Genomic DNA, 71,695 nt, shown 5'->3' with positions numbered 1-71,695 from the left:
CCTGGTAAAGGAGAAAATACTGCAAGCAGCCAGAAAGAAACAATTCAGGTATTGTGAAAACACAATCAAGATACACAAGATGTAGCAGCTTCTACATTAAGGGATTTGCAGGCTTGGAATGTGATATTCAAGAGGTGAAAGGTGTAGGATTAAAACCAAGAATCCCTAGTGAGCAAAACTGAGTATAATACTTCAGGGGTAAAAATGGATTTTCAATGAAACAGAGGACTTTCAAGCATTTTAGGTGAAAAGCCCAGAGCTGAATAGAAAATTTGACTTTCAAATACAAGAATCAAGAGGAGCATGAAAAGGTAAACAGTAGGGAGAAATCATAATAAACTCAGTAAAGTTGAACTGTTTTGTTTACATTTCTACATGGAAAGATGATATTTGTAACTCCTGAGACCTTTCTCAGTATTAGGGTAGTTGAAGGGAATGTACATATATACAGACAGAGGGCACAGGGTGAGTTGAATATGAAGGGATGATATGTAAAAAAAAAAATAAAATAAAAGGGTAAGAGAGGAATGTATTGGGAGAAGGAGGAAGGGAGAGATAGAATGGGGTAAATTATCTCACATAAAAGTGGCGGAAAAGAGCTGTTATAATGGAAGGAAAGAAAGGGTGGGTGAAAGTGAATGAGTGGACCTTCCTATTATTGGATTTGCCTTAAAGAGGGAATAACATACACACTCAACTGAGTATCTTACCCTACAGGAAAGTAGGGGGAAGGGGATAAGAGGGGGTAATGATAGAAAGGAGGGCAGATTGAGGGAGGAGGTAGTCAAAAGCAAACAATTTTGAAAAAGGGCAGGGTCAAAGCAGAAAACTAAATAAAAGGGGACAGGATAGGATGGAAGGAAATATGCTTAGTCTTTCAGAACATGAATATTATGGAAATATTTCGCATAATGATATATGTATAACCTATATTAAATTGCTTGCCTTCTCAAGGAGGGTGGATGGTGAGGGAAGAAGGGAGTGAATTTGGAACCCATAGGCCTAAAACCAAATGTTAAAAAAATTGAAAAATTGTTTTTACATGCAACTGGGAAATAAGATATACTGGCAGTGTGGTATAGAAATCTATTTGCCCTACAAGAAAGTAAGAGGAAAGTGGATGGGGGAGGGGGGAGTGGGGTGATAGAAGGGATGGCAGACTGGGGTAAGCAGCAATCAGAATACATGCCATCTCGGGGGGGGGGGGAGGTTAAATATGGGGAGAAAACTTATAACTCAAAATCTTGTGGAAACAAATGTTGAAAACTAAAAATAAATTTTTTAAATTGGAAAAGAAAAAACAAAAGAAAACAAAAGAAAGTTCAATGGAGAAAGGCTAACTCATACCATGGACAGAGCACACCCTGTCACAGTGTTTGATTTCTAGCCAATCAAGGGTTTTTTGGGTCTTTCTCAGCTGTGTGTGTGTGTGTGTGGAGGGGGTGGTGGTCCTCCAATGGTTTGGGGGGGCCCTTGGCTGATTTCCCACTACTTTTCTAAGGGCACAATTGCATAGCCCTCTAGAAACCATTTTTTAAAATTAAGAGCCTAATTTATAGCATGATTTCCTCCAAACCCCCAAATGACAAAACTTTGAAGCATAAGAACACCAACAATGCTACAGTTTTAATGTATGAAACAAAATTGCCAGTCACATAGCATCTATTCAGTTGATTTTGTTAGTTAGAATAGTCTCAAATATAAAACCGACTTTCTCCATCCATCCCTTTGACCCTACAGATGGAAGGCTATCAGAGACTACAACAGGGTAATTCTGATCCCTTTACATTGAATTCTCATTCTTCTCAGGTCCTAATCACAATACCTTAAATGCGAAATTGTAAATGTATTTTACATTACTGGTGGATCTGCCCTAACATGGTGAAACACCCGGATTATCCTCGCGGGGTCTGCCGGTAAATGAGCCCCATTCTAATTGAAATTAGAGAAATGTGCCAGCCAGCCTGACTGCATTTGGTGAACAACCTGCATTTTGAAACTAAGCTTGGTTTTGCTGTGAATCACTTGCTCTCCTGGAAATCTCCAGGTTGCCTCTTCCTTGTTCTCCCTCTCCCACCTCCTCACTTCTGGAATCCGCTGGTAGTAATGGGGGAGGAGGTGCTCTCAGAGCTGGCCCAGCTGGTGAGTGGTGGCCCAGGTGGAATAGGAGGCCCGGGGTGGAGTTTGGAGCTGTGAGCAGGATCTAGGGCAGGAGAGGCCTCATCCTAGTGGCCAAGGCATTCCATGTGATGGAGGGCTGGGCTTGGGGGAGGGGAGTTAAGCAGGGCCTGAGCTCCTGCCGGTGCCTGTGACTGGAGGAAAGTCCTGTCCTGAGGGCCTTAGAGGTTGGGGAAGGGGTGGGAGGTCCCTCCCAGAGGGGGTTGGCTGTAAACAGGAACTTGTGCAGAGACTGGGCTGCCTTCTTCATTCCCTCCAAGCCCAGATCTCTCTGCATTCCTCCCATACAGCTGAGACCTCCCTGCCTTCCAGCGTCCGAGCTGAGGTCACGCTGCCTTCTCTTGGACTCTCGATCTCTGCCTTCAGGACCCCAACTCTGTGAGTGCAGGTCCCAGGTAGGTCCGAGGCCCACCCCCCACCCCACACCTGCTGGCTTCTGCTCACTGTCCCTACCATTGGGTCAGTTCCTTCTGCTCTGACCATGTGGTGAGTGCCTTGTAGTCCTGCCTGGAGCAATCCTCCCTACCACTCCTGGCTCTTGGGCAAGCTTCCCTCTACTAACTCTTTTCCAGACTCCCAATCACTTCCCAAAGGTCCAGGGTCACCCTCCCCTGATTTAAGATTGGGTCATCCTCTCCTAGAATTCAAACTTAACCCACAGGATCCCCAGAATCTTGTTTCCGTGCCCTCAGCTTTCGGTTAGGAACCAAGTCCCCTGTAAGTACCGAAAGTTCTATGTGCCCTGAGGACCCCGCTTTGGATGCTGGAACCAAAACCTGCCTGGCCCCGGTTATCTGTACCCCCCACCCCACCATTAGCTCCTGGCCTGCTTCCTTATGGGATACCAGACACTAGCTCCCTGTGTCTGGTCTCCTGTTTGGCATTCCAGGTCTGTGGTCTTCTAGAGGGTCCCAGGAATCCTCCCCAGCTCCTACTTCGAGCCCAGGACACAGTGCTCCTGCTTTCCAGGCTCAGTATCCTCCCGGAGCCCTTCTGTTTCCAGTGTCCCTGACCTCCCTGCCATGAACTGGGTTAGAATGTCTCCCTCCCAGACCCCACCTGGGCTCCCTTCCCCAGGCCTCCTGCTTCCCTGCCTCCTCTTCTTTCAGAGCCCTCAGGCCCGTGCCAGGGGGCTGCAGTGTAATTAGAGCAGAACTTTTTCTTAGTCCTCTCTTTTGGAATGCTTAGGTAATGAAGTATGTTTGATGAGTCCCAACCTTTCAAATGTGTTGGGAAGCAGAATGGGACTCTTCCCTGTTCTTTGTGTGAGTGCTTCTCCACACTGAGGTGATCAGGTGCCCCAGGGTCCTGAGACAGGTATGTAAGACGTGAGGTCAGAGTTTGGTTTTGGGGGTAAAGTCATTAAAACAGTGTTAGTGACAAGACTGTGGGCAAGCTGTTGAAACTGCCCTCCTCCCCAGCTTCAATGACCCAGGTGCTTCTCTGGTAACTGTATATTGGTATGGATGGACTGGTTCATGTTATTTGTTCTACTTATATTCTATGCTCATAATTTCTTTTCATATTTGCCCTGAAGCTCAGGGACCCAATCTTTTCTCCCTGAACTAAGTGAAGGATATATTTATGTTCAATTAAAATGAGATTGTGAACCCCTTCAAGTTGCTTTCCTTAGAAAAGCAAATCAAAGAACCTCTGCTATCAGCCGTCTTGTTGTTCATCTTGTGTGGGCCTTCACCCTAACAACAGCTGCTAGGAACATTGTTGTAACAGGGGCTGAATCCCAGACTAGATTTGGTCTCCCAGCCTCAGGCTTTCACTGGTCGTTTCCTGGTGGCTCCCTCCCAGAGGCCTCCCCATTGCTAACCTTCCTAAGCTTCCCTGTAGATCTAGCAGTCAGTCTGTTGTCTAGATGATGTTTGTGTGCTAGTTGGGGAGAGGGGAGGCAGGGAGGACAGACAAGGAACTGGAGGGAGATCTCTGATTCTGGAGCCCTTGAGACTCTTACTGGTCTCATCCTACCTGGGATCTCAAGCCCCTTCTACCTCTCTGAAGGAGAATGGGTGAGGGGAAGGAGACAGAAGAGGGTGGCATCATCTTTTCTAAGCTCTACTGCCCGAGGGTAGGGCCTTACCCTCTGTAAATCCCCCATAGGTCACCCTCCCCTCCTAGAAGAACAGGTAAAGACTGTGCCCCTCTGGTTATCCTTCAGACTTCCCAGCTCAGCCTGCAGAGGACCAAGCCCTGACCCAAGCAGAGAAACCTGGAGCCAGAGGGAAGGACCACTGGAAGCTGCAGAGCCCCAGCCCAGGTGAGTACACTCTGTCCTTAGACTTGACCAACATCAGCAAAAGACAGCATTTCCAGAGACAAAGAGCATTGTCTGTGAGGCTGGCAATCCCCTACCTATGGAATGTTTCTTTACAAAAAATAGGCAGGAAATTGAAAGCAGTAGTAACAACAGTGCCCTGCTCTCTCCTGTGTTTTGAATATCACATGCTTTGGCATAAAAGGCACTAAACTACCCACCCCACCCCTGTTAGCCCCAATTGCTGCCCTCCCATGTTCCTTTTTAAGGTTTCCCCCATGATCCCTGAATCACAAGAATGACCCCTTCACTCATTCCTCTCTGTCCTGTAGGGTCTTTCTTTGCTCCCTTTATCTATGCCTAGCACCCTTCCCCCACATCCACAGAACTTTGCTTCTTTGGCCAAGTTCTCCCCTTGAGACCTTGAAGGCTTGTTCTCAAGCATCTGAGCTGCACAGTTTTATCTGCCGGATGCACACTTACCTGTCCTGTCTTTCAGGAGGTTTGACTCTCAAGGGCACACTGACAAGGCAGTGAAGGTTGAAAGGACCAAATACTATGAGCTAGGCCTGGGGGAGGGGGGGCCCATGGGGGTGGAGCATAGTTTCCTGGCCTCCTGCAATCTCTTGTCCAGTGTTTCTGGAAAATATGGGAACTGAAGAAAACAGGTAAAGTTGGCATCTGAGTCATACTCACAGGTTCGCAGCCCTTCGCAGAGCTGTTTGCACTAGGCCAAAGAAAGGGTACCATCTTTCACTGTTAGTGTATTAGCATTTGTGAAGGGCCTAGGACTTCCCTTGTTAGAGAGGATGTAGGGAAAGGGCTGAGTTTGGGGAACTATTCAAAGTCCTGGGAGTTTTCTCTTCCAATGGGGGAAAGGGAGGTACTGAAGCAGACACTGAGGTCCTGTCAGAGAGGCATCAGGCTCAAAGGCAAAGACACCATGGAGGGACATACCTTCTCCCCAAATCTACTTTTCACCGTCTTCACAACAACCCTGTATGGGAGGTGTTCTTGTCATCTTTATTTCACAGTTCAGGAAACTGAGGCAAACAGGCTTAAGTGACTTGCCCAGCGTCACACAGCTAGTATGAGTCTGAGGCTAAATTTGACATAGATCCTTGTGACTCCAAGCCTGGTGCTCTATCTACAGGGTAGCCTACTTGCCATTGGCTATTAGTCTTTCTGAAATAGTATTTTGTTTTTTCCTTAATGACAAATTAAAATATATTTTATTCCTGTTTTGAGTTCCCAGTTCTCAACCTACCTCCTTCCTCAGACTGTGTGCAATCATAGATAGGTGGTGGGTATGCAATCATGTAAAGCATTTCCATGTTATTCTTTTCGTGAAAGAAAATTTGAACCAAAAGAAAGAACCTGAATAATCGTCTGCTTTAAGTCTGTGTTTAGACTCGATTAGTGTTCTCTCTGTGGAGGGCGTAGCAGTTTTCATCATGAGTCCTTTGAGATTGCCTTAGATCAAGGTATCACTGAGAATAGCTAAGTTATTCATGTTGTTCACCATACCGTATTGAAATGTACAATGTTCTCCTGGTTCTGCTCACTTTGCTCTGCATCAGTTCATGTAAGTGTTTCTAGGTGTTTCTGAAATCATACTGCTTGTCATATACCACAGCTTGTTAAGGCATTCCTGAATTTTGGGGCATCTCCTCAATTTCCAGTTGTTTACCACTACAAATAGAGCTATCATAAATACCCTTCTCTAAATAGGTCCTTTTCTCTCTTTCTTTTTAAAAAATCCTTTGTGGGTGCCGACTTACCAGTGTTATTGTTGGATCAATGGGTATGCACAGTTTCATAGCCCTATGATTATAGTTTCATATTACTCTCCAGAATGGTTGGATCAGTTCCCAAATCTACCAATAGTGTAACAGTGTCCCAGTTTTCCTACTTCCCTCTAATATTCATGGTTAGCCAATTTAATAGGTGAGGTAGTAACCTAGAATTGTTTTAATTTGCCTTTCTCTGATCAACAGACATTTATAGCATTTTTATATGACTACAAATAGCTTTGATTTCTGTGTCTGAAAGCTGTCTGTTCATATGCTCTGACCATTTATCAATTGGGTCATGACTTGTATTCTTATCAATTTGACTGAGAGCTCTATATATTTGAGAGACGAGGCCTTTATTAGAGATATTTGCTGTAACTTTTCCCCCAGTTGTCAGTTTTCCTTTTAATCTTGGTTTCATTCATTTTGTTTCTGCAAAAACCTTTTTAATTTAATACAATCAAAATTATACATTTTACATCTAGTTATGCAGTTTATGGGTGAATTCGTTCTATTTGTATTTACAGTTATGTTAACTAACTGTGTTTTTCTCTGCATCATATTTTTCCTCTGTGCATCCTTCTCTTTCTCTTTACCCCTTCACCCTGTCTTTCCTCAGTAGTGTTTTGCTTCTGACCAATGCCTCCCCCAAACTGCCCTTCCTCCTGTCATTCCCCTGGCCCATTCCTGTCCCTTTCTACTTCCCTATAAGATAAGAGAGAATTCTATACCCACCTGAGCATATATATCATTCCCTATTGCAGCCAATTTTCATAAGAGTAAGGTTCAAGTAGTCCCTTCCTACCTCCCCATCCTCCCCTTCACTGTAATAGTTCTTCTCTGCCTCTTTTATGTGAGATGATTCACTCCCTTCTACCTCTCCCTTCCCTCTTCTTGGAATGAAATTCTCTTTCTGACTCTATGATTTTGTTTCTTTGAATATCATCCCTTCACAGTCAGCGTATACTACCATACAGGTATACATGTATGATGCAATGCATACAATGTATATAGTGACTGTCAAGGTTTATTCCTTTTAATTGCCCTAATGCTCATAAAGGTCTGAAGTGTTCAGGTGTCACCTTCCCATGTAGGCACAGACACAATTTCACCTCATTGAATCTCTTCTGTTTTCTCTTTCCTGTTTACCTTTTGATGTTTCTCTCTTGTCTTGTGTTTGAAGATCAATTTTTTTTTTCAGCTCTGGTATTTTTGTTGGGAATGCTTGATTATCTTCTCTATATTGAAGGTCCATTGTGGCCCCTAAAGGACTGTACTCAGCTTTTTCTGGGTTTGTGCTGCTTGGTTATAATCCTAGTTCCTTTGTCTTGCTGAATATCATTCCACACCCTCTGACTTTTTAATGTAAAGCCACTGAGTTCTGTGTTAGCCTGACTGTGGCTCCATGACGTTTGACTTGCTTCTTTCTGGCTGATTACACTCTTTTCTCCTTGACCTGGGAGCTCTGGAATTTGGCTTCAGTATTCTTTGGAGTTTCCATTGTGGGATCCTTTAAGGAGGAGATTGGTGGATTCTTTTAGTTTCTACTTTACCCTTTGGCTCTAAGATATCAGGGCTGTTTTCCTTGGCAATATCTTTGCCAAGAGGATACCAAAGGGGGTCATGGAGAGTCAGACATAGCTGACACAAATGAACGACAATAACATCCATATAGAATGTATTGTAGAATATTGTGTAAGATGTTGGTCTAATCCTAATGTCCTTAGCTATTATCAATAATGCAATGATGGAAGAAAATCCCAAAGGACTAATGATGAAGCATACTGTCTGACTCCAGGAAAAGAATTGATATTGTTTGCATACAGACTGAAGTAACTATTTTCACTTTCTTGTTTTCAAAATTTTCTGTATAATATGACTAATAGGGAGATATTTTATGATTACACACATGTAAGCTATATGTGATTGCTTCCTGGGGGAGTGGGAGACTGAGGGAAGGAGAGGTGGAATTTGGAACTCAAACCTTTAATAAACAACAAACATGTAAAAATTTTAATATGTAATTGGAGGAAAATAAAAAATATTTCTTAAAAATAAAAAAAAAATCTCCACCATTTAGCCCAGCACCATCCATTGGTTATAGAAATTGAAGAAATTTTGTATCTTCTGAATGAGTTCACTTACCTTGACTACGTACTTTCCAGGATGTACACAGGTGATGAGGTTGTGAAAAGAATAACCTTCAAGTCAGTTAGTATTTCATTATTTTGATTTGTTTTTAGTTACATTGTAAGGTTTAGTTCCTTTGTTTGGGAAAAGCTAGCCCTCGCAGCTAAGCTATACTAACATAGATATTCTTCTAAGTCCAGGTTACCTCTAGATTTAGTGATTGCACAGACTGATAAGACTTTATCATTTAATAGCAGGTAGTTTAGAGTAAGACTCATATCTTTGTAGGACTAAAACAATCATGGCATTGTAAGAGTCTTTTCACAGGCTAAATTCCTGTTTCTGGCTGCTGCAGAAAGGGGGTTAATGGAAGTCTAAATTCCTCTTCCTAGTCTTAGTGGATAAGCTTTCTTTCCTTTGAGGTGGAGGTTAACTCTAAGCCTAGTGGTATAATCTTCTAAGACTGAGTTTCCCTTTCTGGCAGCTGGAGGATGGAGAGTGCCTGCTAACTGCAAACCACAAGCTTCTGTTTTCCAGTCTTTCTTCAAGCTGTAGGCTCCTTTGAAGTAATACTTTTGGATGCAAAACTCATCAGGCTGCAGAGCAAGGACTTCTGGTTGATGGACACAGGATGAATCTGGGTCACAAAAAACTGGGAGGAGTAAGTAGTCGGGTGACCTGCCTTGTCCAATTGAATTTTGTTCAAAGCATGTTTCCTAAGATTGTTTTAATTTTTTTCATTCTCTTCTATTTTAAAAATCATTTCTGTAAATCACACTTTTGTTACAAACTACTGAGGAATCGGTTGACCTTAAAGTTAACCTGTGAACTGCTACAATTAAATCATTATCTACTAGTAAATTTTGCATCTCAGATTATTTTCTATTTCAGATAACTAATTTTGAGCTGTCACCTGCTTTGTCAGAGATAGTTCAGTGTTTGAGAGGCTGCCAGGCAAAGTGTGGGAGAGAAGAGGTATTTGGGTGACTACAAAACAGAAGTTCCATTGTGCTGACCTCACTGTTGTATGCCTGTTAAAGCTACCATGCCAGGAAACTGAATCTCTTCCATTTGAATGGTCTTAGGAAGATTCTGAAGGTCACCTGGTAAGATAAGGTAGTGGACACTGAGGTCCTTCCTCCAGTTAGACTGCCAAGCATTCACATCTTACTGCAGAGAGCACAGCTGCTATGGACTGGCCATGTTGTTCAAATGCCAAAAGAATGTTTGCCTAAAAAACTATTTTATGGAGAACTCATGTGAAGAAGAAAGTCCCAAGGTGGTCATAAGAAGTGACAGAAGGACATTCCCAAGGTCTCTTTGAATACTTTGTAGTCAGTTGTGAGACATGGGAGACACTGGCGAAGGACCAGCCATCATGGCATGCCTGCATCAATGAATGCGCTGTGCGGAGTGAGCAAAGCAGAATTACAGTAGCTCAAAAGAATGATGACACGCGCAAATTGACAGCCTTATTCACCCCAAATGTTCACTGGGACTATTTGTGCCCAATCTGTGGTAGAGGCTTCTGGGCTTGTCTTTGTCTGATCAGCCTTCATCAGGGACACTGTACCTTGACCCTGACATAGTGATGTCATTTTGGTTCACTCTGGGCAGAAAGAAAAAGAAAGCGCCCAACTATGAGAACTAAACATTATAATAAAGAAATATATGCTATCCATGAGTGAAAGGAATCCTAAGGCACAGGCAAAGGATGTTTTGGCCTGGCACATCGTGCCCAGGGTGCCCTTAAGCCCTCGGTGTTACAACAGTTAACTCTCCTTCACTTGGCTAGAAAGTCTCACACCCCTCTCTTAAGTCCAGATTGTAATTAGGATGTCTTATGAATCCTTTTCATGTTTTAGCTAGAGAAGAGACATTGTTACAGCTTCTCAGGAGTTAAACCAGGTCTTTTCTTTTTCATTCCTCTCTTTTCAATATTCACAAATGAATGCCCCTGCACCCAGAATACACTGTACTTGGCAGCTTCTCACAAATACCTCACACAATTTGCATTATAACATATCACTTCTACGATTTCTGTTATCTTTTTTGTTGTTGTTGAGAAGACAAGGGAAGGCTATTGGCGTTAAGTGACTTGCCCATGGTCACACAGAGAGTGTGTCAAGTATCTGAGGCCAGATTTGAACTCATGTCCTCTTGACACTCCCGGGCCGGTGCTCTACTCACTGCACCACCTAGCTGCCCCATTTCTATCATTTCTGAGAAGGCAGAAATTTCACATCATCTTCTGTCTGTCTCTTCCACAGATCTTCCTCCCTCACAAATAAAACACATACTTTATCTGAAATTTTCCATGTTGTAGTAAGACTTTTTTCATCTTTATTACAACTGACCAATTAACTGCTTTTCTCAATATTCCACTGGGCTCTTAATGAGTTTGGTTTCAAGTGTTGACTGTGACACTCATCAAGGGTACAACCTTTGGGTAAATCGCCTTTCTGCCCTTTATTTCCCTCCTCTCACTTGATGAGACTATAGGATTGGACTATAGGAAGTCTGGAGTCTTTTTGAGCTCTAAATCTGGTGAGTTTTGATGGTTTAGGAACGGGTGACGTTCAAGGATGTGGCTGTGGACTTCACCCCAGAGGAGTGGGGCCTCTTGGACCATCCTCAGAAGGAATTGTACAAGGAGATCATGCTGGAGAATGCCCAGAACCTGCTGTCCCTGGGTAAGGACCCTTCCCCTGGCCACTCTGAGTCTCCTATCACAGGGAATATCTTTATTCCTGTGTGTGCTGGCTTGGGAGGATTTATTAGTTACTAGGAAGGGAAAAGTGCTGGTCTCCTGTGTCCTAGAGACAGGGTCCTTCTGCTGCCTGGTTTTCCTATATAGGTCAGTCCATTGTGTGAAGAGCAGCTGGAGGTTTCCTGATTGTCCCTGAAGCTGTCTCTTGCCAATTCTGGGTAGCTTGAGGTCAAAGTTCAGATCAGTGTTGAAGCATCTCAGGTGTGGAAGTAATCCTACATGTAGTCCAGCCTCTGCCTAGACATGAATTTTGCCTGCCAAATCTCTGAAATCTGCTTAGGTGGCTTTTCCCTGCACCCTCTTCCTCTTTAGGAGGGGCCAAGTATTTAGGACACTATTCTTTGTGAGAAGCATCAGTTTGTAGCTTCCAGCTCCTAGTTGTGCCTGGTAGGGCCCATTTGTCCTTCATCTTCCTTTGCATTGCCCCAAATTCCAGCCCAGAAGGTGGGAAAGGAAGGAAGGAAGGGAATAAGCATTTCTGTTCGCTAGCTGTTCACCAGCTGCTGTGCTAAGCTCTTTCTTTACCATATGATGTCATTGGGTCATATTATTATCTCTGTTTGACATTTGAGAAATCTGAAGGAAACAGGTTAAGTGACTTTTACAGGAGCACACAGCTAGTAAGTGTCTGAGGCTGGATTCGAACCCTGGCATTCCTGACTGCAGGCCCTGGGCTCTCTCCACTGCACTACCAGCTACCCCTAATTTCTAGATAGTGGAAGCTCTGCAAGGAGTCCCTCCTTCCCTCCTATGAAGAAGGTGCACCAAGACTGAATGTTCTGACTCCAGATTGGATCCATGATCTTTTCCCCATCTCTCCCCAAAGCTCCCACAATAAATGCTATGGACATCTTGTTTCAGGACTTCTGGGAACCATCCATTCTTGTAGTCCTCTGTTAATGCAGGAATAAGAGACTGGCCAGCAATCACAATTAGGTCCAACTAAGGTTTTTGAGTTCCCTAGCAGTAGAATCTCACCTTAAGAGGCAATGACTCCCTGAGTGAAGAGTCCCAAGGTTTTTATAGGTTTCAGGGAGTGGAGGGCTGTGGATGGGACAGGGCCACAGCTGATTCATCAGGATCTAATTTTCAGGAGCTCAAGGCAGATCTGGCACATCCTAGTTTGGGTTACTTGCATTACAAGCATTAATGGGAGAACAAGCCAATTCTGTGTGAACATGATGGAGTAATTCTCTTGCTTTGTATGCACACTCTTTTTCCCTAAAGAGACCTAAATTACCAATTGTTCTCCATCCTCATCCCTGATTCCCCATTCCCAGGTCTGCCTGTTGCCAGAGAAGACATCCTCACTTATTTGGAGGAAAGGGAAGCACCATGGCTATGGCACCAAGAAGGCCTGAGGAGCTTTTGTCCAGGTGAGTGAGGGGAAAGCAGGTCTATGAGAGCTGGGATATCAAGAGTCTTCTGGGTGTGTAGGCGAAGCTAGTGCTAGATCTGGGGCAGGAAAACCTGACTTGGAATTCTTTTTGAGACCCTTTTTAGTAGTGGGATCCTGGAGAAGTCACTGAACTACTGAGTCTCAGTTTCCCAACCTTTAAAATGTGGGAGTTGGACACCATGACCTTGAAGCTTTCTCCGAGTGATAAATCTCAGGCCCTATACAAAGTCCATATTTGGAATTTTGGGTCAGGAACTCAGCTGAATGTGCAAAAATGGGCTAGACTTTCCAGGTTGGGTTCTTTCCTAGACTTTCTTTGAATCAGTGAGCATTTATCAAGTGCCTTGTATCTGCCAGACCCTCTGCTAAGCACCAGGGACATAAGGAGATACAAGGGACATCCCCTGCTGTCGTGTAACTCACAGCCTGTGGAGCAGACCATGTGCCAACAACAATGTAGAAACCTGTTTGGGACAGGACTAATTGGAGCTCTTGGAGAAAGGGAAGGCCCTAAAGTAAAGGAAGAGTGGAAAGTCTTATTGTGGAAGGTGGGCCCTAGCTGGGACTTCAGGGAAACCAGGGTGAGCAATCTAGGCTGGTGGATGGTGAGGAAAGCCTGTGGAGTGTGGAGGTGGAGTGTCCTGTTCACAGAACAGATAGGAGGTCTGTACCACTGAGTGATAGTTCTTTTGGAATGGAAATAAGGTGAAAGTAGACTGGAAGTGTTGGAGAAGGGAAGGGGAAGAAGGGGTAGGTGATTAACAGCCCTAGAGAGGATTTTCTGTTTGATCTTTTTGCTAGGGAGTCATGGGAGGTTGTTGAGTACATGGTGACATGGTCCATAACGACTGGAGAGAGGGGAGACCTGAGTCATCTGCACCAAGCAGCAGGTTCTTGTAGTACCTCAGGCCTGCTTTGATTGGGGCCTGAACCAAGATAGTTCCAGTGTTGAGAGAGAAGTGAGTGTGTGGGAGAGATGTTACCAAGGTGGAATCGCAGGACTCTGGAGCAGATCGACTATGGGGGTCAGGACTGTGGATGTGTGAGAGTAATTGACGAGTGTATGGTATGTTACTTATCTGCCTACAATATTGGAAGGGTGCCTTGCAGAGCATTAGGAAAGTAGGAAGAGGGGAGTGCTGAGGGAAAAAGAATGAGTTTAGTTTGGAGAACCAGGAGAAGAGTGTCACTAATGCGGAGAGAGAGAGAGAGAGAGAGAGAAGAAATGGTGAGTGCATTTACCAAGTGGGAGATTTTTGTTACTTTTGGAGAGAGGAGTTTCCATTGAACAATGAAATTGGGAGCTTGACTACAGAGAATTTCAGAAAAGCCAAGGGAGTTGGAGACACCCATTGTAAATGGATGTCTCCAGTTGTTTAGCTCTGAAATGGAAGAAAGGCATAGGGAAATATTTCTTGGGTTGAATGCATCAAGTGAGTATATGTTAAGGATTAGAGAGAAGTGGTTTCAGTTGTAGCACTAGGAAAGGTGTCTTTAGTGCAGGAGAGACTGAAGAGTAGTGAACTAGTGGGGATGCAGGGGAGGCAGTGTACTGAGGAAGATGAGGTGCTGGAATGGGATGGTTTTGACAGGGAAAGGAGTTTGCTGGGTCTCACAGAGGGAGGACCATTTCATCTGATGATGGTATCAGGAAAGAAAAGAAGGCACCTGATTTATGGGAGATGAAGAGGATGAGAGAGTTCTTGTTACGTATGCAATTTATTCAACATCATATGAGGCAGATTCTTCTTAGGTGAGGAGGTGAGTGGGGGTGGAGAGTGGGAGCAAGCAATTAGGGAGGGTTGGGGAAGAATGAGAGTATTTGGACAAGCTGCTGTCCTGAATGGGGTAGTGAGTCAGTTATGAGGTTTTTCAGTAATTTCTGTTATTTCTGACTCTTTGTGACCCAATATGGGGTTTTCGTGGCAAAGATAGTGGTGTGCTTTGCCATTTCTTTTTCAGGCTCATTTTACTGATGAGTTAACTGAAGCCAACAGGCCTAAGTGACTTGGCCAGTGTTACAGCTAGTAAGTGTCTGAGGCTGGATTCGAACCTGAGTCTTCCTGAGCAGTTCTCTATCCACTGTACCATTTTAGCTACCCCAAGGGAGTCCATTTCTGGAGATGTCAAAGGATAGTCTTGCCACAGGGAGGGCCACCCAGAGATTATGTAGCCTAAATTTGTAAAGGAACTCTCTCCATTCATTAGCATCAAAATAGTAGCCAAGGTTGCTGCCTTACTTAGAGTTAATCCAAGGCTCTCCTTTACATAAATCATCAACCTGTGTCTGTCCCCTCATCTCTGAGGCTCAATCTTTAGCCCATTCTTGGTGAATCATTGACCAGATTCTTTGAGAGGACAGCTACTCTCAGTTTGGGGAAGTGGCATGTAGAAACTCCCAGGTGTCTATGGTATGAGATGCTTCAGGAGCCCAGAAAGAAGTGTTTGTGATCTTCACTGTGGGTCTGGTCTGGTCTCCTGAGGGTGAGAAGCAGATAGAGGTCATTCAGCATAGGGAATAAGGTGCAAGAAAGAGCCAGAAACAGTTTGGAGGCCAGAACCTGCATTTGCCAACTCAGACAGTGACCAGGGTACAAGGATTGAGGTCGAGCCTGGGGCCTCGTGTCAGCCCTGGGCCCAGTCATTCAGTCAATAAACAGAGATTAAGCACCTCCAGTTTTCTTGGCTCCTTTTGGAAGGGAAAAGCCAGTGCCTGCTGTCAGGGAGCCCCCAATCTGCCATATAAATGTGGAGATGTTTTAGGAGAAACACCAGACTGGGGACATCGGTCTTAGTTGATCCAGGGAAAAGAGTGTTGGGAATGGAAAGAAATCTAGTTCAAAGGAATATAAGGGAAGCTGAAGAGTGAGGGGTGTAACAGTTTCAGAAGGAGAGGAGAATTAGGGAGCAAAGAGTCAAAATCAAAGCAAGAATGATGAATTTCAGGCCCAGCTCAGAGATATTGTGGGTCCTGTTCCAGAGCACCACAGTAACCGGAATATTGCAAACAAGTGAGTCACCTGATTTTTGGGTTTCTCAGTGCATATAAAAGTGCATGTTTACAATATGCTGTTATCTGTTATAGGTGCAAGACTATTATGTCTAAAAGAAAGGTAGATACTTTACAAATATTTTACTACTAAATAGAAGGTAAGTATTAGCTAAGCCTTCAGTGAGTCTTAATGTTCTTGCTGGTGGAGACTGGCCCAATGTTGCTGGCTGCAGACCGATCAGGCGGGTGGTTTCTCCAGACTGGCAATGATTGTGGCAATTTAGTTTGCCACATTGATTGACTCCTCTGTTCCCTTGAACTTAAACCCTCATCGTAGGAGCAGTAGTTGGCCTAATTCCAATGCTGTTGTGTCTCATGGGATAGGAAGACCCAAAGAGAGGGAGGGAACAAGTCAATTTGCAATAAGAAAGTATATTTTTTTAAGAAAACAAAACAAAAGAAAGTGGAGTGCAGACAGGCCTTCAAGTCCCATGGACAGAGCATGCATGCTCTTGTAGGGTTGGAGTTCTTGGCTCAGCTGCTGAGATGTTGGATAGTTCACTCAGCCATTCTGAACTCCTGGCCTGAGCTGAGAATGTAATGAGAATTCTTGTCTTGCCAGTATCACAAGTGTTTGTGTGGAGCCAATGTGATTGTGTGTGAAGTTCTCTGTAAGTCAGGTTATCCTGCAGGTGTGAGCTAATGGTATATTCAAATGATTGATTCTTTTTTTTTTTTTAAATTTTGATTCATTTTAAACTTAAATACAAAGTGAGAGGGAACATTTCGATGTACAGAACATAAAGAATTCAATATAAAACTATAAATTTCCATTTCTGACTGTTCATTTATTTGAAACTGTGTAATAATTACTATACATTGTTTTCAAAGCTATCCAGGTTTTCTGTGCTTCCTTCTCCTTCTTGTTGTCCTTCTCCTTGTCCTTCTGCTTGCTCTTCTCATTGTCCTATTCGTTGTCCTTCTCCTTCTCCTCTTTCTTCTTCTCCTTCTCCTCCTTCTTCTTCTCCTTCTCCTCCTTCTCCTTCTTCTTCTTTCCTCCTCCTTCTTTTTGGTGAGGTAATTGGGGCTAAGTAACTTGCCCAAGGTCACAAAGCTAGTAAGTGTCAAGTGTCTGAAGCTGGATTTGAACTCTGGTCTTCCTGACTCCAGGGTTGGTGTGTGCTTCTTTCTAATTTTTCTTTTGTTTCCTACTGTCCACTTCTTATTTTTTTTCTTTTTTTTATTACGTTTTTGGGGTGTTACAGCACTTAGTTTTGCATGTTCTTGAGTTTCAAATTTTCTTCTCTTCCCTCCTCCGTAAGGTGGCAAGCAGTCTGATATAAATTTTCAGAGGAAGAAATTAAAGATATCTATAGCCATATGAAAAAATGCTCAAAATCACTACTGATTAGAGAAATGCAAATCAAAACAGCTATAAAGTGCCCCCTCTCTCCTGTCAGATTGGATAAAATGACAAAACAGGAAAATGATAAATGCTGGAGAGGATGTGGGAAAATTGGAACATTAATACATTGTTGGTGGAGTTGTGATAAGATCCAGCCATTCTGGAGAGCAATTTAGAACTATGACCAAAGGGCTATCAAAATGTTCATACCCTTTGACCCAGCAATACCACTTCTAGGGTTGTATCCCAAAAAGATTACACAAGTGGGAAAAGGACCTCTATGTACAAAAATATTTATAGCTGCTCTTTTTGTAATAGCAAAAAATTGGAAATCAAGGGAATGCCCATCAATTTGGGAATGGCTGAACAAGTTGTGGTACATGAAGGTAATGGAATACTATTGTGCTATAAGAAATGGGGATGATACGGACTTCATCATAACCTGGAAAGCTCTACATGATATAATGCTGAGCGAGTGGAGCAGTAGGAGAACATTGTACACAACCACAGATATATGGATTCTGTGATGACTAACCCTGATAGACTTTGCTCTTTTCAGCAATACAAGGTGCAAAGATAACTCCAAAGGACTCATGGTGGGGAGTGCTATCCACATCCAGAGAAAGAACTACGGCGTCTGAATGCAGATTGGGGCACACTTTACACTTGCCTTTGTTTTCTTTGTTTTTTTTTTCTCCTTTCTTTCTTCTTTCTCATGATTCATTCCATTGGTCATAATTCTTTACAACTTGACTACTGTGTAAATAAGTTCAAAGCAAAGTTAGATATAGAAGATATATCAGATTCCATGTCATCCTGGGGATGTAGGGGTAGGGGCAGAAAGAAAATCTGGAGCTAAAAATTGTATAGAACCAAGTGTTGTAAAGTATAAATAAAAAAATCTGAAAAAAAAAACTACCTGGTACTGGCTAAGAAACGGAGTCATGGATCAGTGGAATAGGATAGGTACACAAGACGCAGTAGTCACTGACTATAGCAATCTACTCTTTGATAAACCCAAAGAATCCAGCTTCTGGGCTAAGAATTCACTATTTCATAAAAATGACTGGGATAATTGGCAAATGATTGATTCTGTCCATTGAACTTTGAAGACTTTCCTCTTGGCCTGGATAAGTAGGATTTAGATCACTTAGTTTAATTGATCCCAAAGGAGGGAAGGGATTATAATTATATGTGTGTACATGTGTCTCTGTATGTATATTTTTTATGGTTTGTTTCTTGCAGAAGGAGAGATTACATGTAAAATGAAAGAGACAACTGGCAAGCTAAGCATTTCTGTGAAAGAAATTCATGAGGAAAGTTTCATGAGGGGTGGTCCTTGTGACTTCACTGGGAGACAAATCTGTGCTGTACTTCACAGAATCCACACAGAAGAGAAACCATATGAATGTGCTCAATGTGAAAAGGCTTATAGAAGAACCTCTGATCTTGCTGCTCATCAGAAAATCCACAGTGGGAAGAAACCTTATGAATGTGCTCAGTGTGGAAAGGCTTTCAGAAAGAAGTCTCAACTTGCTGACCATCAGAGAATCCACACTGGAGAGAAACCTTACGAATGTGATCAGTGTGGAAAGGCTTTCAGAATGAAGTCTCAACTTGTTAACCATCAGAGAATCCACACTGGAGAAAAACCTTTTGAATGTGCTCAGTGTGGAAAGACTTTCAGAAGGAAGTCTCAACTTGCTGACCATCAGAGAATCCACACTGGAGAGAAACCTTACGAATGTGATCAGTGTGGACAGGCTTTCAGAATGAAGTCTCAACTTGCTATCCATCAGAGAATCCACACTGGAGAGAAACCTTATGAATGTGCTCAGTGTGGAAAGGCTTTCAGAATGAAGTCTCAACTTGCTGAACATCATAGAATCCACACTGGAGAGAAACCTTATGAATGTCATCAATGTGGAAAGGCTTTCAGATTTATGTCTCAACTTTCTCAACATCAGAGAATCCACACTGGAGAGAAACCTTTTGAATGTAAGCAATGTGGAAAGGCTTTTAGAAGAAGGGATGTTCTTGCTGATCATCATAGAATCCACACTGGAGAGAAACCTTATGAATGTCATCAATGTGGAAAGACAGTCAGAATGAAGTCTGAACTTGGTAGACATCAGAGAATCCACACTGGAGAGAAACCTTATGAATGTCATCAATGTGGAAAGACTTTCAGAATGAAATTTGAACTTGCTAAACATCAGAAAATCCACACTGGAGAGAAACCTTACAAATGTGATCAGTGTGGAAAGGCTTTCATAAGGAGATCCAATCTTGCTGTACATGAAAGAACCCACACTGGAGAGAAACCTTACCAATGTGATCAGTGTGGAAAGGCTTTCATATGCAAGTGGTCTCTTTCTGTGCATCAGAGAATCCATACTGGAGAGAAACCTTATGAATGTCATCAATGTGGAAAGGCTTTTAGAAGAAGTGGTGATTTTGCTATGCATTGGAAAATCCACACTGGAGAGAAACCTTATGAATGTGCTCAGTGTGGAAAGACGTTTAGAATGAAATCCGAACTTGCTAGACATCAGAGAATCCACACTGGAGAGAAACCTTATGAATGTGCTCAGTGTGGAAAGGCTTTCAGAATAAAGTGTCAACTTGTTAACCATCAGAGAATCCACACTGGAGAAAAACCTTTTGAATGTGCTCAGTGTGGAAAGGCTTTCAGAAGGAAGTCTCAACTTGCTAACCATCAGAGAATCCACACTGGAGAGAAACCTTATGAATGTGCTCAGTGTGGAAAGGCTTTTAAAAGAAGCCCTGATCTTGCTATCCATCAGAGAATCCACACTGGAGAGAAACCTTATGAATGTGCTCAGTGTGGAAAGGCTTTCAGAATGAAGTCTAAACTTCATGGACATCAGAGAATCCACACTGGAGAGAAAGCTTATGAATGTGCTCAGTGTGGAAAGGCTTTCACAATGAAATCTCAACTTGCTAAACATCAAAAAATCCACACTGGAGGGATACCTTATGAAAGTGATCAGTGTGGAAAGCCTTTCATAAGGCTATCCATTCTTGCTGCACATGAAAGAACCCACACTGGAGAGAAACCTTAAAAATGTGATCAATGCGGAAAGGGTTACACAATGAAGTCTCACCTTGCTGAACATCAGAGAATCCACACTGGAGAGAAACCTTACGAATGTGATCAGTGTGGAAAGGCTTTCAGAAAGAAGTATAACCTTCTTCAACATCAGAGAATCCACACTGGAGAGAAACCTTATGAATGTCATCAATGTGGAAAGGCTTTCGGAAAGAAGACTCACCTTGCTGTACATCAGAGAATCCACACTGGAGAGAAACCTTATGATTGTCATCAATGTGGAAAGGCTTTCAGTTGCAGCTCCAGTCTTGCTTCGCATCAGAGAATCCACACTGAAGAGAAACCTTACGAATGTGCTCAATGTGGAAAGGCTTTCAGAATGAAATCTCAACTTGTTAAACATCAGAAAATCCACACTGGAGGGAATCCTTATGAATGTCATCAGTGTGGAAAAGCTTTCACACACAAGTCAACTCTTTCTATGCATCAGAGAATCCACACTGGAGAGAAACATTATGAATGTCGTTAATAAGGAAAGGCTTTTAGAACAAGCTGTGATCTTGCTTTGCATTGGAAAATCCACCCTAGAGAGAAACCTTGTGAATGTCATCAATGTGGAAAGGCTATCAGAATGAAGTCTTAACTTGTTAAACATCAGAGAATCCACACCAGAGAGAAACCTTATGAATGTGCTCAGTGTGGAAAGACTTTTAGAAGAAGCTCTGATCTTGCTATGCATCAGAGAATCCTCACTGGAGAGAAACCTTATGATTGTCATCAATGTGGAAAGGCTTTCAGTTGCAGCGCCAGTCTTGCTTCGCATCAGAGAATCCACACTGAAGAGAAACATTATGAATGTGCTCAGAGTGGAAAGGCTTTTAGAGGACCTGTGATTTTGCTATACATTGCAAAATCCGCACTGGAGAGAAACCTTATGACTGTAATCAGAGTGGAAAGGCTTTCATGCAGAGATCCAGTCTTTCTCTACATCTAAAAATCCACACTGGGAAGAAACCTTATGAATGTGATCAATGTGAAAAGGCTTTTACATTACACTCAACTCTTTTTAAACATCAGAGAATCCACACTGGAGGGAAATCTTATTAATGTAATCAGTGTGGAAAGGCTTGCACATAGAACACCTGTCTTGCTGCACATCAGAGAATTCACACTGGAGAGAAATGTTATGAATGTAATTACTGGAAAAAGGCTTTCCCTCAGAGCTTGAATGTTGCTCAACATCAGAGAATCTACACTGCAGAGAAACTTTATCAGTATTTGGAATGTGATAAAACTTTTTATGTATACAATCTCCTTGTCAACGGAATCTGATGAATTAAATGTCCAAGAGACATAATGTCTGGTTAATCGTTTCATTAATTATAGATGGTGAATATTTAATAAAGACAATGGTCAGTTATCTACATCCTGTAAACCAGATTTGAATCATGCAGGCCTCTCAACACTTATATGCCCTTAGATAAGTGGATGTTTGTAACAACAATGTTGCTAGCAACTACTGTGGCTGTATAAGATATAACACTGGCACACAGAGGGGCTGCTAGCAAAGGTTCTTTGATCTTTTCTAAGGGGGGCAACTTTAAGGGGTTAACAATCTCACTTTAAGATACATATATTATTCACTTAGTTCAGGGGGAAGAAACCATGTATATATATATGTGTGTATATATATAAGTGAATGTGTATGTATGTGTGTATATATATATATATATATATGGAGAGAGAGAGAGAGCAGGCACAGGGTGAGTTGCAGATGAAGGGAAGCTATCTAAAAGAAAATCAAATTAAGGGATGAGAGAGGAATATATTGAGGGAGATAGGGAGAGATAGAATGGGGTAAATTATCTCACATCAAAGTGGCAAGAAAAAGCAGTTCTGTAGGAAGAGAAGAGAAGGCAGGTGAGGGGGAATGCGTGAATCTTGCTCTCATCAGATTTGGCCTAAGGAGGGAATACCATACATACTCAATTGGGTATCTTACCGCACAGGAAAGAAGAAGGAAGAAGATAAAAAAGGGGGGAATGATAGAAGGGAGGGCAGATGGGGGTGGAGGTAATCAAAAACAAACACTTTTGGAAAGGGACAGGGTCAAGGGAGAAAATTCAATAAAGGGGGATAGGTTAGGAAGGACCAAATGTAGTTAGTCTTTCACAACATGGGTATTGTGGAAGGGTTATACATAATGATACACATGTGGCCTATGTTGAGTTGCTTGACTTCTTCAGGAGGATGGGTGAGAAGGGAAGAGGGGAGAGAATTTGGAACTCAAAGTTTTAAAAACAGATGTTCAAAAACAAAAAAAGTTTTTGCATGCAACTAAAAAATAAGATACACAGGCAGTGGGGCATAGAAATTTATCTTGCCCTACAAGAAAGAAAGGGAAAAGGGGATGGGAGGGGACTGGGGTGACAGAAGGGAGGGCTGACTGGGGAACAGGACAACCAGAATATACACCACCTTGGAGTGAGGGGGAGGGTAGAAATGGGGAGAAAATTTGTAATTCAAACTCTTGTGAAAATCAGTGCTGAAAACTAAATATGTTAAATAAATAAATTTTAAAAAATCCAAAAAAAACTGAATAGGCCATATAAGAGCTACCTAAGACAAAAGCACTAGGACCAGATGGTTTTACAAGTCAATTCTATCAACCATTTAAAGATCAACTAAGCTCAAAATCAAATAAATTCTTTGGAATAGTAGGCAAGAAAGGGAGGCTATGAAGCATCTTTTAGGCAAGAAATATGATACTGATACTTCAACCAAGAAGGGTAAGAAGAGAGAAGGACGATTATAGACCAATTTCATTAATGAATATGGATGTAAAAAATCCTAAATAAAATACTATCTAAAAGATTACAGCAATATATTATAAAGATTATACATTTTGATGAAGTGAGATTCATACCAAGAATGAGGGGGTTGTTTAACATACAGAAATCTACTAACATAATTTATTATTGCAATAATAATAGTTGAAAAATCATATGATCACATCAATAGCTGCAGAAAAACCTTTTGATAAGGCACAACATTCATTTGTATTTTAAAACATTTCAAAGGATAGCTATCAATGGATTTTCCTTAAATTGTTAAAAAGCATTTATCTAAAATCATCAGCAAGCATTATTATAATGGGAATAAACTAGAAGCCTTCCCAGTGGGATCAGGTGCAAAAGAAGAATGCCCTCTGTCAGAACTATTGTTCAGTATTGTATTAGAAACCCTAGCAGGAGTAATAACAGAAGAAAAAGAAATGAAATCAGAATTGGAATTAAGGTAATAGTACTATCTCTTTTGCAGATGATATGATCTAATGGGAAAAGCTAGTTAAAACAATTAACGATTTTAGCAAAGTGGCTGGATATAAAATAAACGTACAAAAATCATCAGCAGTCCTATATATAAAAAACCCTTGCAAGAAGCGATAGTAATGTAAACCCCATTTAAAAAAAAAAACTTTAGACACTATAAAATACCCGAGAGTATGCCTGCAAAACAATCTCAGGGACTTTTTAAGTAAAATTGTAAAACATTATTTATGCAAACAACATCAGATTAAAATAATTAAAAAATGTGAATTGTTCATGGGTAGGCAGGACCAATATACTGAAAATGAGAAGCTTACATAAACTAATTTACATATTCAATGGCATCTCAATTAAATTACCCCAAAATTATTTGACTGAATTAGAATGAATAATACCAAAATTCACTAGGAAGAACAGGTCAAAAATATCAAAGTAAAAAAAAAGTAAAGGAAAGAGATTTAGCAATACCATATCTTAAAAATTTACTATAAGAAAGCAATTACCAAAACTATCTGGTACTGGCTAAGAAATAGAAATGTAGATCAAAGGAAGAGAACAGATATAGTTTACTGCAGCAAAAAAAATAGTAACTTTATATTTGACAATGTAAAGACAAGATTTTGGGATAAGAATTTATTATTTGGTAAAAATTGTTGAGGAAACTGGAAAACGGTATGGCAGAAATCGGGCATAGACCAATATCTTACAACATTTACTAAGGTAAGGTCAAAATGGATACATGACCTAAACATAAAGAGAGATTAAAAGCAAATTAGAAGGACCTGGAACATATCACTCATCAGACTTAGGGACAGGTGAATAATTTATGAATAAACAAGACAGAGAGAAGAGGGAGGTATGAAATGGATAATTTCAATTACAATAAATTGAAAGATTTTTGTACAAATGAAATAAATATAGCCAAAATTTAGAAGACAAACAGAACACTGGGGTAAAATTTATAGACAGTTTAGCAGATAAAGGTCTCAAATCTCAAATATATAAAGAACTCCATCAAATCTATAAGAATACAAGTAATCTCCCAATTTATAAGTGATCAAAGAATAGGAGCAGGCAGTTTTCCAATGAAGAAATCAAAAGAATTTATAGTCCTATGAAAAAATGCTCTAAATAATTGATTAGAGAAATGCAAATTAATAGAAATTTGAGATATCAATTTATACCTATCAGATTGGCTAAAATATTTGAAGGGGAAAGCAACAAATGTTGGAGAGGATGTGGGAAAAATTGGGATGCTAATTCATTGTTGGTGGAATTGTGAACTGATCCAAGCACTTTGGAGAACAATCTAGAAGTATGCCCACAGTGTTATTATACTGCCTGTACCCTTTGACCCTGCAATACCACTACCAGGTCTATTATCAAAGATGAATAGGGAAAAAGGAAAAGAACCTATGTGTTGTAAAATATTTATAGCAGCTCTCTATGTGATGGCAAAGAACTAGAAATTGCAGGGATGCCCATCAATTGGGGAATGGCTGCATAAATTGTGATATATGATTGTGCTAGAATACTACTGTGCTATGAGAAATGATGAGCTTGATGATCTTAGAAAAACATGAAAAGACTTGTACGAAATAATGGAGAGCAACATGAGCAGAACCAAGAGAACATTGTATACAGTAACAGCAATATTGTTTTAAGAACCACCTTGAAAGACTAAGTCATTTTGACTATTATAAATACTCAAATGAAGTATAAAGGACATCTTAAGGAAGACAGTATCTGAATCCAGAGAAAGAATTGAGGAATAAAAGCATGTATACAATGAACATGCATGTATACATACATACATACATACATATTTGTGTCTCATGGCAGCCATTTGTGGGGGGAGGAGAAAAAGGAAAAAATGACATGATAACTTTATTATATGTTTCATAGGAATAGCAAGTTGGACATAATAGATTTGCAGTTTTATGAGCATTTGTCTTTTTTAATCATATTACATTATAGAAATGCTTGTTTTTTCCATGAATTAAAAATGAAATAAAACTAACTAAATAAAAATATATGATGAAGGGGATGGTTAAAAAGCAAAAAAACCTGGGAGAGGATTCTGGGAAGATGGCAGAGTAGGTCAGAAATGTTCAAGCTCTCAAGATTTTACTCTGCAAAGAGATAAAATAGCACCTCAGGGTGAACGTAGAGTGGTGAAAATAAATAAGAGTAGGGGCTGAACAGGGTCCTCCTGGGACAATCTAAGATCTGAAGAAAATCCCAAGCTGATGTTTCCTCCATGTAAAGAGTAAACACCTCTGGGCTGAGTCCTAGGTCCACTTATAAAACAAGCAGCAAGCCCTGGAGGTACCTGGCTTGGGAGGTGGCCTGGGCCTCACCCACAGGAACTTTTACCACCACCACCACCACCATGACCACCACCACCACTACCACCTCCACCCCCACACGCCCCCCCCACCCACCCAGGCAAGCATTTGAGTTGGGAAAGATCAAGGAAAGTTCTGCTGACAAGCAATGCCAGACCCAGCTGTGCTGAAGACAGTGGTGAGTCAAGAAGGAACCAACACATGCCTGGTGAGTGCAGAAGCTGTAGGGCCAGACTCCCCTGGCTGTGGGCACTTATAGGATGCTGGAGGACTTGGTTTCAGTTCAAGGTCAAAAGGGAGAACTGAAAAAGATCTGAAGCCAGAGGTACCATTCCCCATACCTCAGGATTAGAGGTGATTATACAAAGTAAACTATTACAAAAAAATAAAAAAGGCACAGGCAAAGGAGAAAGAATCCAATCACAGAGAGCTACTATGGGAATAGAGAAGACTGGGGTTCCTCTTCAGAGGAGGATAATGAAGCAAAGAAACCCTCTTCTACCCAAAGAGTAATGTCAAATGGTCATCTGGCCAAAAAGAATTCATTGAAGAACTTTAAAAAGACTTTAGAAATCAAATGAGAGAGAGTGAAGAAAAATTTAAAAAGAAAAATAAGATTAATACAATAAAAATAAGATTATGAAAAGAAAGTCAACTAATTACAAAAGGAGATCAAGAATCTTAAGGAAGAAAATGACTCCTTGAAAATGGGAATTGGGCAAGGGGAAGCCAGTGAAGTGATAAGAGATGAACAAACAAAAAAAAGCAACACATTAAAAAGAAAAAAATATAAGTGAATGTGAAACATCTCATAAGAAAAACAACTGATGTGTAGGACAGGTCAAGAAGAGAAAATGCAAGAATAATTGGTCTATCTGAAAGCTATCATTAAAAATAGGAATCTTGATCCAATAATACAAGAAATAAAGAAAATTGTCCTGAAGCATTAGAAAAAGAGAGGAAAGTAGAAATACAAAAAATCTACCGAACACCACCTGAGAGAGATCCTACAAGGAAAACTGACAGGCATGTAATAGTCAAATTCTGAAATCAATCCCCAGCTCAAAGGCAATATTATGAGGAACAAGAAAAAATCACTTATATAGTGGTACCACAATTAGAACCACCTAAGATCTAACAGTGGCAACTCTAAAAGATTGCAGATCTTGGAACACTTTATATCAAAGAGCAAAAGAACTGGAGTTCTGGTCAGAAATATCATACCTAGGAAACTTACGCACAATTCTGAATGAAAAAAACGGATATTTAAGGAATTGTCAGATTTTCAGGGCTTTGTGAAAAAAAAAACTGAACTGAATAGAAGATTCAATATCCAAGGGCCAAGAGAACCAATTACAAGGGACACAATAAGGATAGACTGTTTACCTTCTATGTATATAAAATGTAAAACCTATATCTAAGAGTGTTATTAGTAAATAGGTGGCTTATAAGAAAGATTGGGGCCCACCTGAGTATAATGTAACTGCCTAGGGAGGAGGGAGAGGATAAGGGAGGGAAAGGAGGGATTCTTTGGAGGATTGTGGTTTGTCCATCATTCTCAAAGAGGACCATGGCATAAGGGAGATGATGACATGACTTGTAGTTGACTTTGTTTTGAGTGAGGGAGGGCTGTGCAGGGTCACCAGAGCCATCTGGATCCAGTGGCCAGATATTGATCAGGATGACTGGAGATGGCCCAGGATACAGTGGGAAGCCTTGGCCTTTAAAGGGAAGGCCTTTTCAGGTTTGTATTGGCAACCAAAAATGGGCTCCTTAGCACTTAGTCAACAAGTGCCCTTGACTAGTTTGGCTTTTTCCCCTGAACTGAATGCTGTTTGTATGTTGGACTGGAGTAAGCTTGTCGGCCCCTTCACCTTGCTTCCCTTGCTTAAGCTGATGGAAAGAACCTGTGCTTTCCCAGTCAACCCCTTCACCTTGCTTAAGCAGATTGAAAGAACCTGTGCTTTCCCCGGCGTACCTTACACCCCCACAGAAGCTGGATGGTTAAAAGCAGCTCCCGTTGGAGCCAGAGGCTGCCACAGCCACAGCTGAAGCAGGAGCTGCCAGTAGCAGAGCTGACCTACGGGAGGAAGCTGAACAAAGACTTCAGGCCAGTGGGTAATCTTTTTACCATAGAGGGGGAAGCATGATTTTGCTTTATGCAATCATGCTTCTCCGTAGCCTCCTGGTTACTCTTTCAAGGCGTACTTATTGGGCCTGGAAGCTTTTGATCAATATATCAAAATGGGGTTGCTGGTTCATGGGTTGGTTACTGTGGAGCCTAAATATATGTTTTGATTCTTCTACCTTCTACTTTGAGAGTTTCTTATATCCGGCGGTTCCGAACCTTTCAGACATGTTTATGATCCTCTTTGAGATTATAAACTCTGCCCTCCTAATACAAGGTTCCAACTTTGAATAAGGCTATGTCTATTCAGTGAATAGATCTCTTTCAAAATGAGTGAAAGAATGGAAGGGATGAAAAGAAATTCAGAAAAACTGGCCAAAGCATTTACACAAAAAGTGCATTGAACATAAAAACCTCATAATCAAATGTAGAGAAGCAGCAATATAAAATGCAGCCTATTGAGATCATAGTGCAATAAAAATTACATTCAATAAAGGCCAGTAAAAGATGTATTAAAAATGAATTGTAAACTTATTCATGTAATCCTAAAGAATAAATGCATCAGAGAACAAACCACAGCAGTAATTAATAATTTCATTAAAAGGAATGACAACAATGAGACAACATAAGAACATTCATGGGATCCAGCCAAAGCAGCACTTGGGGGGAACTGTGTATATCCAAACAGTTAAATCAATCAGACAAAGAAAGAGCAAATCAATGAATTGGGCATGCCACTAAAAAGAGAACAAACATACAAACAAAGATTAGGAGCAGAATCTTTTAGGGAAAGTGTATGTTTACATATGTATGTATGTGTGTGTATTTACATGTGTATGTATATATCAATGTCTAGATATATAAATATATGAATGATTAGTGGTAGACTGGAGGGAGAGGAGGAAGAAAGGGGAAAAAAGAACAAAGTAAAGTGGATGGTAGAGAAGGAAAGAAAACCCACAAGGGAGCAAAGAAAAGATGGACACTTTTAACTTGATGTGCAGTATTTAATATATAGGCTTTCTTGAAATGGAAAGTTATTGCTATGTATTCTGAATCCTGTCCCATGTTCTGCTGTGCACACAGCATGTGTTTTTTCTTTTCTTATTTAATATGAAAGTTTGTAATCCGTTTCTTTTTCTTTTCTTATTGTGAATTTAAGTTTTAGTATTTGTCTAAAATTAGAAAAAGCAAAACCAACCGAACCTGAGAACACCTATGCAAACTGATGCAAAGTGAAATGTGCAGAACCAGGAGAACAATGAGCACAGTAACAGCAACATTGTATAGAAAGCCATCTGGGAGGGGCTGGTTAATTTTTCTTTGTATCCTCAGCATTTGGCATAGTGCCAGGCACACAGTAGCTGCCTGAAAATGTTTATTGATTGATGAGTAAATGCTTCTTGAATAACTGATCATATAACTGCAGGTCCAGTGAATGGGAGGCTTTGTCTTCTTTTCTGCAGGATAATATCAGTTGTAGTCAAGGAAGGAATCCCAAGGTATCAACACCTCAGTGTGCTGCTACCCTGACACAGTAGAATTAACTCCTTTGCATTCTCTTTCTCCTGAGTTTTTCTGCTTCATCAGGATGAAAGCCTTAATGAAGAATTTACAAGGTCCTTTGTGCTTTTCTCAAACAGTAAGTTATTTTTTATTTTTATTCATTTTAAAGCAAAACGATCCCAGTTAAATGAGTAACAGTCAACACTGTAGCCACACTCTTACAGCTTGATTCATAATCCTGCAGCATCCAGAACAAAGGAAAGGGAACCAGTGGGTACAACATGGGTACAAATGGACATTCCTCTAGAGATCATGTTTTAATCAAGAGCATAACTTGTCTTATGCAGTGGTTTCCCCCCGATCCCAAAATGAGAAAAGCAAGAAGCATAATAAGAACATAAACAATGTTAGTTTTAATACAAGAAACAAAATTGCCAGTCAAATGACATCAGTTCAGTCGATTATCTTAGTTTAAATGACGTTAGATATAAAACCCACTTTCTCCATTTGACCCTCTAGACTGATTACATTCAGAGAGTACCATAGGGTAATTCAGATCCAGTCACATTGGATTATTGTTTGGACAGCTCCTCAATGCAACCCCTTAAATGCCAAATTTTAAGTGTATTTTACCATAAGGACAGATCTACCCAAAGAGTGTCAAACATGCCAATTACTCTCCTGGGAGAACACATCTCAGTTTAAATGAGCCCACATCCTAATTTAGATTAGGAGAAATGTGATAACCAAAGTGACCACATTTTTTGTTTATTTGAACAACCTCTATTTTAAAACTCAGCTCCCTTTTGCTATAAATCTCTTGATTTCATGGGAATCTCAAATCTCAAAGTTGCCTCTTCCTTGTTCTAGCCCTCCCTACTAAGAGAGTCCCACATCTTTCCTCCAGTAAAGATTCAGATGGTACAGGTTTGGGGATGGAGGAGCTCTCAGAGCTGTGCAGCCTGGTGGGTGGTGGCCCAGGTGGAAAAAGAGCCCTGTGGTGGAGTTTGGAAGCCTGGGAGGAGTCTAGGGCAAAAGAAGGCTCCTACCAGTGGCCAAGGCATTCCATGGGATGGAGGGCTGGGCTTGGGAGGAGAGGCAGGCAGCGTCCTGAGTTCCGGGCACTGGGTGGGATTGGAGGAAAGGGCCCATCCTGGGGGCCTCAGAAGCTGTGCAGGGGTTGGGCGGGCCCTCCCAGAGTGGGCAAACTGAAAACAGGAACTTGGGCTGAGATTGTTCTGCCTTCTTCACTCAGAGCTGACATGTCTCTGCCTTCTTCCCTTGGAGCTGAGATTTTTCTGCCTTCTCCCCTGGGAGCTGAGATCTCTCTCCCTTTCCTGGAGCTAAGATCTCTCTGCCTTCCAGGGTGCAGCTGTGAGGGCAGGTCCCAAGTAGTCCTGAGCCAGCCCCTCATACACACCTACCCCTCTGGACTTCTGCTCCTCTTGCCATTGGGTCTCATCCTCCTCATGTAATCATGTGGTGAGTGTCTTCCAGGTTTAGCAGGGAGCAGGCCCTGCTCCCAGGCCTGGCTATTGGATGAGCTTCCCACCCCTAACTCTTTCCAGATTCCCAATTACTTTCCCAGTTCCCTGGGGACACCCTCCCCAGGTGTATCATTGGGTTCCTCTATCCCAAATTTCAGACCTTAATCACAGGGACCCTGCAATCTTGTCTCCCTGCCCCCAGCTTTTGGTGACATTCGATTTTTCTGCCTTTAGACCAAGCCCCCTCTACAGATTCATTATTTCTGCCTGCTCTGAGGTCTCAGTGTTGTATGCAGGGAGCACAGCTCCTTCCTGGCCACCCTTGCCAGGACCCACAGCTCCTGGGTTGCTTCCCTGTCAGATCCCAGGCACTGGCTCCCTGTGCACAGACTCTCTTGAGGGATTCCAGGCCTGAGCTCTTCCAGAGGGGCCCAGGAATCCTCCCCAGCCCCTAGTTAGATGCCAGGACAGTCCTCCTGCTTCCCCAGGCTCAGCTGTCTGCCTTGTCCATATTGAAAACTAATGACCAAAAAGTCACAGTGGTTTTGCAACCATGGTTAACTCTCAAAATATCAAAGAGCTCACACAGGTCATCCCAACCACAGTTAACTCTAAGAAATGAAATAAACCAAACTGAAAAATAGCTCCAACCGCAGTCAGAAGGTGAAAGTGTTCAACATTCCATTGGATGAAGGAAATAGGACACATGTTCTGGGGCCTCCTCTAATACTGAAGAGACCCACTTTAATGAGGCCAAATCTTACTATGTACAGCTGTGGTTAGGTAGGGAGCTGTAAGTGTGACAGTAACAGGCAACAGCAATGATAGGACAAGTTTGATTCATAGCAGGGTTTCATGATCAGACTATGGGTCGTACAGGTGCTTGCCCAGCTCAGAGTTCACCTGGAGCTGGTGTGGAAACAATTCTGGGTGGCTGAGATCATCCAGAGGGTGCATTCAGATCATAGCTTACTTGCTGGGCCTTAGCTTTGGAAAACAGGGTGTCTCCTAAGAGTAAAAAGAGAGGGGTAGTTTTGTCATAGGGATCCTTTTACTTCCCCCTTTGGTGGTCTAAAGAATCCCTCCCATTCTGGTCCATAAAGGAGAGGCAGGTATAAGCCAAGATGCCATGAAAGGCATGTTGGGCCAGGATGAGATATGGAGTTTAAGGACAGCTCTGGCCTTAGATTTGTGAGCTGAGGGGTTAAGGAGGCAGATCTCAGAATCTGTAGGCTTTCCCCTTAGCAAGGATGGAATGGCATTTTCTTCCCAGAAGGTCACTTCCTTGAGGGGGCCTATCAGGTAAGTGTGTCCCAGGCATCATGGTGAAACTCCAAATAGTTGGGCAAAGAGCATAAGCAGATGGGGTCAGAGGACTTGTCTGGTCATTGTTTATTACAGCAGAAAAGAGAGGGGGCCAAGAATGTGGAGGGAGAAAATGTCAACATGGACCTAAACTAAGCCCTTGGTGGTTGGGTACATAACAAAAGGGAAGGGGACAAACAAACTAGGATGGTGGACTCAGTCCTCCTCTGGAATCCTGGGACAGCTGTCTGGATGTCAGTTGCTTCTGGGTCCATTCCGGGTGACCCTGGGGTCCCTGGAGGAGTCTGCCATTCACTCAGGTGTGGGGGCTCTCTTCAGATGATTCAGGAGTCCATCCCCACAAATTTGGCAGCTGTGGAAGTCATCAGAAAGATTGGGAGGGACCTTACATTGAGTGGGGGAGGGGGAGTGGTTAGGTGCAATTTCCTGAATTCAGAAAAAGAACATCCCATTTCCCAAGTGTCTGTAACATGGAAAAATGACTGATCAGGACAGGGCCAGTTTTCATGGAAGAAATGGGAGTTGCTTGTGATGTACAATTGTGAGAAAACTTGCACCAATCTTTGGTTCTGACTTTGTTTCTGGTCAGCATAACTTAGGAAGGTCCTTGGTTAAGGGTCTCTAAAGAGCACATAGAGATAGTCCAGCTTCCCAGTCACACAGGACTAGGATCAAATTATGCAATTCCCACAGTTGAATAAAGTTTTCTCAAAGACAGATGGTGGAATAGCCCCATAATTGAATAGGTACTAAGCTAGTTCTGAGACTGAGTCACTAGATGGAGTCATTGTGGTTCACTCAAGTCCCACTATTAACCATTTGCTGTCCTAATCCCCTCAATTCATTCAAGTTTCCCTTTTTGCTTTATAGGGGAGTGGGCAATCCACTCTCTTTCTGGATCACTTATCTATAAATGAAACTTATAAGGTTTTTCATAAGTTTATAATCAGAATTACATTGTCAGGTTACATTACTGTCAGGTTCCAGATCAAACTAGTTAGAGGCCTCACAAGTACTAGTTTTGAGAAGGGAGATTCATATGTCACCAAGGTAACCAAGAACACTTAAGCATCAGGAAACAGAAGACCAAAGCATTATAATAATTATCAGCAATATTAACTGCCACCATGCCTCCTTGCATCTTGCTAATCCATTCTCAATGTCCACTTAATCAGAACGTTTTGAGTCCCAGATGTCTCATGTAGTCATCTGGTCCCTACAGACCTTTTCTTGGACAATAGGGTATGTTCTCAGGGCAGCTCTAAAGGATGTTCTGCTTCTCTGGTTCTAAATCTAGAGGTTGCTAGATAATTCTGACTGAATATAATTTAAGACAATCACTTAAACTTTGTTCTCCAATTTAGGAACTTCAGAGAATATTAATTCATATACCATTTGCTGTCTCTATCCTTACCTAAATCCTGTACCTGATATGAGAATCTTAGTTTTTAAATTCATGAGAGACCACCATAAAATGAGCTCTTCTGCCATTTAAAATTATCAGGCAGATACTTTAAAATGGGAAAAGTAATTTCATTTTCCTTACCATTATCAGTACAAGTTATGTGTGAAATCTTTAGTCTACTTTAGAAACCTTATTAGTCAAACACAGCCAAGGCCCGAATTTCCTTCCTTTAATTTTGGAAGCCAATCACATACATACATATACACAGTTCTTGTAGAAAACAGTCTTTAGCTACCCAACGATTGGTGGGTACTCACTTTGTTTCTTCTTCTTTGCCGGCCCAAAAAGTTCTGGTATAAATATTTTGGTAACTGACTGCCATCAGAGTATTAAAATCATAGCTAGACAGAGTGATTTTCTATGTAAGATAATTTGGAAAATATACTCAACTGAATTGATGTCATTTGATTGACAACAAGGCTGTGTTTTAAATCTGTTTTGTCCAAACAATAACATTTGTTTTGACTCTGTAATATTGTATTGGTTATTATGCTTCAAAATTTCCTTTTATTGTGCTTTGGGGAAATTATTTGATGAGAAATGTTACTAATTTTTAACATGTTACCTGACGGTGATGCAATTGTATTCTTAGGAAATCAACTCCTCTGGAGTTTTGATCTGGATGCTGTGAAAAGATGAATTAAACTCTTAGACAATGTGGTTACAATGTTTCTAAACTGCTAAGTATTTAATTGGATGAGTACGGGCTTTTACTAGAATAATCAGAATAACTTACTGTTTGGCAAAAGTAGAAAAGACTTCTCAATCCTCCTTCTCTGAGAAGTTCTTTGGGGACTAACCAAATGCTTTGGGACCTTCCCTTTGGGCATGTCCACCAAATCTGTGCCCTGGGGAAGAAGAAGCTGCTAACTTCTAACCTAATGAAGCGACTTCCTGAGTAATTAAGACCTCTAAGAACCAAAGCAGGGTTTGGGGAGGGGAGCTTGCAAGTTTGTTTATGATGGAGGAGCTTTGAGAATTTGTCTGGCCCCTGATTATGGGAAGTATGAAATTCCACCCAGAGTAATATGTATGGCAGTTAGACCTTTGACCCAACTCAGGCTCAACAGACTTACTGATTCAAAACTGGACCCCTTCCTTGAGGAAAAGCGATATTGTGAGATCTTGGAATGCAGAAAATAAGAGAATGGCTCCAATCCCCATGATCTGGGGACTCCATCATGTCAATTCAACAAATCCTGGTTGTGTGCCAGGCACTGTGCTAAGTGCTGGGGTTACCGTTGGTAAGGTGAACCCCATTCTGTTTGGTCTTGATCAAACCTTTGGTAAGAAGTGTGAACCATTACTGAGTTTCTTCCCAGAAAGACAAACAAAATTAGGCTGCATGTGTATGTTTATTTCTCTCAAAGCTGGTGGATCCTGCAGAGAGAGAGATGCATGAGAGTTCATTGTCCGTTATGCCGGAGCAAGCAGGGCATTATGGTAGGTTAAGCTCAAAGTGCACCACAATGCCTCTCCTCATTGGCCAATCAAGGTTTTTTTTGGGTCTTTCTCAGCTGTGTGTGTGTGTGTGGAGGGGGTGGTGGTCCTCCAATGGTTTGGGGGGGCCCTTGGCTGATTTCCCACTACTTTTCTAAGGGCACAATTGCATAGCCCTCTAGAAACCATTTTTTTAAAATTAAGAGCCTAATTTATAGCATGATTTCCTCCAAATCCCCAAATGACAAAACTTGGAAGCATAATAAGAACACCAACAATGCTACAGTTTTAATGTATGAAACAAAATTGCCAGTCACATAGCATCTATTCAGTTGATTTTGTTAGTTAGAATTGTCTCAAATATAAAACCGGCTTTCTCCATCCATCCCTTTGACCCTGCAGATGGAAGGCTATCAGAGGCTACAACAGGGTAATTCTGATACCTTTACATGGAATTCTCATTCTTCTCAGGTCCTAATCGCAATACCTTAAATGCCAAATTGTAAATGTATTTTACATTACCGGTGGATCTGCCCTAACATGGTGAAACACCCGGATTATCCTCGCGGGGTCTGCCGGTAAACGAGCCCCATTCTAATTGAAATTAGAGAAATGTGCCAGCCAGCCTGACTGCATTTGGTGAACAACCTCCATTCTGAAACTAAGCTTGGTTTTGCTGTGAATCACTTGCTCTCCTGGAAATCTCCAGGTTGCCTCTTTCTAGTTCTCCCTCTCCCACCTCCTCACTTCTGCAATCAGCTGGTAGTAATGGGGGAGGAGGTGCTCTCAGAGCTGGCCAGCCTGGTGGGTGGTGGCCCAGGTGGAATAGGAGGCCCGGGGTGGAGTTTGGAGACATGGGCGGGATCTAGGGCAGGAGAGGGCTCATCCTAGTGGCCAAGGCATTCCATGTGATGGAGGGCTGGGCTTGGGGGAGGGGAGGTAGGCAGGGCCTGAGCTCCTGCCCGTGCCTGTGACTGGAGGAAAGTTCTGTCCTGAGGGCCTTAGAGGTTGGGGAAGGGGTGGGAGGTCCCTCCCAGAGGGGGCTGGCTGTAAACAGGAACTTGTGCAGAGACTGGGCTGCCTTCTTCATTCCCTCCAAGCCCAGATCTCTCTGCATTCCTCCCATGCAGCTGAGACCTCCCTGCTTTCCAGCGTCCGAGCTGAGGTCACGCTGCCTTCTCTTGGACCCTCGATCTCTGCCTTCAGGACCCCAACTCTGTGAGTGCAGGTCCCAGGTAGGTCCGAGGCCCATCCCCCACCCCACACCTGCTGGCTTCTGCTCACTGTCCCTACCATTGGGTCAGTTCCTTCTGCTCTGACCACGTGGTGAGTGCCTTGTAGTGCTGCCTGGAGCAATCCTCCCTGCCAGTCCTGGCTCTTGGACAAGCTTCCCTCTGCTAACTCTTTTCCAGACTCCCAATCACTTCCCAGACGTCCAGGGTCACCCTCCCCAGATTTAAGATTGGGTCACCCTTTCCTAGAATTCAGACTTTACCCACAGGATCCCCAGAATCTTGTTTGCGTGCCCTCAGCTTTTGGTTAGGAACCGAGCCCCCTGTAAAGACTGAAAGTTCTACGTGCCCTGAGGACCCCACTTTGGATGCTGGAACCAAAACCTGCCTGGCCCCTGTTATCTGCACCACCACCCCCCCCTTAGCTCCTGGGCTGGTTCCTTATGGGATACCAGACACTAGCTCCCTGTGTCTGGTCTCCTGTTTGTCTGTGGTCTTCTAGAGGGTCCCAGGAATCCTCCCCAGCTCCTACTTCGAGCCCAGGACACAGTGCTCCCGCTTTCCAGGCCCAGTATCCTCCCGGAGCCCTTCTGTCTCCAGTGTCCCTGACCTCCCTGCCATGAACTGAGTTAGAATGTCTCCCTCCCAGACCCCACCTGGGCTCCCTTCCCCAGGCCTCCTGCTTCCCTGCCTCCTCTTCTTTCAGAGCCCTCAGGCCCGTGCCAGGGGGCTGCAGTGTAATTAGAGCAGAACTTTTTCTTAGTCCTCTCTTTTGGAATGCTTAGGTAATGAAGTGTGTTTGATGAGTCTTACCTTTCAAATGTATTGGCAAGCAGAATGGGACTCTTCCCTGTTCTTTGTGTGAGTGCTTCTCCACACTGAGGTGATCAGGTGCCCCAGGGTCCTGAGACAGGTATGTAAGATGTGAGGTCAGAGTTTGGCTTTTGGGGGTAAAGTCATTAAAACAGTGTTAGTGACAAGACTGTGGGCAAGCTGTTGAAACTGCCCTCCTCCCCAGCTTCAATGACCCAGGTGCTTCTCTGGTAACTGTATATTGGTATGGATGGACTGGTTCATGTTATTTGTTCTGATTATATTCTATGCTCATAATTTCTTTTCATATTTGCCCTGAAGCTCAGGGACCCAATCTTTTCTCCCTGAACTAAGTGAAGGATATATTTATGTTCAATTAAAATGAGATTGTGAACCCCTTCAAGTTGCTTTCCTTAGAAAGGCAAATCAAGGAACCTCTGCTATCAGCCGTCTTGTTGTTCATCTTGCGTGGGTCTTTCACCCCAACAACAGCTGCTAGGAACATTGTTGTAACAGGGGCTGAATCCCAGACTAGATTTGGTCTCCCAGCCTCAGACTTTCACTGGTCGTTTCCTGGTGGCTCCCTCCCAGAGGCCTCCCCATTGCTAACCTTCCTAAGCTTCCCTGTAGATCTAGCAGTCAGTCTGTTGTCTAGATGATGTGTGTGTGCCAGTTGGGGGGAGGGGAGGCAGGGAGGGCAGAGAAGGAACTGGAGGGAGATCTCTGATTCTGGAGCCCTTGAGGCTCTTACTGGTCTCATCCTACCTGGGATCTCAAGCCTCTTCTACCTCTCTGAAGGGGAATGAGTGAGGGGAAGGGGACAGAAGAGGGTGGCATCATCTTTTCTAAGCTCTACTGCCCGAGGGCAGGTCCTGACCCTCTGTAAATCCCCCATGGGTCACCCTCCCCTCCTAGAAGAACAGGTAAAGACTGTGCCCCTCTTGGATCCTTCAGCCTTCCCAGCTCAGCCTGCAGAGGACCAAGGCCTGACCCAAGCAGAGAACCTGGAGCCAGAGGGAAGGACCACTGGGAGCTGCAGATCCCAGCCCAGGTGAGTACACTCTGTCCTTAGACTTGACCAACATCAGCAAAAGACAGCATTTCCAGAGACAAAGAGGATTGTCTGTGAGGTTGGCAATCCCCTACTTATGAATGTTTCTTTACAAAAAATAGGCAGGAAATTGAAAGCAGTAGTAACAACAGTGCCCTGCTCTCTCCTGTGTTTTGAATATCACATACTTTGGCATAAAAGGCACTAAACTACCCACTCCACCTCTGTTAGCCCCAATTGCTGCCCTCCCATGTTCCTTTTTAAGGTTTCCCCCATGATCCCTGAGTCAGGAGGATGACCCCTTCACTCATTCCTCTCTGTCCTGTAGGGTCTTTCTTTGCTCCCTTTATCTATGCCTAGCACCCTTCCCCCACATCCACAGAACTTTGCTTCTTTGGCCAAGTTCTCCCCTTGAGACCTTGAAGGCTTGTTCTCAAGCATCTGAGCTGCACAGTTTTATCTGCCAGATGCACCCTGACCTGTCCTGTCTTTTAGGTGGATTGACTCTCAAGGGTACACTGACAAGGCAGTGAAGGTTGAAAGGACCAAATACTATGAGCTAGGCCTGGGAGGTGGGGGTCCGTGGGGGTGGAACATATGGTCCTGGCCTCCTGCAATCTCTTGTCCAGTGTTTCTGGAAAATATGGGAACTGAAGAAAACAGGTAAAGTTGGCATCTGAGTCATACTCACAGGTTCGCAGCCCTTCGCAGAGCTGTTTGCACTAGGCCAAAGAAAGGGTACCATCTTTCACTGTTAGTGTATTAGCATTTGTGAAGGGCCTAGGACTTCCCTTGTTAGAGAGGATGTAGGGAAAGGGCTGAGTTTGGGGAACTATTCAAAGTCCTGGGAGTTTTCTCTTCCAATGGGGGAAAGGGAGGTACTGAAGCAGACACTGAGGTCCTGTCAGAGAGGCATCAGGCTCAAAGGCAAAGACACAATGGAGGGACATACCTTCTCCCCAAATCTGCTTTACGTTGTCTTGACAACAACCCTGTATGGGAGGTGTTCTCGTCATCTTTATTTCACAGTTCAGGAAACTGAGGCAAACAGGCTTAAGTGACTTGCCCAGGGTCACACAGCTAGTACGAGTCTGAGGCTAAATTTGACATAGATCCTTGTGACTCCAAGCCTGGTGCTATATCTACAGGGTAGCCTACTTGCCATTGGGTATTAGTCTTTCTGAAATAGTATTTTGTTTTTTCCTTAATGACAAATTAAAATATTTTTTATTCCTATTTTGAGTTCCCAGTTCTCAACCTACCTCCTTCCTCAGACTGTGTGCAATCATAGATATGTGGTGGGTATGCAATCACGTAAAGCATTTCCATGTTATTCTTTTCGTGAAAGAAAATTTGAACCAAAAGAAAGAACCTGAATAATCGTCTGCTTTAAGTCTGTGTTTAGACTCGATTAGTGTTCTCTCTGTGGAGGGCGTAGCAGTTTTCATCATGAGTCCTTTGAGATTGCCTTAGATCAAGGTATCACTGAGAATAGCTAAGTTATTCATGTTGTTCACCATACCGTATTGTCGTGTACAATGTTCTCCTGGTTCTGCTCACTTTGCTCTGCATCAGTTCATGTAAGTGTTTCTAGGTGTTTCTGAAATCATCCTGCTTGTCATATGCCATAGCTTGTTAAGGCATTCCTGAATTTTTGGGCATCTCCTCAATTTCCAGTTGTTTACCACTACAAATAGAGCTATCATAAATACCCTTCTCTAAATAGGTCCTTTTCTCTCTTTCTTTTTAAAAAATCCTTTGTGGGTGCTGACTTACCAGTGTTACTGTTGGATCAAAGGGTATGCACAGTTTTATAACCCTTTGATTATAGTTTCATATTACTCTCCAGAATGGTTGGATCAGTTCCCAAATCTACCAATAGTGTATCAGTGTCCCAGTTTTCCTACTTCCCTCTAATATTCATGGTTAGCCAATTTAATAGGCGAGGTAGTAACTTAGAATTGTTTTAATTTGCCTTTCTCTGATCAACAGACATTTATAGCATTTTTATATGACTACAAATAGCTTTGATTTCTGTGTCTGAAAGCTGTCTGTTCATATCCTCTGACCATTTATCAATTGGGTCATGACTTGTATTCTTATCAATTTGACTGAGAGCTCTATATATTTGACAAACGAGGCCTTTATTAGAGATATTTGCTGTAACTTTCCCCCCAGTTGTCAGTATTCCTTTTAATCTTGGTTTCATTCATTTTGTTTCTGCAAAAACCTTTTTGGTTTAATACAATCAAAATTATACATTTTACATCTAGGTATGCAGTTTATGGGTGAGTTCATTCTGTTTGTATTTAAAGTTATGTTAACTAACTGTGTATTTCTCTGCATCATATTTTCCCTCTATGCATCCTTCTCTTTCTCTTTACCCCTTCACCCTGTCTTTCCTCAGTAGTGTTTTGCTTCTGACCAATGCCTCCCCCAAACTGCCCTTCCTCCTGTCATTCCCCTGGCCCATTCCTGTCCCTTTCTACTTCCCTATAAGATGAGAGAGAATTCTATACCCACCTGAGCGTATATATCATTCCCTCTTGGAGCCAATTTTCATAAGAGTAAGGTTCAAGCAGTCCCTTCCTACCTCCCCATCCTCCCCTTCACTGTAATAGTTCTTCTCTACCTCTTTTATGTGAGATGATTCACTCCCTTCTACCTCTCCCTTCCCTCTTCTTAGAATGAAATTGTGTTTCTGATTCTATGATTTTGTTTCTTTGAATATCATCCCTTCACAGTCAGCGTATACTACCATACAGGTATACATGTATGATGCAATGCATACAATGTATATAGTGACTGTCAAGGTATATTCCTTTTAATTGCCCTAATGCTCATAAAGGTCTGAAGTGTTCAGGTGTCACCTTCCCATGTAGGCACAGACACAATTTCACCTCATTGAATCTCTTCTGTTTTCTCTTTCCTGTTTACCTTTTGATGTTTCTCTCTTGTCTTGTGTTTGAAGATCAATTTTTTTTTTCAGCTCTGGTATTTTTGTTGGGAATGCTTGATTATCTTCTCTATATTGAAGGTCCATTGTGGCCCCTAAAGGACTGTACTCAGCTTTTTCTGGGTTTGTGCTGCTTGGTTATAATCCTAGTTCCTTTGTCTTGCTGAATATCATTCCACACCCTCTGACTTTTTAATGTAAAGCCACTGAGTTCTGTGTTAGCCTGACTGTGGCTCCATGACGTTTGACTTGCTTCTTTCTGGCTGATTACACTCTTTTCTCCTTGACCTGGGAGCTCTGGAATTTGGCTTCAGTATTCTTTGGAGTTTCCATTGTGGGATCCTTTAAGGAGGAGATTGGTGGATTCTTTTAGTTTCTACTTTACCCTTTGGCTCTAAGATATCAGGGCTGTTTTCCCTGGCAATATCTTTGCCAAGAGGATACCAAAGGGGGTCATGGAGAGTCAGACATAGCTGACACAAATGAACGACAATAACATCCATATAGAATGTATTGTAGAATATTGTGTAAGATGTTGGTCTAATCCTAATGTCCTTAGCTATTATCAATAATGCAATGATGGAAGAAAATCCCAAAGGACTAATGATGAAGCATACTGTCTGACTCCAGGAAAAGAATTGATATTGTTTGCATACAGACTGAAGTAACTATTTTCACTTTCTTGTTTTCAAAATTTTCTGTATAATATGACTAATAGGGAGATATTTTATGATTACACACATGTAAGCTATATGTGATTGCTTCCTGGGGGAGTGGGAGACTGAGGGAAGGAGAGGTGGAATTTGGAACTCAAACCTTTAATAAACAACAAACATGTAAAAATTTTAATATGTAATTGGAGGAAAATAAAAAATATTTCTTAAAAATACAAAAAAAAATCTCCACCATTTAGCCCAGCACCATCCACTGGTTATAACAATTGAAGAAATTTTGTATCCTCTGAATGAGTTCACTTACCTTGACTACGTACTTTCCAGGATGTACACAGGTGATGAGGTTGTGAAAAGAATAACCTTCAAGTCAGTTAGTATTTCATTATTTTGATTTGTTTTTAGTTACATTGTAAGGTTTAGTTCCTTTGTTTGGGAAAAGCTAGCCCTCATAGCTAAGCCATACTAACAGAGATATTCTTCTAAGTCCAGGTTACCTCTAGATTTAGTGATTGCACAGACTGATAAGACTTTATCATTTAATAGCAGGTAGTTTAGAGTAAGACTCATATCTTTGTAGGACTAAAACAATCATGGCATTGTAAGAGTCTTTTCACAGGCTAAATTCCTGTTTCTGGCTGCTGCAGAAAGGGGGTTAATGGAAGTCTAAATTCCTCTTCCTAGTCTTAGTGGATAAGCTTTCTTTCCTTTGAGGTGGAGGTTAACTCTAAGCCTAGTGGTATAATCTTCTAAGACTGAGTTTCCCTTTCTGGCAGCTGGAGGATGGAGAGTGCCTGCTAACTGCAAACCACAAGCTTCTGTTTTCCAGTCTTTCTTCAAGCTGTAGGCTCCTTTGAAGTAATACTTTTGGTTGCAAAACTCATCAGCTGCAGAGCAAGGACTTCTGGTTGATGGACACAGGATGAATCTGGGTCACAAAAAACTGGGAGGAGTAAGTAGTCGGGTGACCTGCCTTGTCCAATTGAATTTTGTTCAAAGCATGTCTCCTGAGATTGTTTTAATTTTTTTCATTCTCTTCTATTATAAAAATCATTTCTTTAAATCACACTTTTATCACAAATTACTGTCTCAGCAACCCAGCTAGCAGCTTCTGTGGGGGTATAAGATCCACCCACAGCCAGCACCCAGAAAGCTGCCAATAGCATAGGTTCTTTCGATCTGCTTAAGCAAGGGAAGCAAGGTGAAGGGGTTGACAAGCTTACTTTTAATTCAGCAAACAAATAGCATTCAGTTACTTCAGGGGAAAAAGCCAGCACATTGAACTTCAAAACAAAATGCAAACAAATTACAAACATCAACAGACTTTGTCTGATTCAAATCCCAACACACAGTTACCAGAGTTCTACAAAGTTTCAGCATCTGGGTTTACAAGCTGGAGGCCTCCTTAGCTACAGCTACCTAGAGTCTCCTCATCAACACCATCTCCAGAGCCCGGGCGCAAATGGCTCTGTCCTCCCTTCTTATAGGGCTTCAGACATCCTCAAATGTCATCTGAATCACCAGAGCTCAGGCTCTGGTGATTGGTTCTTGAGTTGGCCCCTACCCTTAGGACCCTGGGAGGTTCACATCTCCATGGATTACTTAACACCTAATGGGGTTTGGGCCTGGGGCTTAGCACCTAGTAAAGCTCACTGAGATAAATTGAGTCACTCAAAGAAAAAAAAGGGCATTCTGGTTACAATTACTGAGGAATTAATTGACCTTAAAGGTAATCTGTCAACTGCTACAATTAAATCATTATCTACTAGTAAAGTTTGCATCTCAGATTATTTTCTGTTTCTGGTAACTAATTTTGAGCTGTCACCTGCTTTATCAGAGACAGTTCAGTGTTTGAGAGGCTGCCAGGCAAAGTGTGGGAGAGAAGAGGTATTAGGGTGACTACAAAACAGAAGTTTCATTGTGCTGACCTCACTGTTGTATGCCTGTGAAAGCTGGATAGTCTACCAGTGCCATGCCAGGAAACTGAATCTCTTCCATTTGAATGGTCTTAGGAAGATTCTGAAGGTCACCTGGTAAGATAAGGTAGTGGACACTGAGGTCCTTCCCCAAGTTAGACTGCCAAGCATTCTCATGCTTCTGCAGAGAGCACAACTACTATGGACTGGCCATGTTGTTCAAATGCCAAAAGAAAAAAGAACGTTTGCCTAAAAAACTATTTTATGGAGAACTCATATTAAAAAGAAAGTCCCAAGGTGGTCATAAAAAGTGACAGAAGGACATTCCCAAGGTCTCTCTGAATACTTTGTAGTCAGTTGTGAGACATGGGAGACACTGGCGAAGGACCACCCATCATGGCATGCCTGCATCAAAGAATGCGCTGTGCAGAGTGAGCAAAGCAGAATTACAGTAGCTCAAAAGAATGATGACACGCGCAAATTGAGAGCCTTATTCACCCCAAATGTTCACTGGGACTATTTGTGCCCAATCTGTGGTAGAGGCTTCTGGGCTTATCTTTGTCTGATCAGCCTTCATCAGGGACACTGTACCTTGACCCCGACATAGTGATGTCATTTTGGTTCACTCTGGGCAGAAAGAAAAAGAAAGCGCCCAACTATGAGAACTAAACATTATAATAAAGAAATATATGCTATCCATGAGTGAAAGGAATCCTAAGGCACAGGCAAAGGATGTTTTGGCCTGGCACATCGTGCCCAGGGTGCCCTTAAGCCCTCGGTGTTACAACAGTTAACTCTCCTTCACTTGGCTAGAAAGTCTCACACCCCTCTCTTAAGTCCAGATTGTAATTAGGATGTCTTATGAATCCTTTTCATGTTTTAGCTAGAGAAGAGACATTGTTTCAGCTTCTCAGGAGTTAAACCAGGTCTTTTCTTTTTCATTCCTCTCCTTTCAATAATCACAAATGAATGCCCCTGCACCCAGAATACACTGTACTTGGCAGCTTCTCACAAATACCTCACACAATTTGCATTGTAACATATCACTTCTACGATTTCTGTTATCTTTTTTGTTGTTGTTGTTGAGAAGACAAGGGAAGGCTATTGGCGTTAAGTGACTTGCCCATGGTCACACAGAGTGTGTCAAGTATCTGAGGCCAGATTTGAACTCATGTCCTCTTGACACTCCAGGGCCGGTGCTCTACTCACTGCACCACCTAGCTGCCCCATTTCTATCATTTCTGAGAAGGCAGAAATTTCACATCATCTTCTGTCTGCCTCTTCCACAGATCTTCCTCCCTCACAAATAAAACACATACTTTATCTGAAATTCTCCATTTTGTAGTAAGACATTTTCCATTTTTATTCCAACTGATCACATCAACTGCTTTTCTCACTTGGCCATTGGGCTCTTAATGACTTTGGTTTCAAGTGTTGACTGTGACACTCATCAAGGGTACAACCTTTGGGTAGATGCCCTTTCTGCCCTTTATTTCCCTCCTCTCACTTGATGAAGGTTGGACTATAGGAATTCTGGAGTCTCTTTCAGCTCTAAATCTGGTGACTTTTGATGGTTTAGGAATGGGTGACATTCAAGGATGTGGCTGTGGACTTCACCCCAGAGGAGTGGGGCCTCTTGGACCATCCTCAGAAGGAGCTCTATAAGGAGGTCATGCTGGAGAATGCCCAGAACCTGCTGTCCCTGGGTAAGGACCCTTCCCCTGGCCACTCTGAGTCTCCTATCACAGGGAATATCTTTATTCCTGTGTGTGCTGGCTCGGGAGGATTTATCAGTTACTAGGAAGGAAAAAGTGCTGGTCTCCTGTGTCCCAGAGACAGGGTCCTCCTGCTGCCTGCTTTTCCTATAAAAGGTCAGTCCATTGTGTGAAGAGAAGCTGGAGGTTTCCTGATTGCCCCTGAAGCTGTCTCTTGCCAATTCTGGGTAGCTTGAGGTCAAAGTTCAGATCAGTGTTGAAGCATCTCAGGTGTGGAAGTAATCCTACATGTAGTCCAGCCTCTGCCTAGACATGAATTTTGCCTGCCAAATCTCTGAAATCTGCTTAGGCGGCTTTTCCCTGCACCCTCTTCCTCATTGGGAAGGGCCAAGTATTTAGGACACTATTCTTTGTGAGAAGCATCAGTTTGTAGCTTCCAGCTCCTAGTTGTGCCTGGTAGGGCACTTTTATCCTTCATCTTCCTTTGCATTGCCCCAAATTCCAGCCCAGAAGGTGGGAAAGGAAGGAAGGAAGGGAATAAGCATTTCTGTTCGCTAGCTGTTCACCAGCTGCTGTGCTAATCTCTTTCTTTACCATATGATGTCATTGGGTCATATTATTATCTCTGTTTGACATTTGAGAAATCTGAAGGAAACAGGTTAAGTGACTTTTACAGGAGCACACAGCTAGTAAGTGTCTGAGGCTGGATTCGAACCCTGGCATTCCTGACTGCAGGCCCTGGGCTCTCTCCACTGCACTACCAGCTACCCCTAATTTCTAGATAGTGGAAGCTCTGCAAGGAGTCCCTCCTTCCCTCCTATGAAGAAGGTGCACCAAGACTGAATGTTCTGACTCCAGATTGGATCCATGATCTTTTCCGCATCTCTCCCCAAAGCTCCCACAATAAATGCTATGGACATCTTGTTTCAGGACTTCTGGGAACCATCCTGTGCTCCTTTCTTGTAGTCCTCTGTCAATGCAGGTCAACTGGCCAGGAATCAGAATTTGGTCCAGCTAAGGTTCATTGAGTTCCCTAGCAGGAGAATCTCACCTGAAGAGGCAATGACTCCTGAATGAAGAGTCCAAAGGCTTTTATACTTTCCAGGGAGTGGCGAGCTGGCGGGTGGACAGGGAGGGACAGGGCCACAGCTGATTCATCAGGATCTAATTTTCAGGAGCTCAAGGCAGATCTGGCACATCCTAGTTTGGGTTACTTGCATTACAAGCCTTAATGGGAGAATAAGCCAATTCTGTGTGAACATGATGGAGTAATTCTCTTGCTTTGTATACACACTCTTTTTCCCTAAAGAGACCTAAATTACCAATTGTTCTCCATCCTCACCCCTGATTCCCCATTCCCAGGTCTGCCAGTTCCCAGAGAAGATCTCCTCTGTTATTTGGAGGAAAGGGAAGCACCATGGCTACTGCACCAAGAAGGCCTGAGGAGCTTTTGTCCAGGTGAGTGAGGGGAAAGCAGGTCTATGAGAGCTGAGATATCAAGAGGCTTCTGGGTGTGGGGGTGAAGCAAGTGCTAGATCTGGGGGCAGGAAGACCTGACTTGGAATTCTTTTTGAGACCCTTTTTAGCAGTGGGAGCCTGGAAAAGTATCAGTTTCCCCACCTTTAAAGTGGGGCAGTTGGACACCATGACCTTGAAGCTTTCTCCCAGTGATAAATGTCAGACCCTATACAAAGTCCATATTTGGAATTTTGGGTCAGGAACTCAGCTGAATGTGCAAAAATGGGCTAGACTTTCCAGGTTGGGTTCTTTCCTAGATTTTCTTCGAATCAGTGAGCATTTATCAAGTGCCTTGTATCTGCCAGACCCTCTGCTAAGAACCAGGGACATAAGGAGATACAAGGGACATCCCCTGCTGTCCCATAACTCATGGCTTGTGGGGCAGACCATGTGCCAAAAACAGTATAGAAACCTGTCCGGGACAGGACTAATTGGAGCTCTTTGAGAGAGGGAAGGCCATAAAGTAAAGGAAGCGTGGAAAGGCTTATTGTGGAAGGTGGGCTCTAGCTGGGACTTCAGGGAAGCCAGGGCGAGCAATCAAGGCTGGGGGATGGTGAGGAAAGCCTGTGGAGTGTGGAGGTGGAGTGTCCTGTTCACAGAACAGACGGGAGATCTGTACCACTGAGTAATAGTTCTCTTAGGATGGAAATAAGGTGAAAGAAGACTGGAAGTGTTGGAGAAGGGAAGGTGAAGAAGGGGTAGGTGATTAACAGCCCCAGAGAGGATTTTCTGTTTGATCTTCTTGCTAGGGAGCCACAGGAGGTTGTTGAGTACATGGTGACATAGTCCATAACGACTGGAGAGAGGGTAGACCTGATTCTTCTGGACCAAGCAGCAGGTTCTTGTAGTACCTCAGGCCTGCTTTGATTGGGGCCTGAACCAAGATAGTTCCAGTGTTGAGAGACAAATGAGTGTGTGGGAGAGATGTTACCAAGGTGGAATCGCAGAACTCTGGAGCAGATTGACTATGGGGGTCAGGACTGCGGATGTGTGAGAGTCAGTGACGAGTGTATGGTACGTTACTTATCTGCCTACAGTATTGGAAGGGTGCCTTGCAGAGCATTAGGAAAGTAGGAAGAGGGGGTGCTGGGGGAAAAAGAATGAGTTTAGTTTGGAGAACCAGGAGAAGAGTGTCACTGAGAGAGAGAGAGAGAGAGGGAGAGAGAGAGAGAGAAATGGCGAGTGCATTTACCAAGTGGGAGATTTTTGTTGCTTTTGGAGAGAGGAGTTTCCATTGAACAATGAAATTGGGAGCTTGACTACAGAGAATTTCAGAAAAGCCAAGGGAGTTGGAGACACCCATTGTAAATGGATGTCTCCAGTTGTTTAGCTCTGAAATGGAAGAAAGGTATAGGGAAATATTTCTTGAATGCATCAAGTGAGTACATGTTCAGGATTAGAGAGAAGTGGTTTCAGTTGTGGCAGTAGGAAAGGTGTCATTAGTGCAGGAGAGACTGAAGAGTAGTGAACTAGTGGGGATGCAGGGGAGGCAGTGTACTGAGGAAGATGAGGTGCTGGAATGGGATGGTTTAGACAGAGAAAGGAGTTTGCTGGGTCTCACAGAGGGAGGACCATTTCATCTGATGATGGTATCAGGAAGGAAAAGAAGGCACCTGATTTATGGGAGATGAAGAGGATGAGAGAGTTCTTGTTACGTATGCAATTTATTCAACATCATATGAGGCAGATTCTTCTTAGGTGAGGAGGTGAGTGGGGGTGGAGAGTGGGAGCAAGCAATTAGGGAGGGTTGGGGAAGAATGAGAGTATTTGGACAAGCTGCTGTCCTGAATGGGGTAGTGAGTCAGTTATGAGGTTTTTCATTAATTTCTGTTATTTCTGACTCTTTGTGACCCAATATGGGGTTTTCGTGGCAAAGATAGTGGTGTACTTTGCCATTTCCTCTTCAGGCTCATTTTACTGATGAGTTAACTGAGGCCAACAGGCCTAAGTGACTTGGCCAGTGTTACAGCTAGTAAGTGTCTGAGGCTGGATTCGAACCTGAGTCTTCCTGAGCAGTTCTCTATCCACTGTACCATTTAGCTACCCCAAGGAAGTCATTCCTGGAGATGTCAGAGGATAGTCTTGCCACAGGGAGGGCCACCCAGAGCTTATGTAGCCTAAATTTGTAAAGGAACTCTCTCCATTCATTAGCATCAAAATAGTAGCCAAGGTTGCTGCCTTACTTAGAGTTAATCCAAGGCTCTGCTTTACATAAATCATCAACCTGTGTCTGTCCCCTCATCTCTGAGGCTCAATCTTTAGTCCATTCCTGGTGCATCATTGACCAGAATCTTTGAGAGGACAGCTACTCTCAGTTTGGGGAAGTGGTATGTAGAAACTCCCAGATGTCTATGGTATGAGATGCTTCAGGAGCCCAGAAAGAAGTGTTTGTGATCTTCACCGTGGGTCTGGTCCAGTCTCATGAGGGTGAGAAGCAGATAGAGGTCATTCAGCATAGGGAATAAGGTGCAAGAAAGAGCCAGAAACAGTTTGGAGGCCAGAACCTGCATTTGCCAACTCAGGCAGCAACCAGCATACAAGGACTGAGGTCGAGCCTGGGGCCTGGTGTCAGCCCTGGGCCCAGTCATTCAGTCAATAAACAGAGATTAAGCACCTCCAGTTTTCTTGGCACCTTTTGGAAGGGAAAAACCAGTGCCTGCTGTCAGGGAGCCCCCAATCTGCCATATAAATGTGGAGATGTTTTAGGAGAAACACCAGACTGGGGACATCGGTCTTAGTTGATCCAGGGAAAAGAGTGTTGGGAATGGAAAGAAATCTAGTTCAAAGGAATATAAGGGAAGCTGAAGAGTGAGGGGTGTAACAGTTTCAGAAGGAGAGGAGAATTAGGGAGCAAAGAGTCAAAATCAAAGCAAGAATGATGAATTTCAGGCCCAGCTCAGAGATATTGTGGGTCCTGTTCCAGAGCACCACAGTAACCGGAATATTGCAATCAAGTGAGTCACCTGATTTTTGGGTTTCTCAGTGCATATAAAAGTGCATGTTTACAATATGCTGTTATCTGTTATAGGTGCAAGACTATTATGTCTAAAAGAAATGTACTTTAAAAATATTTTATTGTTAAAGAGAAGTTTACTATTAGCTAAACCTTCGGTGACTCGTAATTGTCTTGCTGTTGGAGGCTGGCCCAGTGTTGATGGCTGCTGGCTGATCAGGATGGTGGTTGCTCAAGACTGGCAATGACTGTGGCAATTTCTTAAAATAAATCAGCAGTGAAGTTGGCCACATTGATTGACTCTTCTTTTCCCTTGATCTTAAAGCCTCATTGTAGGAGCAGTAGTTGGCCTAATTCCAATACTGTTGTGTCTCACGGAATAGGAAGATTCAAACAGAGGGAGGGAACAAGTCAACTTATTAGAATAAACATTTTTTTGAGAAAAGAAAACAGAAGAAAGTGGAATACAGAAAGGCCCTCTCATACCGTGGACAGAGCATGCTTGCACTTATAGCGTTGGAGTTCTTGGCTCAGCTGCTGAGATATTGGGAAAGTCACTCAGCCATTCTGAGCTCCTGGCCTGAGCCAAGAATGTAATGAGAATGCTTGTCCTGCCAGTATCATGGGGGTTTGTGAGGATCCAGTGTGACTGTGTGTGAAGTTCTCTGTAAATCAGGTTATCCTGCAGATGTGAGCTAATGGCATTTTCTTTCTTTTTTTCTTTTTTTACTAACTTATCATTGTATTCCTAATGTTGTGCTTCATGGAACATCATAAAACTCTAAGAAAGCATCTCTTACATTTATCATTGGGATTTCAAGAACATTCTTAAAAGTATGTTTTCCTTTAGGAAAATGGGCATGATTGATTAGCAGCACTTCTAGGCATCAGGACCCCTCTCCCAACTCCCCTGGCACACAACGGATGGGTTCTTAGAGCAAGGCTGCCACTCCATCTCTCCTCAGAATTCTAGAGCATCTCTTCTGTTTTTGGGAAACCATAAGGAGAGTGGCCTGAACATTTCTTCCACCAGATTCACTTCTGGGTACAGCATTGCCGGTGAATAAGTCACTTCCTGCTTGCAGGATGCTGTGTCTTGAATGAAATCAAAAGTAAAACCTCCGTCCAGTCACATGCTAGCATTCCTTAAATCATGAAATACTAGTAAGATCTTATAAATGTTATCCCCTTTTTGTTGTTAATAAATAATAGTAATAGCATTTGGATAGTGCCTATTATGTGCCAGGCACTGTGCTAAGCACTTTACCTTATCTCATTTGATCCCCCCATTAGCCCTGGAAGGGAGATGTCATGCTTATCCCCATTTTACAGGTGAGGAAACTCAGACTGAGCTTATGTGACTTGGCCAAGGCCACACAGCTTGTAAGTGTCTAAGCTCAGACCTCCCTGACTCCAAGCACAGAACTATATCGACTGTCACTCAGCTGCCTATGTTCCATATTAATACCTAATTTCCTTTTATGTATGTTAAAGCTGTAGGAGCTGCTGAGAATTCTTTAATATAAAAGGTTACTGTTGTCTTTATGGGATTCAGACAGTGTCTGTTAACATTTCATTGATTTCATTATGACGCTAATGGCTGACAGAATCATAGCAAAAGCAGTGGAGGAAATTAAGTAAAATCAGCTACTTCCTCCTTTCTATCAACAGTAAAACAACCTATTCAAATTATCTGCTATAAGTAACTTCTGCTCACCTAGCTGCTCTTTCCGGTATTACAATAGTACCATCACTGCTTGGTATTATTGAAAGTCTCAGCACCTTACAAGGGAATAGTTAACATTCCTTTCATTCCTGCAACAAACATTTGATGAGCCCTGCCTTGTCCAAGGAACAGTTATGGATGCTAAGGAAGATACAAAGATAAATAAGAAAGGATCTCTGACCTCAAGAAGCTTATAGTCTAGGTTACACCCAAATAACTTTAATACAAAAACAAAATATAAACATTTCATAAAGAGATAAGAATAAAGTGTTGAGAGTTCCTGGCACTTCCTGTGTGAGTTGGTTAACCTTTGTATATCCCCTTTCCTCAAATGTGGAATTACATCAAATAAGTATTTAAGCATATCTAAAGTCTTCATTTTACATGTTGTAGTGTTTTCAGAGTTTTTGACAGTAGGTCACATCTTATTTAGTTTATATTTTTTTTCCTTTTTTCAAAATCATTATTTATTCATTTAGTATTTTTAGTTTTCAGCATTGATTTCCACAAGAGTTTGAATTACAAATTTTCTCCCAGTTTCTACCCTCCCCCCCACTCCAAGATGGCATATATTCTGATTGCCCCATTCCCCAGTCAGCCCTCCCTTCTGTCACCCCACTGCCCCCCATCCCATTATTCCTTACTTTCTTGTAGGACAAGATAGTTTTCTATGCCCCATTGCCTGTATATCTTATTTCCTAGTTGCATGTAAAAACTTTTTTTTTGAACATCTGCTTTTAAAACTTTGAGTTCCAAATTTTCTCCCCTCTTCCCTCCCCACCCACCCTCCCTAAGAAGGCAAGCAATATGTGTATCATTATACAAAACCCTTCCACAATACTCATGTTATGAAAGACTAACTATATTTTGCTCCTTCCTATCCTATCCCCCTTTATTCAATTTTCTCCCTTGACACTGTCCGTTTTTGAAAGTGTTTGCTTTTGATCACCTCCACCCACTATCTGCCCTCCCTTCTATCATCCCCCCCTTTTTTATCTCCTTCTTCCTTCTTTCCTGTGGGGTAAGATACCCAGCTAAGTGTGTATGGTATTCCCTCCTCAGGTCAAATCTGATGAGAGCAAGATTCACTCATTCCCCCTCACCTGCCCCCTCTTCCCTTCCAATGAACTGCTTTTTCTTGCCACTTTTATGCAAGATAATTTACCCCATTCTATCTCTCCCTTTCTCCCTCTCTCATTATATTCCTCTCTCATCCCTTAATTTCATTTTATTTTTTTAGATATCATCCCTTCATATTCAACTCACCCTGTGCCCTCTGTCTATATATATATATATATATATATATACATACACACATCCATACATACATACATACATATATATATATATATGTATGTATGTATATTCCCTTCAGCTACCCTAATACTGAGGTCTCATGAATTATACACATCATGTTTCCATGTAGGAATGTAAGCAAAACAGTTCAACTTTAGTAAGTCCCTTGCAATTTCTCTTTCTGGATTACCTTTTCATGCTTCTCTTGATTCTTATGTTTGAAAGTCAAATTTTCTATTCAGCTCTGGTCTTTTCACTGAGAAAGCTTGAAAGTCCTATATTTTATTGAAACTCTATATTTTGCCTTGGAGAATGATACTCAGTTTTGCTGGGTAGGTGATTCTTGGTTTTAATCCTAACTCCTTTGCCCTCTGGAATATCCTGTTCCAAGCCCTTCAATCCCTTAATGTAGAAGCTGCTAGATCTTATGTTATCCTCATTGTGTTTCCACAATACTCAAATTGTTTCTTTCTGGCTGCTTGCAGTATTTTCTCCTTGATCTGAAAGCTCTGGAATTTGGTGATAATATTCCTAGGAGTTTTCTTTTTGGGATCTTTTTCAGGAGTTGATCGGTGGATTCTTTCAATTTCTATGTTACCCTCTGGCTCTAGAATATCAGAGCAGTTCTTCTTGATAGTTTCTTGAAAGATGATGTCTAGACTCTTTTTGTGATCATGGCTTTCAGGTAGGCCAATAATTTTTAAATGATCTGTCCTGGATCTATTTTCCAGGTCAGTGGTTTTTCCAATGAGATATTTCACATTGTCTTCCATTTTTTCATTCCTTTGGTACTATTTTATAATATGTTAATTTCTCATAAAGTCACTAGCTTCTACTTGCTCCAGTCTAATTTTTCAGGTAGTATTTTCTTCAGTGATCTTTTGGACCTGCTTTTCCATTTGGCTTATTCTGCCTTTCAAGGCATTCTTCTAATTGGCTTTTTGGAGTTCTTTTGCCGTGTCTATTTTTTAAGGTGTTATTTTCTTCAGTATTTTTTTGGGTCTCCTTTAGTAAGTCCTTGACTTGTTTTTCATGATTTTCTTGCATTACTCTCATTTCTCTTCCCAATTTTTCCTCTTAATTCTCTAACTTGCTTTTCCAAATCCTTTTTGAGCTCTTCCATGGCCTGAGACCAGTTCATGTTTTTCTTGAAGGCTTTTGATGTAGGCTCTTTGACTTTGTTGACTTCTTCTGGCTGTATGTTTTGGTCTTCTTTGTCACCAAAGAAAGATTCCAAAGTCTGAGTCTGAATCTGAGTCTGTTTTTGCTGCCTGTTCATGTTCCCAGCCAACTACTTGACACTTGATCTTTTCATTGGGGTGTGACTGCTTGTAGAGTACAGAGTACTTTGTACCAAGCTTGAGGGGCTGTGCTGTTGTTTTCAGAGCTATTTCTACACAGCAGGCTCTGCCACACCGGTGCTCCTCCTCCCCCAAGAACCACCAACTTGGACTCCGATTTAGATCTAAGCAGGCTCAGAACTCCTGCTCTGATCTGCCACTTAATTCCTTGCACCAGGTGGGCCTGGGGCTGGAAGCAAGTGCAGCTGTAGCTCTGTAGGCAGCCTCAGTGCTGCACCACCTCCACCGCCCCAGGGCAGTGTCCAAACTGGGAACTCCTTTCACTCTGTCCCTGCACTTTTTTCCAACTACCCTTCTCTGTTTTCTTTGGTGTTTGTGGGTTGAGAAGTCTGGTAACTGCTCCAGTTCACTGATTCAGGGTGCTAGGGTCTGTTTCACCTGGCTGCTGGTCTGGCTGGTCCGGGAGCAGCTCACTCTGTGCTCTGCTGTGCTCCCGGTACTGTGCAGTAGACCTTACCCAGGAACTATCTAGGCTGTCCTGGGCTGGAGCCCTGCTTCCCTCTGCTATTTTGTGGGTTCTGCAGTTCTAAAATTTGTTCAGAGCCATTTTTATAGGTGTTTGGAGGGTGCTGGGGGAGAGCTTTAGGCAAGTCCCTGCTTTCTAGCCATCATATTGGCTCTGCCCCCCTCCAGACATTTTCAAATGATTGATTCTGTCCATTGAACTTTGAAGACTTTTCGCCTGGGGAAATAGGATTTAGATCAGTTAGTTTACTTTCTCCCAAAGGAGGGAAAGGATTATAATTATATATGTGTGTACCTGTGTCTGTGTATATGTTTTATTGTTTGTTTCTTGCAGAAGGAGATATTACATATAAAATGAAAGAGACTACTGCCAAGCTAAATATTTCTGTGAAAGAAATTCATGAGGAAAGTTTCATAAGGGATGGTCCTCATGATTTTGCTGGGAGACAAATCTGTGCTGTACTTCACAGAATCCACACAGAAGAGAAACCTTATGATTGTCATCATTGTGGGAAGGATCTAAGTCGCCTGTCATCCCTTATTTACCATCAAAAAATTAATACTGGAGAGAAAACACATGAGTGTCATGAATGTGGTAATGCTTTTAATAAAGACTCATCCTTCATGATACATCACAGCACTCACACTGACAGGAAACTTTATGAATGTAATTTGGGTGGAAAGGCTTGGAGAGGCAGCTCTAGTCTTGCTGCACATCAGAAAATTCACAGTGCAAAGAATCCTTACGATTGTGATCAGTGTGGAAAGGCTTTCAAGCAGAAGTCCAGTCTTTCTGTACATCAAAGAATCCACACTGGAGAGAAGCCTTATGAATGTAATCAATGTGGAAAGGCTTTCAGAATGAAATCTAAACTTGCTATACATCAAAGAATCCACACTGGAGAGAAACCTTATGAATGTAATCAATGTGGAAAGGCTTTCACACATAAGTCAAGTTTTTCTATACATCAGAGAATCCACACTGGAGAGAAACCTTATGACTGCAATCAGTGTGGAAAGGCTTTTCGATATACCTCTTATCTTGCTGTACATCAGAGAGTCCACACAGGAGAGAAACCTTATGAATGTGATCAATGTGGAAAGGCTTTCACACAGAGGATCAGTCTTACTGTGCATCAGAGAATCCACACTGGAGAGAAACCTTATAAGTGTCATCAGTGTGGAAAGGCTTTCACAATGAAGTCTAAACTTGTTATACATCAGAGAATCCACACTGGAGAGAAACCTTATGAATGTGATCAGTGTGGAAAGGCTTTTAGAGGAAGCTATGATCTTTCTATGCATCAGAGAATCCACACTGGAGAGAAACCTTATGGCTGTAATCAGTGTGGAAAGGCTTTTCGATATTCCTCTCATCTTGCTGAACATCAGAGTGTCCACACAGGAGAGAAACCTTATAAATGTGATCAATGTGGAAAGGCTTTCTCACGGAGGACCAGTCTTACTTCACATCAGAGAATCCACACTGGAGAGAAACCTTATAAATGTGATCAGTGTGGAAAGGCTTTCCCACAGAGGGGCAGTCTTACTTCACATCAGAGAATCCACACTGGAGAGAAACCTTATGAATGTGATCAGTGTGGACAGACTTTTAAACAATGCTCAATTCTTCTTAAACATCAGAGAATCCACAGTCAGAGAAACCTTATGATTGTCATCATTGTGGGAAAGACTTGAGTCAACAGTCCTCCCTTATTTACCATCAAAAAAAATCATACTGGAAAGAAAACATGAGTGTCATGAATGTCATAAAGCTTTATTGAACCTCATCCTTCTGGGCGTCCCTAAAGCCTGGACACATAGGAAAATTGACAGCAATATGGAGTTATTGCATTGTATTCACGTGAATCTTGCAAAGCTCATTAACCTTCACATCACACATGATGGAAATCATATCGATGATGTTATTTGTTAATATTCCAATTAAATAAAATGTGGTTGAAAATTTCATTCGATTCATTTCTTGAAAATATGCATTTTTGCCTATGTGTCCAGACTTTGGGAACACCCTGTATATCACAATATTCTCCGTAACAGGAAACCTTAGAAATGTAATCTGTGTGGAATGGCTTGGAGATGCAGCTTCAATCTTACTGTACTTCAGAGAATCCACAGTGTAGTCAAACCTTATGAATGTAATCTAGGTGGAAAGACTCTCTGATGCAATGATAGTCTTGATACATGTCATAGAATTCACAGTGGAGAGAAATCCATGCTTGTAGGCATCTTGCTCTACCTCTGAGAAGCCACACTGGAGAAAAACGTTTTGAATATAATCAATGTTTCGTTGTTTTCTTCATTTCTTGGCATCGCTATTTAACAAAACCTTATCTGTCCTTGCAGAATTCCTCTGGAATTCTGCGTTCATTTGGCTATATCTTACCCTTTCTCTTTTACCTTTCTCTTTCCTTAGCTATTTGTAAGGCTTCTTCAGACAGTCATTTTGCTTTCTTGCTCTTCATTTCCTTTGGAATATATTTAGTTGGTGCCTTCTGTATGATATTAAGAGCTATAGTTCTGCAGGCATTCTACCAGCTCTAATCCCCTAACTCTATGCATCACTTCCACTTCATATTCATAGAGTGTTATTTAGGTCATGTCTGTAGGGTGTGATGGTTTTCCTGATTTTCTGCCACTTGAGTCTGAATTCTGCAATAAGAAGCTTATGATCTGAGCCTCCGTCAGTTCCAGGTCATGTTTTGACTGATTGTCTAGAACTTACCATCCTCTGCCTTTTTTCCCTAGGAAATGTTTTAGGTTTTCATAGAACTGAGTAACTGTTTCAACAGTTTGGCTAGCAGCTGCTGTGGGGGTGAAAGAACAACACAAGCCCAACAACAAGGACGTTGCCAGCACAGGATCTTTTGATCTGCATTACTAAGGAAAGTTATGTTAAGGGGTTAACAATTGTATTTTAATCCGACATATGCATATAAACTCATTTAGTTCTGAATTTCAGAGCATTAGATACAGACCAAATCACAATTCATAGTTACCAAAATCATCGGCATCTGAGTTCACTAGCTGGGGAGGTTGACAACTGCTGCCCAGACTCATGTGCTGTTCCTCCTGTGGCTCAGAGTTCCAAGAGAGGATGCAAACCTTGGAATTTATATATCTTGCTCAGGGTCAAAAGTGAATCACAAATATGTGACTTAAACCACGTGGTCTAAAAGCCTCTGATGTCACAAACATGTCACTCAAACCCATGTAAACTAGGCTTTCCTTTGAGGCAAGGAGGTCATCAAGGACTCCTAATTTAATCAAGGAAACAAAGGCCAACCTCTTCAAGGGCACTTTATTGAATAACTGTTAAAAGCCCATCTTAATTACCAATGCAGTAACTTTGGGCTCTTTGGAGTCAGTGGTTGGAAGACAGATTTCTTACTATGATGTTGAATGGTTTGCCTTGGATTTGAACACTACTTGACTATACCTTGGAATAACCTTGCTGGAGACAAAACTTATGGATCCAATTAACAAGGTTAGGGCTCTTGCTGAAGACCTCATTAGATTTCCCAGTGTAAGAGACCTCATTAAACATCCAAAATTCCTTACTGTGAATAAATCCCTATAAATGGCTTCATGGCTTGTCCCCCTGACATCCTGATGTTTCTCGTTACTATTCAGTAATATTCCTTTGAATTCATATAGTGTGATTTCTTTAGCTACCCAACGATTGGTGGGTACTCACTTTGTTTCTTCTTCTTTGCCGGCCCAAAAAGTCCTGGTATAAATATTTTGGTAACTGACTGCCATCAGAGTATTAAAATCATAGCTAGACAAAGTGATTTTCTATGTAAGATAATTTGGAAAATTTTTTCAACTGAATTGATGTCATTTGATTGACAACAAGGCTGTGTTTTAAATCTGTTTTGTCCAAACAATAACATTTGTTTTGACTCTGTAATATTGTATTGGTTATTATGCTTCAAAATTTCCTTTTATTGTGCTTTGGGGAAATTATTTGATGAGAAATGTTACTAATTTTTAACATGTTACCTGGAGGGTGATGCAATTGTATTCTTAGGAAATCAACTCCTCTTTTGATCTGGATGCTGTGAAAAGATGAATTAAACTCTTAGACAATGTGGTTACAATGTTTCTAAACTGCTAAGTATTTAATTGGATGAGTACGGGCTTTTACTAGAATAATCAGAATAACTTACTGTTTGGCAAAAGTAGAAAAGACTTCTCAATCCTCCTTCTCTGAGAAGTTCTTTGGGGACTAACCAAATGCTTTGGGACCTTCCCTTTGGGCATGTCCACCAAATCTGTGCCCTGGGGAAGAAGAAGCTGTTAACTTCTAAACTAATGAAGTGACTTACTGAGTAATTAAGACCTCTAAGAACCAAAGCAGGGTTTGGGGAGGGGAGCTTGCAAGTTTGTTTATGATGGAGGAGCTTTGAGAATTTGTCTGGCCCCTGATTATGGGAAGTATGAAATTCCACCCAGAGTAATATGTATGGCAGTTAGACCTTTGACCCAACTCAGGCTCAACAGACTTACTGATTCAAAATTGGACCCCTTCCTTGAGGAAAAGTGATATTGTGAGATCTTGGAATGCAGAAAATAAGAGAATGGCTCCAATCCCCATGATCTGGGGACTCCATCATGTCAATTCAACAAATCCTGGTTGTGTGCCAGGCACTGTGCTAAGTGCTGGGGTTACCTTTGGTAAGGTGAACCCCATTCTGTTTGGTCTTGATCAAACCTTTGGTAAGAGGTGTGAACCATTACTGAGTTTCTTCCCAGAAAGACAAACAAAATTAGGCTGCATGTGTATGTTTATTTCTCTCAAAGCTGGTGGATCCTGCAGAGAGAGAGATGCATGAGAGTTCATTGGCCAGTTTGGGTCTCAAGTCTTTCTCAGGTGTGAGGGGGTGGTCCTCCAATGGTTTGGGGAGGCCCCTGGCTGATTTCCCACTACTTTTCTAAGGGCACAATTGCATAGTCCTCTAGAAACCATGTTTTTAAATTAAGAGCCTAATTTATATCATGATTTCCTTCAAATCCCCAAATGACAAAACTTTGAAGCATAATAACACAAACAATGCTACAGCTTTAATATATGAAACAAAATTGCCAGTCACATAGCATCTATTCAGTTGATTTTGTTAGTTAGAATTGTCTCAAATATAAAACCGACTTTCTCCATCTATCCCTTTGACCCTGCAGATGGAAGGCTATCAGAGACTACAACAGGGTAATTCTGATCCCTTTACATTGAATTCTCATTCTTCTCAGGACCTAATCACATCACCTTAAATGCCAAATTGTAAATGTATTTTACGTTACTGGTGGATCTGCCCTAACATGGTGAAACACCCGGATTATCCTCCCGGGGTCTGCTGGTAAATGAGCCCCATTCTAATTGAAATTAGAGAAATGTGCCAGCCAGCCTGACTGCATTTGGTGAACAGCCTCCATTCTGAAACTAAGCTTGGTTTTGCTGTGAATCACTTGCTCTCCTGGGAATCTCCAGGTTGCCTCTTCCTTGTTCTCCCTCTCCCACCTCCTAACATCTGGAATCAGGTGGTAGTAATGGGGGAGGAGGAGCTCAGATCTGTCCCACCTGGAGGGTGGTGGCCAGTGACCCAGGTGGAATAGGAAGCCTGCGGTGCAGCCGTGGGTGGGGTCTAGGGCAGGAGAGGGTTCATCCTAGTGGCCAAGGGATGCCCTGTGATGGAGGGCTGGGCTTGGGAGGAGAGGCAGGCAGGGTCCTGAGCTCCTGCCCGTGCCTGTGATTGGAGGAAATGGCCTGTCCTGGGGGCCTTACAGGCTGAGCAGTAAGTGGGAGCCCCCTCCCTGAATGGACCGGCTGAAAACAGGAACTTGTGCTGAGATTGGGCTGTCTTCTTCATTCCCTCCAAGCCCAGTTCTTTCTGCCATCTTCTCTCACAGCAGAGAACTCTGCCTTCCTGCCTCAGAGCTGAGCTCACACTGCCTTCTCTTGGACCCTCCATCTCTGCCTACAGGACCCAAGCTCTGTGGGTGCAGGTCCCAGGTAGTTCTGAGCCAGCCCCTCACAGACCTGCTGGCTTCTGCTCACTGTCCCTGCCATTGGGTCAGATCCTCCTCTTCTGACCACATGAGTGCTCTCCTGGTCCATTTGGAGCAATCCTCCCTCCCAGTCCTAGCTATTGGATGATCCTCCCTCTAACTCTTTTCCAGACTCCTAATTACTTCCCAAATGTCCCTGGTGTAACCGGAATGGCCTTTGTTTTCTTTGAGTGACTCAGCTTACCTCATTGAGCCTCTGGACGCTGTGGCTTGCTCTCCTGGGGCAGGAAGTCCAGCGACCATACCAGGAATCGGAATTTCCTGTGTGATGAGTCATGGGGCTGGCTGAGGGGAGGTGTTAGCTCCAGAACCTGGTCTATGCTAGGGGGAGGGGCCAATCAGCCCTGGTCATTCAGGCGGCGCTTGATGATGTCAAAAATTCTATAAGAGGGGAGAGGACAGCTTGAAACCCTCTTTTTCCTCTTCCAGTTGGTGTGGGAAGCAGCGGCAAGCAAGTGTGACTCTGGGCCAGCCCTTGCTCTCGGGCCGAGCCCAGATGTTGGTAACTATGAATTGTATTGTGTCTGTCTGTTGATATTTGTAATTTGTTTGTATTTTGGTTTTGAGGTTCGGGGTGCTGGTTTGTTTTTACCCTGAATTAAATGAATGTTTTGAACCTCAAGGGTGCTGGTTTTTTCCCCTGAAGTAAGTCAATAAATCTGTATTTGGTCTGTCTCTTGATGCTTGTCTGTATGCTCCCCTGAACTGGTGTTTTCCCCTGAACTAAATGAATGTTGTCTGTATGCTAAGTGAATGCTGGATTAAAGTAAGCTGGTCAACCCCTTCACCGTGCTTTCCTTGTTTAAGCAGATAAAAAGAACCTGTGCTTTCCCAGCAGCTTCCTGGGTTCCGGCAGCCTCCTGGGTCCCAGCAGCCCCCTGGGTGCCGGCTGTGGGGGAAGGATCTTACACCCCCACCGAAGCTGCTAGCTGGGTTGTTAAAACACCTGGTCACCCTGTTGTTGTAACAGGGGCTGAATCCCAGACTAGATTTGGTCTCCCAGCCTCAGGTTTCCCCTGGTGACTCCATACCAGAGCTGTACCCATCCCCAGCCTTCCTAAGCTTCCCTCCTGCCTAGATCAAACAATTAGTCTGTTGCCTAAAAAATGTGTATGTGTTGGTCAGGGAAGAGGGGGTGCAGGGAGGGCAGAGAACCAGTTGGAGGGAGATTTCTGATTCAGGAGCCCTTGAGCCTCTGACTGTCCCATCCCTTCTTGGATCCCAAGCCCCTTCTGCCTCATGGTTATCTGAAAGTAAATGGGAGAAAAGGAAAGGGACAGAAGAGAAGGACCAGGAGAGGGTGGTGACAGTCTCTGGGAACCCCTTGAACTCTCCTTGAATCTTCCCACTCGACCTGGCCTTGGCCTGAGGCTATAACCATTAAGCCCAAATGCCTACCTTGCCCAGTCCTCTATTGTCCAGCTGTTTCCCACCCTTAATCCTGTTTCCCATCCTTAATCCTGATCAAAATATCTATACCCTAGCTGGGTACCCCAGCCCTTTATGGTCTGTCATTTCCATATAGCCTTCAGCTATTTCCCCCACCCTGGAGTCTGACCTCATCCCAGTCCCTTCAAGCTCCTCCTTAGACTCCTCCTTAAGTCCTTCCCTAGACCCCTCCTCTGGTCACCCCAGACCACCCCTCAATCCCTCCCACAACCTTTGTGTATATAATCTCCATCTTGCCTCCATGAAGGTGGTCAGAACCAATCTAGCTCAGATAGGTCTGGCCCTCTTTCCTTACAGGCATCGCAAGGGGTGGGATCTCTTGGGGCAGGCTTATTTGGCTAACTCTTAATAAACTTTGTCTTTTCCCTTGGCTGAGAGAGCTTGAGTCGAATTCTTTCGGCAGGACCCGGTGTGTCGGTACTTTGGGGTGTTGAGCACCTCTCACCCCAAACCCTCATCATTTATGGTTCCCTGACCGGGAAGCACTGCTAATCTGAAGTTCTTCTCCAGCCAAGACTGAAGGTATGTGAGCCTCCCCCTCTCCCAATCCCCCTCCTCGCTCTCCAAGCATTCTGGGTGTGCTTCTCGGGCCTGACCTCAGCAGGTCCCAGTGGGTCAGACAGCTCAGTCCAGTGGTCTCAGTGGGTCAGACAGCTTGGTCCAGTGGTCTCACTGGGTCCGACAGCTTGGTCCAGTGGTCTCAGTGGGTCAGACAGCCAGGCTGTCTTGGTCAACCTGACGCTATCAGGTGGTTCTTGGTCCAGTGGTCTCAGTGGGTCGGACAGCCAGGCTGTCGTGGTCAACCTGATGCTATCAGGTGGTTCTTGGTCCAGTGGTCATGTCGGAGGCCATGAACCTAAGTGGCTTCTGAGGCATGAAGGACATGGACAGATGCCCCATCCGGAAGCATGTGCCAGATCCTTTCAGTTGTTTCGGCGCTGGGAATTTGGGAAAGTTTCAGGTACCTTCTGTATATTTTGTTTTCTTGTTTTATTTTTTTTTGTCCCCCAACAATTACTCCTAACTTGTCCTTTACTAAGGAGGAAGGAATTTCCAGCCGAAGGGACCCCTACTCAGGTTTTGGCCTCATGGCCTGCCTCTGCTGCAGGCCCTGCAACATCTATCACCATGGGCCCTACCCCCGAGGCAACCCCTACTCAGGTTCCAGCCTCGGGCCCTGCCCGCATGGCAGTGCCTCCTCCCCCTCTCTCTGAGGTGGCTCCCACTCAGGTCTCTTTGGTGTCTCCCTCTCTGACCCCTACCCCTCCTCAGGTACTAGCTGATCTTCTTCCTTGCCAGCCAGATGCCCTGGCCTTGCAGTCTAATCTACCTCAGCCCCAAGCTCCAGGTCCCACAGCGCCTTCAAGGCTTTTTCCCCTGAGAGAAATGCCTGCCTCCCCTGCTGGGACAAGGAGATTGCATGTTCCATTCTCCATTTCAGATCTCCTTCAAATTAAAAAAAACTGGGGAGATACTCAGAAGATCCCACTAAGTTTACTGAGGGTTTTAGGGATCTGTCCCTGCAATTTGAACTTTCTTGGTGTGATTTGCATATCCTTTTCTCTACATGTTGTACCACTGAGGAGAAGAGGAGAATATGGGAACATGCTCAAAAATTTGGGGACAATTTGGCTAGCAATAACCCCATAAAATATCCCCCAGGAACAGCTGCTGTTCCCACTAGTGTCTCAGGATGGAATTATCAAAGGAGTGAGGACAGAGAAAAGAGAGACCATATGGTAATTTGCCTGTTAGAAGGCCTAAGAACTGCATTTCAAAAGCAAATAAATTTTCAAAAAATTAGGGAGATTACTCAGGGAGAAGAAGAAAACCTTGCTCTTTTCCAAGCCCAGCTAGTAGAAGCTATTAAGAAGTATACAAATTTGGATCCTGATTCTATTGAAGGGGTGGCAATACTTAACATGTATTTCATTAATCAGTCTGCCCCAGATATTAGGAGGAAACTGCAGAAATTGGCCACGGGACCCCAAACACCTCAGGTCCAATTGCCGGACATGGCCTTTGGAGTTTTCGACAATAGAGACCTGGTTGCAGCAGAGGAAAGAAAACGCAGGGAAAGAGCTAGAGGCAGAGAACACACTCAATTCTTAGCTGGTGCCATGGCCAGGAAAAGACCCAAGGAGCGCCCCTCCAGGGAGCCCCCTTGGAAGCCCATTGGCTTGGGCAGTGGGGAAACCTGCTTTGGATGCCACAAGGAGGGTCACTGGTCTAAGGAGTGCCCCTCTAGGGCGCCCCCCTGGAAGAAGCCTCCAGGATCCACGCCTCCAGGACCATGCCCAGCATGTCCCCGAGGCTGGAAAAGTGGTAGAGCCTCCTCCCAGCACCCTGTCCTCCAGTCTTCTCAAGACTCGGAAGGAGGGGAAAGCCTGGGACTTGGCTGTGCTCCCACTTTCTCCACCTCTCTCACAGAGCCCTGGGCAAAATCGAGGCAGAAGGTAAGGTTAACCACTTTATCACGGCTATGTTCTCTTGTTTTAACTAATTGCTCTGGCCCCACATGCCCCTCAACCCATCAGGTCATGGGCATCAAGGATCTGTTGTCTGAACACTCCTTCTCTGGCCCTGCCCCCTTTTGGGGAAGGGACCTGATGGTGAAATTGGGAAGCCAAATTTCTCTAGTTAAACCTCATAACTTCCTTTTCCCTCTGTTTCCCAGACCTCCCCATGTTCCCCCAGAGGTGTGGGAGAGGGTTGAGCCAATTGTTTGGGATCAGGGAATTCCTGGGCCAGCTACTTCTGCCACCCCAGCCATAGTTCCCCTCCATTGCCTTCAATATCCAATTAAGCCCAAGGCTTGGGAGGGACTCCAACCATTGATTGCCACTCAAGTCCCTGACTCACTCCCTCTAGAGTGGGGCCCCTACCCAGCACAAGCTTTTGGGACTTTGAAAACTAAACTGACCACCACTCCAGCATTAGCTTTACCTAATCTAGAAAAACCTTTCACTCACTCTGCTGATGGAAGGAGAGGACAGGCTTTGGGAATCCTAATCCAGTCCTTAGGATCTGACCCCTGTTTTCCAAAACAATTAGATTCTCTGGCAGCTACAGCCATTCCAATTGAGGAAACTTCTAAGCCTCTAGCAGACCAGCCCCTAGAAGCTCTGCCTTGCCAGAGCACCCTGGAAGCAGAGGGCCACCAGTGCCTGGATAACTACAGGCTCACCAAACATCAAACCTTGCTCTTAGATATCCCCAACCTAATTTGGATGTGCTACACACTCCTGAACCCCAAAGCAGTGTGGTACACAGAACAAGTGGTTAGGGGAGCTAGGTATGAAATAGTCATCTTTAATTCCCTCTGGGAAAATTGTCTTTTCTCAATACTCATATACTGCCTGTTTGCTGCTTGTTTGCTTAACCTCTTTGCCAAGTTCATCTCCTCCAGGCTCCAAGTCATCAACTTGCAGATGACTGCTCAGACCAGGGCCCATCCACGCAGGGACGAACTCTACTATGCCCCTTGTCAGCAGGAAGCGGTTTCAGAAGCTGAGATCTTCGTCCCTGACCCCAAAAGAATTTGGGTCCTATTTGTTTGAGGGGGGAATGATGAGGGCACAGTCTCTGGGAACCCCTTGAACCCTTGAACTCTCCTTGAATCTTCCCACTCGACCTGGCCTTGGCCTGAGGCTATAACAATTAAGCCCAAATGCCTACCTTCCCCAGTCCTCTATTGTCCAGCAAGGAGGGGAATTGGGAGAGGGGGAGGCTCACATACCTTCAGTCTCGGCTGGAGAAGAACTTCAGATTAGCAGTGCTTCCCGGTCAGGGAACCATAAATGATGAGGGTTTGGGGTGAGAGGTGCTCAACACCCCAAAGTACCGACACACCAGGTCCTGCTGAAAGAATTCGACTCAAGCTCTCTCAGCCAAGGGAAAAGACAAAGTTTATTAAGAGTTAGCCAAATAAGCCTGCCCCAAGAGATCCCACCCCTTGCGATGCCTGTAAGGAAAGAGGGCCAGACCCATCTGAGCTAGATTGGTTCTGACCACCTTCATGGAGGCAAGATGGAGATTATATACACAAAGGTTGTGGGAGGGATTGAGGGGTGGTCTGGGGTGACCAGAGGAGGGGTCTAGGGAAGGACTTAAGGAGGAGTCTAAGGAGGAGCTTGAAGGGACTGGGATGAGGTCAGACTCCAGGGTGGGGGAAATAGCTGAAGGCTATATGGAAATGACAGACCATAAAGGGCTGGGGTACCCAGCTAGGGTATAGATATTTTGATCAGGATTAAGGATGGGAAACAGGATTAAGGGTGGGAAACAGCTGGTCAATTGAGGACTGGGCAAGGTAGGCATTTGGGCTTAATGGTTATAGCCTCAGGCCAAGGCCAGGTCGAGTGGGAAGATTCAAGGAGAGTTCAAGGGTTCAAGGGGTTCCCAGAGACTGTGCCCTCATCAGTGGGATCATCTTTTGCAAGGCCTATCAAATCTGTAGGGTGGAGTCTCTGGCCTGAGGAAAGGGCCTGACCCTCTGTAAATCCCCCCCATAGGTTAGCCTCCTGTCCTGGAAAAACAGGGAAAGACTCTGCCCCTTTGGGATCCTTTAGCCTCCTCAGCTCAGCCTGCAGAGGATCAAGGCCTGGCCTAAGCAGGGAGCCTGGAGCCAGAGGGAATGGCCCCAGGAAGCTGCAGAGGCCCAGCCCAGCTGAGTGCACTCTGTCCTCAGTCTTGACCTGCATCAGCAAAAGACACCATTTCCATAGAAAAAGGATTGTCTATGAGGCTGGCAGTCCCCTACTTATGGACTGTTTCTTTATAAAAATAGGCGGGAAATTGAAAACAGTAGTAATGACACTGCCCTGCTCTTTCCTGTGTTTTGAGCTGATTCAAGGCACATTGGCATCACAGGCACTAACCAACCCACCCCCACCTGTTAGCCCCAATTGCTGCACTCCCATGTTCATTTTTAAGGTTTCCCCCATGATCCCAGAGTCACAAGAATGACCAATTTACTCATTCTTCTGTCTCCTGTAGGGTCTTGACTTTGCTCCCTTTATGTATACCTAGCACCCCTCCCCCACATCCATGTAACTGCTCCCCCCTCCCCTTTGCTTCTTTGGCTAAGCTCTCCCTGTCAGACCCAGAAGGCAGGATGCTCTGCTCGTTCCCGAGGGTCTGAGCTGCACAGTTTTATCCATCTAGTGCACATGGACCAGTCCTGTCTTGTTGCTGGTTTGACTCTCAAGGGCACCCTGAGAGGGCGGTAAGGGCTGGAAGGAGCAAATTCTATTACCTGGGGCTGAGGGGTTTGAGGTCCTGGCCTCCTGCACACTCTGGTCCAGTGTTAATGGAAAATATGGCAACTGAAGAGAGCAGGTTAAGTTGGCTTCTGGGTCACACTCCCATGTTCAGAGGCCCTTAGCAGAGCTGTTTGGACCAGGCCAAAGAGAAGAGCACCTTCTTTAGCTGTAAGTGCGTTAGCATTTGTGAAGGGCCTTCCCTTGTTAGAGAGGATGTAGGGAAGGGGCTGAGTTTGGGGAACTATTCAAAGTCCTGGGAGTTTTCTTTTCCAATGGCGGTATGGGAGTGCCAAAGGAGACACTCAGCTCCTGTCAGAGAGGCATCAGGCTCAAGGGGAAAGACACAGTGGAGGGACTCATTTTTTTCCCCCAATCTACTTTTTACCATCTGCACAACAACCATGTATGGGAGGTGTTCTTATCATCTTTATTTCACAATTCAGGAAACTGAGGCAAACAGATTCAATGACTTACCAGGGTCATATAGCCAATAATTGTCTGAGGCTGGATTTGAACTCAGATCTTCCACCATTTCCTAGCTGCCCCAACATTGTCTTAGTGTGTCCACCTTCGCACAACCCCTCTAACATTGACTGCTGTCATTTTTTTGTCTCTTTGGTCAGTTTTGCAGACTACAAGATGAAGCCTCAGTGTGGTTTTGGTTTTCCTTTCTCAAATTAGTGGCTTGGAGCATTTTTTCCTGTGGTTGGGAATACTTGGCAGTTCTTCATTTGAGAATTCTTTGTTTATATCCTTGGACCACTTATCTGTTGGGGAATGGCTATTTGTTGTTGTTTTTGAGTTTTTTCAGTTGTGTCTCAGTCTTTGTGACACACTTTGGGGTTTTCTTGACAAAGGTACTAGAGTGGTTTGCCATTTCCTTCCCCAGTTCATTTTACAGATAAGAAACTGAGGCAAACAGGCTTAAGTGACTTGCCCAGGGTCACCCAGCTAGTACTAGTCTGAGGCTAAATTTGCCTTAGATGCTCCTGACTCCAGGCTTGGTGTTCTACCTACTGGGCAACCAAGTTGCCATTGGCTATTAATCTTTTTAAAATAATATTTCATTTTTTCTTAATGACACGTAAAACCATTTTTTATTTCTATTTTGAGTTCCCAGTTATCATCCTACCTCCTTTCTTTTACTCCTCCCACAGACTTTATGCAATCATAAATAGGTTATATGTATGCAATCATGTAAAGCATTTCCATATTAGTCCTTTTATGAAAGAAAACTTGAACCTTAAGAGTCTGTATTTAGGCTCGATTAGTTCCCCCATGGAGGGGCATAGCATTTTTCCTCGTGAGTCCTTTGGGATTGTCTTAGATCAAGGTATCACTGAGAATAGCTAAGTTATTCATGTTGTTCACCATACCATATTGTCATGTACAATGTTCTCCTGGTTCTGCTCACTTCACTCTGCATCAGTTCATGTAAGTGTTTCTAGGGGTTTCTGAAATCATCCTGCTTGTCATATACCACAGCTTGTTAAGGCATTCCCCAATTAATGGGTATCTCCTCAATTTCCAGTTCTTTAACACTACAAATAGAACTATTACAAATCCCCTTCTAAATAGGACCTTTTCTCCTTCTCTTTTTAAAAAATACTTTGTGCATACCGACTTATCAGTGTTTTTGCTGGATCAAAGTATATGCACAGTTTCATAGCCCTTTGATTATAGTTCTGTATTACGCTCCAGAATGGTTGAATCAGTTCACAAGTCCACCAACAGTGCATTAGTGTTCCAGTTTTCCTACTTCCCTCCAATATTCTTGGCTAGCCAATTTAATAGGTGAGGTGGTAACCTAGAATTGTTTTAATTTGCATTTCTCTTATCAATGGGATTTATAGCATTTTTATATGACTACAAATAGCTTTGATTTCTTTGTCTGAAAACTGTTCATATTCTCTGACTATTTATCAATTGGGTCATGACTTGTATTCTCACAAATTTGACTGAGAGCTCTATATATTTGAGAGATGAGGCCATTATTAGAGATACTTGCTGTAACTTTTCCCCCAGTTGTCAGTTTTCCTTTTAATCTTGGTTTCATTCATTTTGTTTCTGCAAAAAACCTTTTTAATTTAATACAATCCAAATTATACATTTTACATCTAATAATGCCATTTATGGGTGATTTCATTCCATTCATATTTACAGTTATGATACCTAACTGTGTATTTCCCTCCATCTTATCTTCCCTCTGTCCATCCTTCTCTTTCTCTTTTACCTTTCACCCAGTCTCTCTTCACTAATGCTTTGCTTCTGACCAATGCTTCCCTCAACCTACCCTTCCTTTTATCAGTCCCCCTCCTTCTCATCCCTGTCCCTTTCTACTTCCCTATAAGATGAAATAGATTTCTATACCCACCTGAGCATGTACATTATTCCCTGTTTGAGCCAATTTTCATAAGAGTAAGGTTTGACCCCTCCCTTCCCACCTCCTTCATCTTCCCCTTCATTGTAATAGCTCTTATCTGCCTCTTTTATGTGAGGTAATTCACTCTCTTCTACCTTTCCCTTCCCTCTTCTTGAAATGTAATTCTCTTTCTGACCCTGTGATTTTGTTTCTTTGAATATCATCCCTTCACAGTCAATGTATACATGTATAATGCAATGTATATAAATATATATAAACACTGTCAATGTATATTCCTTTTAATTTCCCTAATGGTCATAAAGGTCTTAAGTGTTTCAGATGTCACTTTCCTATGTAGGAATATAAACAATTGAACCTTATTGAATCTCTTCTGTTTTCTGTGTTTTGTGTGCTATGCCATGTGAGGAAAGCAGAATTACAGTCACTCCAGAGAATGATGAGATATGCAAATTTAGAGCCATCTCCACCCCAAATGTTCACAGGGAGTATTTGTGGTCAGCCTGTTATAGAGCCGTCTGGGCTTGTCTTGGTCTGATCAGCCTTGGTCAGACACACTGTACCTTCACCTTGACATAGTGATGTCATTTTGGTTCACTCTGTGCACAAAGAAAAGTGACCAGCTATGGGAACTAAACATTATGATAAAGAAATATATGCTATTGATTGTTAGGGGTCCCTGACCAGCAAGGATCCCAATCTCAGTACGCAATGATGAGGCGAGAATGAGGGAAGATGCAACTCCAATTTATTGGGAGACATTATCCATTTTTATAGGGTTTTGCACCACATAAGCAGAAGCAGGTGTTCAAGGGATAAGGGGATGACAGCATGGGAAGATTGATATCTGGTGGGAAGAATCTGGATTGTAGTAAACTATGATTCCTACAAGTGTATGGGAAAAACTAGGGCTGTAGTAAGGTAGTTTCCAAAGGAGTATGGGAACAAAGGGGGGTGCTGTCCTACAGTATCTACAGAGGCATGGGAAGGCTCAGGCGTGTAGCCAGCTGATATCAGAGCTGTATGAGCTATGTGAGGCAGGATGCCCTTGTAAAGTATCAAAGATGTTCCAGTAAGTAAAGTATCAAAGCATTGTTGTGTTAGGCACTGGTTCAAGAGCATTAGGTAGTGGCCAGCTGGGTTCCTCCTTCTGGGTTTGTGAGTCCCTTGTGGATGGACTCTGCCTGCATGAGAAAGGATGGCTACGAGAGCGGGAGGGGGGATGTTAGGGACAGAAGTCCTTCCTCTGGGCACCTACCGTTCCAACTCCTACTAACCCTGTCTGGTTTTACCCAGGAAACAGGCCAAGTGCTAGGGTCCGAACAGCCCCGGGGTTGGCACCAACTCCCTACAATTGATGAATGAAAGGAATCATAAAGAAAAGGCATAAGGTGTTTTGCCCATGGCAAATCATGCCCAGGGTAGCCTCAAGCCTTCAAAGTAACAACAGTTACTTCTCCTTCACTTGACTGGAAAGCTTTATCCCACTCAGTTCCATCCAAATTGTAATTAGTAGGTCTTATGATTCCTTTTCATGTTTTAGCTAGGGAAAACTTTGTTTCAGCCTCTCAGGAAACAGGCTACATCTTTTCCTTCCTCTCTTTTCTATAATCACACATAAATTCCCCCTTCCCCTACCAATTACACTGTACTTGCCAGTTTCTCACAAAAAATTCACACAATTTTCTTTATATTACTTCTATAAGTTGTAAGAAGGCAGAAATTTCACATCATCTTCTGTCTGTCTCTTCCACAGATCTTCCTCCCTCACAAATAAAATACATACTTTATCTGAAATTTTTCATTCTAT

At 43.0% G+C, this 71,695-nt stretch overlaps 1 protein-coding gene and 1 pseudogene across 2 annotated transcripts; both read left to right on the top strand.

Moving 5' to 3' along the window:
* Window positions 1-2,485: 2,485 nt before the first annotated feature.
* Window positions 2,486-21,342, top strand: LOC118839107 (annotated as a pseudogene).
* Window positions 21,343-36,070: 14,728 nt separating this feature from the next.
* On the top strand, window positions 36,071-56,678 carry LOC118839106 (zinc finger protein OZF-like). Of its 2 annotated transcripts, none has more exons than XM_036746549.1 (6): window positions 36,071-36,270; window positions 38,035-38,131; window positions 42,535-42,710; window positions 45,254-45,380; window positions 46,752-46,847; window positions 55,043-56,678. In XM_036746549.1, exons 3-6 carry the CDS (start codon window positions 42,681-42,683, stop codon window positions 56,404-56,406), a joined length of 1,617 nt encoding a protein of 538 aa, XP_036602444.1. In that variant the 5' UTR covers window positions 36,071-36,270; window positions 38,035-38,131; window positions 42,535-42,680; the 3' UTR covers window positions 56,407-56,678. The 2 variants fall into 2 exon arrangements, with proteins under 2 accessions (XP_036602444.1, XP_036602445.1); XM_036746550.1 differs by having other exon boundaries at window positions 36,142-36,270; window positions 42,588-42,710; window positions 55,043-56,567.
* The last annotated feature ends 15,017 nt before the right edge of the window (window positions 56,679-71,695 follow it).

The sequence above is a fragment of the Trichosurus vulpecula genome, chromosome 2, assembly GCF_011100635.1.
Source record: "Trichosurus vulpecula isolate mTriVul1 chromosome 2, mTriVul1.pri, whole genome shotgun sequence".
In the NCBI taxonomy this organism is placed as follows: domain Eukaryota; kingdom Metazoa; phylum Chordata; class Mammalia; order Diprotodontia; family Phalangeridae; genus Trichosurus; species Trichosurus vulpecula.
Note: the sequence above shows the minus strand (reverse complement) of the source record. Positions and strands in the feature narration are given on the sequence as shown.

Bases quoted from the DNA above. Each gene is read 5' to 3' on its own strand.
- LOC118839106 (XM_036746549.1), top strand. From the start codon at position 42,681: ATGAATCTGGGTCACAAAAAACTGGGAGGA. The intron at 45,381-46,751 runs GTAAGGACCCTT...CCCCATTCCCAG, and splicing joins CCAGAACCTGCTGTCCCTGG to GTCTGCCAGTTCCCAGAGAA. The intron at 46,848-55,042 runs GTGAGTGAGGGG...TGTTTCTTGCAG, and splicing joins CCTGAGGAGCTTTTGTCCAG to AAGGAGATATTACATATAAA.